Consider the following 72,089-nt stretch of genomic DNA (forward strand, 5'->3'; position numbering starts at 1 on the left):
ATTTGCGCCGGATCACCGGTTTGGCAGAATGGTAAATTCCCATTCATGTATGGCGCTATTACTGCTGAAAATCTGCAAAATCACAGCAGATTTGCCCCCAGCTTAGAGCTGTGGGTAAATCTGCCAAGCCCATGATTTGGCAGACCCTTAAATGTGGCAGTAATAGTGTTACCATCGCATTTAAGGGTTACCGCCAAACTTGTGATGAGGCAGTATGTATGGAAAAGAGCAGGTTATCCCGGTGTGACGGCACAAAATAATGCATGCGAAGGTTCACTGTTTAACAATTGCAGAGCATACAGGATTTATGGAAAATGTTTGAGGAGGAGGAGCAGCTCAAAAAGGAAAGTATAAATAGAAGAGACAATGAAGGGCATGTGAAGCCCACAGCACCTCCCCTCCTCAACCATGTCCTTCCGTACTCAACTGTGCCAGGATTATATGCACTGCAAGCTGCTGCAGGTTACAGTAATCCCAAAAATATGTCCCCAGAGGCAGAAGGAAATAACAAAGAAAAGGGAAAGGAAAGTGGCTTAAAGGGCACCTTAGCAGAGCAAGTAGAATACAATAAAATACATAGCTTAGAAGCACAGCTAAAAGAAGCTAAAGAAAACTTAAAAAGGGTGAAAAACATGAAGGGAGGGGATCAGGGAGAAACAGTTAAACCGGAAATGGGTAGGAGGACAGATAGTATTGAAATCAGACAGACTGGGAACTGACAATGATAACGTGAAGGCTTTGGTAAGAGGGGATGAGCAGGCAAGAAGGAGAAAAGAGTATAGGAGGGAGGTGAATGCTGTCATCAGTAGAAGGGTGACAGAAGACAGAGATGGAGAAAGGAGCATGAGAGGAGCTGCTGACAATGCCAGCAGAAACTTAATAGATGAGATTGAACGAGGAGTGTGTGTGAGTGGGGGAAGAATTACTAAGAAGTTAAAAGAGGGAGAAGGAGAGGACGAAGAGTGGGAAGATGAGGATGCAGAAGAAGAGGCAGTACAAGCCCCCCAAAGAGAGACACTTGGAAGAAAAGAGTATCCCTGTATAGACTTGTGGTATAATGAGCTAATACGGAAAGAGAGCCCATCGTGCCCGGGGCTCCTTCCAATAAATTCAGGAAGAAAAACACCATAAGCAAACAGATTAAGAAATTTGATAGGAGACCAAACAAGCCACGTGGCGATGACATCGAAAGGGACATGGGGCACGGCTGTGCATGTAGGCAAATCAAAGGGGATTCAGATAACATTGCTCCAAAAGGGGAGGGGGCTGGCACAGTGTGTGCTGTGGCCATAAACAGATAAAAACAAATTGATGGCTACTTTACCATCATTGACAGCAGAAGCAGGGAAGTGGATTCATGAGTTGGAGAAAAAGACGGCAGGAATGACGTTAGCGGTGGGGGATGTAAAGAGCTTACTTGCTTCGACATTAGGAGAACGTTCAGACTATGAGCCTCATTACGAGTTGGGCAGTAACGCCGGCGGTATTAGCGTTATTAGCTTTGCCGCCAACCCCCTCGTGCTATTTGCGCCGGATCACCGGTTTGGCAGAATGGTAAATTCCCATTCATGTATGGCGCTATTACTGCTGAAAATCTGCAAAATCACAGCAGATTTGCCCCCAGCTTAGAGCTGTGGGTAAATCTGCCAAGCCCATGATTTGGCAGACCCTTAAATGTGGCAGTAATAGTGTTACCATCGCATTTAAGGGTTACCGCCAAACTTGTGATGAAGCAGTTATCCCGGTGTGATGGCACAAAATAATGCATGCGAAGGTTCACTGTTTAACAATTGCAGAGCAGACGTTTGGAGGGCATTGATGGTACACTCGATAGAATGAGTGCAATTATGACACATAAAATGTGGACGCATGAGAATTTAGCAGCATATATACAAGAAATACAGTCAGTCAGTCAATAACTTTATTTCGGACTGGGGCCATAAAAGTACATTATCACGCATACAAATTAACAATAAAACAAATGAATGTACCTCCTTCCACATTCCAATTGAGCTAGTTAATTTTACCCTGCAACCCAACTCTTATCCCCGGGATATGATCCCAATTGGGTTCACTTCCAGTCCGATCGTGGAATCAAATTCATCGGTGGGTGTGGTTGCCCAACAGTCCTTTTCACCAGCAGCAACACATTGGCCCCGAAAGCACCTGACGTTGTAGGTTAGTTTCAAAGGGGTGATCAATAATGTGCTTTGGATGGTTTTCAATTACTATCTTGCTGTTTGATGCAGAGTGGCTTCTCGTATTGATGCCCAATATGACTTTGGCTACTCTCTGCTCCCTGAATTAAATCCGTAGTGAGTCAAAAGTACTTGCCCCCTGGTGGTGCACCATGGTACAGTTTAAGATATCCTCGCAGATTCCAGATAGACAACCGCATGTTGTACGGAATCAGTGGGTGCATTTATTTACGAGCACTTCCCTGGTTTCTAGTAGTTAGGGGCCACATTGGCACCCCCCACTAACCTTGCTGTTTCTCATGCCCTGCCAAAGTAGCGATCTGCGATCCCCGGGGAAGGCACCATAGGTAGTGGAGTTGGGTGTCACATAGTCAGGCTTTCTGGCTGACTTACCGACCAATAAATTAGAGCTTGGTGTGTAGGCTACCCACCCGCTAGAGGTTGGCACAAGTGGCAGTGCTGTACAATCCAATATACTCAGGATAGATGCAGGGGGGCCTGGGTGGTTTAAACAATGGGGCCTCTTGGCGAGTAGTGCACTTTTAACCCTAGTGCTCTGTCTGTGCAAGTGGGCCCCACCCCAGTCATAGTGATGCTAGTCATGGTTATGAGGGCATTGGGACCCCGTTTACCATCATGCTAGTTGGTGGCTCCCTCATGGTTCCCCCCTCCATGAACTTCCAGAAAGGCCAGAAATAATCTCTTTTTTTCGGCCACAATATTCTGAACAGACACAGCAAGTGCAGGGCACATTTCAATATACATAGCAACAACCATTTCCACAACAGACGCAACCTCAGACACAGTCGCAGATGCATCAAACACTGCAGCAACACGCACCATAGATGCATTAATTTCAACAACAACAGCAAGCGTTGAATCCATTACAAATGCAAACACAACAATCAGGACAGTGGTATGGGTATATATCGCCAAAAACTAATACATTTACGACAGGGCTTGTGGCAGTTGTGGGAGGGAACTCCTTCACAGGAACAGGGAAGAGCATTTATCCACAAAAGGACAACCCACAGAGAAACTTGATGTGTCCAGTGCTATCAGTAACTCCAGACCTGAAATAGGAACCCGGGTGGGGTGAAAATAGGAGATAAGATATTTTGCTTTTTGGTTGACACCGGGCTACAAGATCTTGTGTCAGGGAAGGAGGGTTTCTACTGTCACAAATAACAATGGATGCACAAGTGTTTTCTGGGGTTATGACAAAGGTTGCATTCACAGAAGAGCTACCTTTAATGGTGCGAGAAGATACAATGGCAGCATGGTTGTACTCTCGAAAGATACTGGTCAACATATTGGGAAGAGACCTGACGGCCAAATTAAACATGACAATTTCATTTATGAAGGAAGGAATAATATTTTCAACACCAGGCATGTATTATGCAAATGAAAGAATGTTCCTTCAAACATTTTATAGCTGGAAAGCATTAACTGGGATAGCCTTAAATTCAGAATGATCCCTTTATGATTTGCAAGTGTTGTTAGGATGGCTTCAACGAATATGAGAGAAGTTGCTATGATTACCTACAGAGTTTTTGTTCAAAGCCTCAGAGCCGAAGTACCCACAGACGTGGCAGAGGGAGAGATCACAACGATACATTAAGAAGCAGCAATAGTGTAAGAGGACAGCGTAGTGTTAAATGGGACAGACGATGAAGATGTTAGCTGGCACACAGCCATAACACTTGACTCAACATAGCGGTTCAGTGGCAAGACTGCTGACAAGCAATTTGAAGATGATGATACTGAGGATGATGTTTTTTTAAAATATCTATTCCATACCAGCTGCATACACAGTACAGAGAAATACATCAGATAATGTTGTTGGCTAAAAAGGTACCATCCTTTATGCAACAAGATTTGGCTAAAGTACGAAGTGTGCTATGAACTAGCGGTTAAGCAGGGTTGCTGAGAGGGATTGGAGCAGTATGAAGAAGGGAGCAATTTTATCCTGAGTTAAACAATATCCCTTTTCAAAAGAGGCATATGAAGGCATTTCTGAGCCAATTGCCACCTTGATGTGACAAGGTATCATTGTACCATCCGAATCCCCATGCAACACAGTGGTGTACCCAGTGAAAAAGGTAAAAGGATGGTCTTGGAGATTCATACAAGATGTACAACCCTTAAAAAATATTGTGGAGGTGGAGTTTAATGTTGTACCTAACCCAGCTACAATTTTGTGTAACATACCACTCACTGCCACCCATTTTACAGTAATTGATCTATAAAATGCTTTGTTTTCCACTCCATTTCATGAAGATTCTCAATATCTCACAGCGTTTACCTACCGTGTGATCCGACTCCAACACACAAGACTCCCACACTCGTACTGTGAGTCCCCCAGGGATTTCAACAGAGTGCTGCAGATGGACTTGGGAAATGTACAGACAGCCAGTACCATCATACAGTATGTCGATGACTTGTTGGTGTGTAGCTCCACACAGAAAGAGTGCAGTGCAGACTCAGTAATGCTATTAACAGTAATGACTGACAAAGGATACAAGCTGGACAAAGAAATATTGAAGTATTGTCAGGAAGAAGTATTATATTTGGCCCAGATGATATCAAAGGGAGGAAGAAAGGTGACACCAGACAGAGCAGAAGCAATTCCTATCCCAGGCTTGAAATAAGTAAAATCATTAGGTGTCTACCTAGATGCCAACCTTTCTATCAACACCCTATCCTCTTCCACTGCCTGTACCACAAAACATATCTCACTCAGCCGACAATCCCTCACTCCCCAGAACTGCCTCACCCTAGCACAAGCCCTCATCCTAGACTACTGTAACATATTGTTACTGGGCACCATGATGACTAATCTCGCCAAACTGCAACTACTTCAGAATAAAGCCCTAAGTGCGGCCTTTGGCTCAAAACGGAATGGTCACATCTCCGATATTGGAAAAGAAGCTCATCGTCTCCCTGTTAAAGTGAGAATCCTCTTTAAGGCCCTGACCACTGCCCATAAATGTATCTCCAATGATGCTCCCATCTATCTGAACAACAGTGTAACCCCAAAGGTCTCCACTCGTTTACTAAAATCATGCACCAGCATTGCCCTGAATGTTCTTCGTTATAAGAATAAAAGAGTGGGAGGCTCTAGCTTCACAGTAGCCACACCAATGCTTTGGAACTCACTACCAGATCACATTAGAAATGAGCAATTAATCCATCACTTGGAGGAAATGATCAAATACTGGCTCTTTGATAAATTTGACTAAGATCTTAATCAAGAACATCAATGCTAAGAATATACTGAAACTGAACATATGTATGTAACCAGAACACTAAGACCATCAATGTGTATTAATATGTTGAATCCAAATGTATATATTCAACCAGAAACCTAAGATTGCAACAAGCTAAATTCCTAAGTAACCAACACTGTGATACCCTTGAGTCTGGGCACTGAAGGACCTAAAGTAATTGCTGTAATTATTATTGCATATGGGTCTTTGACTATAGCAAATATTTTTTGGCCCTTTTGAGAAGGACTGAAGGAAGCACAGAAAGAGAAAAGCCCATAATGTGGACAGAGAAGATGATCAATGTGTTTGAGTCCCTGAAAGAAGCAATAGGTACAGCTCCCATGTTAGGGATACCAGATTACAAGAAGCTATTTTATTTATTCGCACATTAAAATGGGTATGTGATGATGGCTGTCCTCACATGAATAACTTCAATGGTGCAATGACATATTACAATGGGATCTTAGATCCAGTGATGAGAGGGCATTTACCATGTGAACAAGCATTGGCTGCAGCAGCCTTTGAAATCGAGAAATCATCTTCAATAGCGATGGGCTGGGTAGTAATAATGCATGTGGAGCACACCCTGTTTGCTGCCCTTAAAAAATCAAAGTCCACGGTCACTTCCCAGCGAGCATCTGGCTATGAGGTCATATTGTCCAACCCATCAATAAACATCGTTAGATGTAGCATGGTGAATCCTGTGAGAGTTATAGCTGAACAAGTAGGAGGGGAATTACTGTTCTACACATACAGACATACATGATGATGTGCCCCTAGTAAAAGTAACAAAGATAGAGGGGGTAGAGGTCGTCTTCTTTGATGGTTCAGTGACGATTGATCAGGGCACGGGATTGAGCCATTCCAGAGCAGCAGTGGCGAGGAGTAAGGTTGATGGTTTTGAGGTTGTGGCAAGCATCTGATTACAATGCACATTGTTCTGCTGAGGCAGCTGAGTTAGTAGCAATGATATTAGCATTCGAAGAGCACAAGGACCAGTTAGTGGCAATATATTCTGACTCTGCCTACGTGACGGCTAAAGTACATTCAGGACTGTCATGATGGAGAAGGCGGGACTTCCAGCACACACACGGCACACCAATACATCATATCCCATTATTAGGAAGATTGCTAGATGCATTGGAATATCCTACGGTGACTGCTGTGGTGAAGTACACAGCCCATACAAAGGCACAGACTTGGTTTCCCGCGGTAACGATGCAGCAGATGGAGAAGCAAAAGGGGCAGCATATTTTCCAAAGAGAGCAGAAATGACAATTGCCCCACACAAATATATGCTCATCATGAAAATAACAGAGAGCTGTAATGCATTCCCATTAACACAGTTACTAGAGGTACAGGGACATGCAACACAGGTGGAACAGGATCTTTGGGTTAAGAGGGGATGTTTGTTATCCCCAGTGACCTAGTGTGTTGACAGGGCAGCACAGAAAGACCTGTAATGCCACTTGAATTACTTACATTAGCGCTAGAACAGCTGCACTACGTGTCAGCAATATACCGCTGGGCATACTCTGAGAATGGTGAGAAGAGCAATACCCTGCTCTCAGGCCCATTTTGGCATTTGCACATCGACTATGTTGATATGCTCCAAAACTGTAATGGATACCAATACATGATTGTAGTGGTGTGTAACTTTTTATGCTGAAGAGAAGCAGGTCCATATACCATGCTGACAACAAATAAGCAACCAAATTCCTGGTAGGCAAGGTGTTTTCCTGATGGGGAGTGTGTGAAGTGCTGCATTTAGACAATGGACCACACTTTGTAAACAAGCTATTTTCTGAATTAAGATTCCTGCTCGGCATTAAGCATGAGGTTTGTACTGTTTACCATCTGCAGGCCAACAGCCGTGTGGAACGCCTCAATGACCTCTTAAAGGAACTTTTTGCAAAATTGACAGAGACCCTAAAGAAACATTGGTTGCATTGCCTTCCCCTGGCTCTTTTGCCTCATGCAATCAGCCAGGCATGGACCATCATCTTACACCCCATGAAATTGTGACAAGCAGAAGGATGCACATCCCCATTGCTCCTCCCATGCAGGCTCGGTTGGATGCAGAGAGCTCTGTTATAGTGTTAGGAGATAAAATGCATGATTATTGAACTGTTATGACTAACTGTCTGAAATGTATTTCTCGACAGATAAAAGTGCGGCAGGGATGCCAAGAAGCAAACAACGAGAATAGAGAGGGTCTAGTGGATGTGAACACTGTAAAATCCCCTTTGTCACTGTTCCCTAGAGACCTGATTTATGTTAGGAATTTGGTTCAAATGTGGCACAAGCCACAATTCAAGGGCTTGTTTACCATTCAGAATGCGACCCTCACAGCAGTAAAAGAGCATGGCAAAAAAGCTTTGGTACATATAAGTGATGTTATAAAATGTGTAGGCACGGTCCCCTGTCAGATGAAGAGAAGCCTGAAGCAGAAAAGGAAGATGTGACCTGACCACAGACAAGGGCAAAGGCAAGGACAAGAGCTGACCAGCAACGTAAAACGTGACATCATCCTCATTGAACTATATTGACTGAACTATGTATTTCTCCACAGCAAAGGCAAATGTGTCCTTATTATTTGCAACATTTGAAGAGAAGAAGATATTTAAAGAAGCCAGATTCATTTGCCATTATGATTGGTGCTTTATTCTTTTCCTTTGTGCTTTTATTTTGCCTATACCATTAAAGTGGGAGAATGGAACAAAAGGCCATCACCAATCCCCTCACGCCCCTGGCCTAGAGGATCGCAGCCCAGACACCCGCCACGAGAGGAGTTTGCTTATCTACCAGATGACCAAATACCCTGGTACAGGAACATACGGATGTGCCCACCAGCCTGCCCACCAGTCTGCCCTGCCCATGCCGACGCCTGCGGCATGGATGAACTCGACGAACCATTCAACAGTAAATGAACACATCGTTAGAGATGCCATGATGACCTAGCCAACGGTCAGCACACTCGTGCAAACATGCACACTGGACACTCCCACACCAATCCACACGAAGAACATATTCAGTGCTATGACGTAGGTGACGGGCACACCCACTGACGCGCATCTTTATTATTTTTCACATAGCTTTTTCAAAACGCAGAAACGCAAGACGCACAACAAACTCATCTAAAATGCTTGCTGACGCTTCTCCTACCCCATGCATTACAATGAGAAATATAACAAAGAGATGATACTGGGGATAAAGCAATATGATACCATAACCTAAAGCGCCGTACATCAAACATCCCCACCTATGCACCAGGCCCAAGTAGGCCGCAAGCAAGAGCCTCCATGAACATTGAACGAGTAAGAGTACAATTGCTGACCCTGCAGAATGAGCCCGGCGAGAACAGACAGTCAAGGGCACAATGTTGCAAACTCGCATGCCACAAGCCGAAGCCAAGGTCACACCTGCAAACTAAGCCAGACACACAGTGGAAAATGCAATATTAAATGTGCAGAATTCTGCCTTAACCACGGTCTCTCCTCACGTGACCAAGCCGAACCTGACAGGGTGCCAGGCCCAGGAGGAAGGAGGCACCTGGATCCCACGTTTTGAGACACAGGCAGGAACAAATAAGTGACTCAATGGACATCTGCGGCAGTGGGAGTAGTCTGCCCTCCAGCATATGAACAAATCCTCGCATTGTCGGCACATACCCATAGTTATACATTGTTGCAAATGACAGGTGCACTGCGAGCTGGGAACAGCGATGGTCCCAGACTGGGGGGCTCGCGAGTGGACCAATCAGAACATGGGGCACTTATCACTGACGCCCTTAACATTAGCCAATCCTCAGGGGTCTTCATGTAACAATTTTTATGTATCTAATTGAAGGGACAACCCAAGTATACCACCTGACTGACCCTCAACCACTAACAGCGTTCTCTATACGTATGCTATACTAACCCTACCACTCGGGGAACCAATCCAGAGTGGCGATAGGTTTTTTGCTAACTTTCCCAGGTGACGCGAGTAGCGCGTCATACTGAGGTAAAAAGGGCCTGCGAGCCCCACGAAGACACAGAAGGTGTCAGGACGGACGCGTACGATCCTTGACCCATCCCTGCCGTTTGTTTAATAAACAGCAGAACCACCTTGCTTCTTGCGTGTGCCTCATACTCATTTTTGGGATACGCGGGAGGAGTTGGGGCCTCCCTGCCCGGAGGTCCGCGGAAGGCCCAGCCGACCCCGGGAGAATTTCCCCCCCGACAAGTTGGAGGCACTGCTGAGATCTGTTTAAGATCTGCTTTTATTTTATTTTTCCGAGTGCTCCCGTTGCGAGGAGGCCTACAGGACCATTGCGGAACTGTGAGAAGACCGGACAGCGCAATCCGGATATTGGCCTTCGGGAGCCGGTTGAGAAGTATCCCGCCCGCGGTTGGCGAGTGTCCAGAGGTGGTCCAGACGAAGGGAGGTGGCGAGCCGCATGGAGGGGTGCACGCAGTCGAGCGGCCCCGCATCAAGAGAACTTGGTGAGTATGCCACGCCCAACAAGCAATGTGAAATTTTGAGGGAGGGGGGAGGAATGAAAATACGGGAGGCGGGAGGTGTTATACAGGTGCACGGCGAAGGTTTGATAAATCAGTATTAACGGTGAAGTGAATGGTAGCTGGACAAGTGCGAGAGCAGTCTGCTACGTTATGGAAGAGGAGGGGGCGGAGCACGAAAACATCACATGCGGGCGCTCGTAGAAACTGATTGGCCTAGGTCGCGACCACGTGTAGGGGTGTGTGTGTGTGCGGTTTGGTGATTATTGATCAATGAGTAGATGAGGATCCCTATTGATCGAGCACGAAACTCGATAGATAGATGACGTTTCCCTGTAGGCGGTAGCTAGCTGGTTGCCTAATACGGAAGATAATTGGCTGGTTAAGCCCTCCTGTCGGGGGGCGTATCACACGCGAGGCGACGCAGCGTGCGCAGTCCGATTATATTGTTGATTACCTTGTTCCACGCGTGACAAGAGGACAGCTGTGGGGTTAACGGTGGTGGATTGCAAGCATATTTTGGCCTTTAAAAAAAAAAAAAAAAAAAAAAAAAACATGAAAAGAACTTACCAATAGTTTTGGAAGAGATTGGTGACGTCACCAGTCGGGCTTTCATAGGATATCTCGAACGCGAGGAATTTTTCGGAGAGTGGTGGGGAAGAGAATAATGGTAAGGGAATGGAGACGGAGATAAACGGTAACAAGTAGATTTCACTAGGGGCAAGGTGAAAAGGGGGACGTGGCCGCGCACGGAGAACGCTGGCCACGACAAGTGAAGAAAGAGGAGGATAGGTAAAAGAAAGTGGGACGGCTGTACAAGAACGTCACACGGGGCACGCAGCCACAGGGGGCTATGTGCGCCTCGGCCGCAGGGGGCCGTAAAGGTGTTCGGTAAATGAAGAAAAGAAAGAAAAGAATATACAAATGCAAATGCTATATTTTACTATTTTGTTTCAGCGGACAATCGCAAGTCCCCAAAATTACGGGGCCAGGTAAAGAACTGAAATTGTATAGCGTAGACTATTAGCAAGATAACCACTACTATATAGAGGGAGAATAACAATTGAAGTGCTACTATGTCACACGGGACAGGATCGGGTGGGTGGGGAAACACCCTCACTACACCGCTGCAGCATATATGTAAAACACTGTCACCCCATAGGGAGATACTGATAAAATACAGCATAGAATGGACACAGGGGACGGACAACAAAATGACGACACCATAGCCGCCTAATGGCAGTTTCGATCCATATACCCAACATTCACTATTAACCCATCTGCATAACACATACAAGGGGAAGAAGTTGACACACCACGCGGAGGTGTTTAACTTATGGACGATGTTCCAAGGGTCCCGACCAGCACCAAACGGAATGTTCTCTATGGGGGAAACAACGGAAGCGGAGATTAAGGAGGAAGGAGAGAATGGGGAAAAAGAGAGTGCAGGCACACAGAACACGGGGAACGGACAAGAGGGAGGAGAAAAGAGTAACAACTCAAACGAAAATGAAATAAAAAAGGAACAGAGCGACGATATACCCCTAGCGAAGGTAGTGAAAACGGAGGGAGGGGGGTTGTATCCTTTAAGAGAACTAGGAGAAATAGCAAGAGAACAATTAAGGGCGGCTGAGGGGTACTCGAACCCGGCATACAGCCCGCCACCATATACAGCTACAGGTGGCCACACGGGAGAGGAGCGGACTAGTACGACGGGATCAGCTCATAGGAAGATGCCCACAGGGGAGGGGAGGACTGGAGAAGAGCAGATCGCAGAAATAGGACATGATGAGTGGGTAGCTGCACAAGTACTATTAAAATTACGAGGTTCATTAACAGGAGAAGAGAAGGAGGTAGTAAGGAAAATGGACGAGGATAATACCAGGAAGAGTGAAATGAAAGGGGAAGAGGAGAAAAGAAAGGAGGAAGAGCTGTTACGACAAAGGGAAGAGATTTTGGAGGAACGATTAGCAGAATTAAGGGATGAGCAGAATACACTGATCAAGAAGCTCGAGACAGAGGAAAGAGAGAGAGCACGGGAAAGGAAAGAAAGTAAGAATGAGTTGGACAAAATGTGGGAACGAACTGAGGAGCAAAGGAGAGAAGCCGAAAGGGTAAAAGCAGTAGCAGAAAGGGTATCCAGAGCAGCACTGCGTGACAGGAAAAGAGAGGAAGAAGAGAAAGAAACAGAAATGGCAATGTGGAAGAGGAGATTACTATCAGAATCGACAAGAAAATACGAAGAAGGGAGGATGATAGAGAGTATATTAGAACGGGAAAGAGCGAGGTGGGAACGGAAGAAAGAAGATGAAAGGATATTGGAAAAGATGAGTAGTGAAGTAATGGAGGAATTGAAAAAGAAAAGAGAGGAAATTGGTAGGGAAATAGAGGAGAAAAATGAAGGGGAAAGAGAAGATAGGAGAGGGGAGAGTGAAGTAAGGAGGCATGTACACAGAGACACAGAAGTAGCAACAACATCAGCACAAAGGGGAGCAATTGGTAAAAAAGAAACAGGAGGAACGGATCTAATAGACTTAAAAACAGTAACGATTAGGGGGAAAAAGACAGATTGGGGGTTGCCATTCCTGAATGACTTTTGTAGTGAGGAAGAAGAAGGAATGGAGAAGGAATGAAGAAATAGTGAAAGGGAAAGCCTAGATAAATTATACATCACCCGGACAAATAGAGACTCACCATGGGCCTGTAGGAGAAAGGAAGAACTGGAGGGAAGTGAGGGGGAAGAGCAAGGAATGGCGGGAAGGCAGACACGTGCAGCTACACCCTCATCTTCCCGTCCAACATGCTCCACCACCCCACACTCATTACGTGCAACATGCCCACCTAAACTCGCACCCTTCCCCCACGAACTGACGCCCTATGAAGCAGGCTTAGAGACCTCCCTGGACGCAGGCAGGGAGAACGAATACACACGCCCACATTAAATAAAGGAAATGATGAAAGAAGGGAAAGAGATGGAGGAGAAACAGTTACGAGCAGGGGAAATATGGACGCAATTGACGATGTAGAAGACACGGAAGTAGAGGAGGGGTGCGCGGACTCGATTTTGTGGAACCCAGGGGGTCAAACGGGACACAACTTAATGCCACTTCTGGAGAGGGGAGGGGTTAGACCACAATACGTCCCTTGGAAGCATGCAGACAAGGAAAATATAAAGTGCAGGCTCCCGTCATTAAGTGGAGGTGCGGGAAAATGGATATATGAAATGGAAAAACACACCGCAGGACAGAACCTGGCAGTGGGGGATGTAAAGGGCCTTCTAATATCAATATTGGGGGATGCAGCAGATGACATCTGGAAGAGAGCAGGCTTCCCCGGTGTCACAATAACAAACACATCACACGATGGGGCACCATTCGCAAACTGTAGACATGCATTATGGCAAGCGCTGAGGGTACAGTACCCAGGCACATCAGACATAGGAGCAATTACCTCACGCAAGATGCGTGAGAACGAAGATCCTGTTGATTATATCCAGGAAATTCAAGAGAAGTGGCGTATGGAAACTAGAGAATAATGCGACAAAACACCAGCAATATTCTATCATATACTAATACAAGGGCTCCCAGAAGCAGTTCAGAAACAACTGAAGAAGGTAGTGCGGATGGAAGCAAAAGCATGGCCAGAAATACAACTGACGATAGTACATCATTGTAGGACATGGCAAGAAAAAATGAAACAAAAGGAAGAGGATAGAAAATCGGAAGAGGCTAAATTGGTACAGAAAAAACTTACCAAATACACGATGGAAGGTGCACTAATAACTACACCTGCAACAATGACTCAAAACCCCACACAAGTAGTGGCTGCACAAGATCCCTCCCAAATACAACCATCACAGATTGTAGCACAACAGCTGCCACCGCCCCAACCATACACGACTAACATGGGAGGAGGATACTCAACGCCAGGAGCTGGATATTATAATTATAACAGGGGAAGGGGAGGAATAATGAGGGGGAGGGGGCACGGCTATAACACACAACAGCAAGGGGGAGGATTCAGAAATGTGTACCCCTCCGGGCAACCAGTATACCAGGACAATTCAGGGAGCTTTCCATGGCAGAACAGGGAACCGCCGGTATGTTGGATTTGTGGATTACTAGGGCACATGTCACGCACATGTAGAATGAGACCAGGCACACCATCATGGGGAGAACAGGGACAACAAGGGCCTACAAGAGAACAGCAGGACACCCAACAACAGCAGGCACTGCAACCGGGAAATGTGCAGCAACAACTAGTAACACAACAACAGCCACAGACATATTCACTACCACAACAACAGGTAGCGATAACACAACAACATCAAGTGCAGCAAGTACAGCAACCTGCCCAAATTCAAGACCATAAAATAACCTCTACCAATACACAACTACAGCAAACACAACTGGGAAGGGTGACGGTCCTGGGACACAACCCTTACACAGGAAGTGGTCAATCATAATACCCACAATAGGACAGCCCACAGACGGCCTTGGTGTGTCCCATCCTGTCGGTAACACCTAATAGTGCGGAGGAACCACGCATAGATGTAACGATAGGTGACAAAAAATTGTCATTCCTTGTTGACACCGGGGCGACCCGGTCTTGCATAAGGGAAGGTAAATTTAAGCTGTCAGGTGAAGCCATGAACACCCAAGGATTCTCTGGGGCTGGGGGGTTGGTTCCCTTTACTGATAACATTCCCTTATCAATAGGGGATTATGACATGTCCGTCCCGCTTTTATATTCTAGGGCCTCACCAGTAAACATACTGGGGAGAGACATAATGAGCAGGTTGAATATGACAATCTCCTTTACGGAGGACGGCATAATTTGCTCCACTCCAGGAATAAACATGCTCACTGCACGACAAATTATGCAAGCCTATTGTGGACAGACAGTGATTAGGGCTGAGCCAGTAGATGGCAAACTATTCCAGTACGGAACAGACATGGCATTTGCATGGATGCCAGGAATAGAAGGAAAGATCTGGAGGAGGCCAACAGCCTATTTGTTTAGACCAGAAACACCAGCCAATGAACCAGAAGGAAAGGTGATTTCAGTGAGCATGGAGAGCATTATAGCAACTGCTGATTATATCGCAGTACATGCCCAAGACAGAGAAGGAAAAGCATGGAGGGCAGTGATAGCCCTAGCAGAGGGATGCAGGCTCACCCAGGTGTCAGACGAGGAGCTCTTTTCAGAAGAAAAGGAAGAAGGTGAAATGGTATTTATGATGAGTGTAGACATATGGCTATGAGTAACATACAAACAAGTGGCACGGAAAATTGCAATGGCACTTGAAGTACCCACATCCACCCCAGTTCCCTTCTTTGAGGAGGATATGGCAAAAGTCCCAACATCATTATGGACTACTAGTCCCTATGACGTGGGGTGCATAAAGAGTATACGGGGAGTAAGAATAAAATTGAAAAAAGGTGCAATACTCCCTAGAGTGAAGCAATACCCACTATCAAAAGAGGCAGATGAGGGCATATACGAAACAATAACGGCCCTTATAAACAATGGCATATTGTTACCATCAGAATCACCATGTAACACAGCTGTATATCCAGTGCGCAAAGCTAAAGGAGGGTCTTGGCGTTTCATCCAGGACCTCAGGCCCTAAAACAAAATAGTGGAAGCAGAATACCCCATAGCAGCAAACCCGGCCACAATATTGTGTGGCATTCCAGCAGAGGCATCACGATTTACAGTGATTGACCTCAAAAATGCCTTTTTCTCAATACCCCTGCATCCAGACTCACAAGATCTAACAAGCTTCACGTACAGGAACACAAAATGGAAACACACCAGATTGCCACAAGGGTACTGCGAGTCACCCTCAATTTTCAACAGAGTAATACAGATGGACTTGGGAAACATTGAAGTGGAAAGCACAGTGTTGCAGTATGTTGACGATATAATAGTTTGCAGCACAAGCGAAAAACAATGCAGAGAGGACTCATTGAAGATGCTGACAATATTGGCTGAAAAGGGTTACAAGGTAGACAAAGAGAAGTTAATGTACTGTCAGGAACAGGTACTATACATTGGCCAGCTCATATCCCAATACGGAAGAAAGATGCACCACAAAGAGCACAGGCCATATCAAAAACGCCGTTGCCACAAACAGTGAGGGAACTGCAGCAGTTCCTGGGACTGTGCAACTACTGTAGAGCATGGATATTTGATTACAGCTTTTACATAGGACCCCTACTTGAGGCATTAAGAGAAGTCAACAAAGGGGAGAAAAAATTGGGGTGGACAATGGAAATGAAAGAGGCCTTTGATGAACTGAAAGATGCAATATCAACTGCTCCGGTACTGGCCACCCCAGATTATGAACGACAATTCTTCATATTTTCACATTGCGACTCAGCAGTAATGAAAGCAGTGCTGGCTCAAAAAACAAGCATGGGTTACAAACCATTAGCATTTTACAGTGGTCACTTGGATCCTGTAATGTTAGGACATTTCCCTTGCGAACAAGGTCTCGCCGCAGCTGCCTTCGCGGTAGAGAAAGCATCATCAATTACAATGGGGTGCCCAACCACACTATTTGTGGAACATGCACTATTTGCAATATGAAACAAGCCTAAGTCCACACTAACCACACAGAGGGTGTCAGGTTATGAGATCATCTTATCTAGACAAGAATTATCAATTGTTAGATGCAGTACAGTTAATCCTGCAAGGTTTATAGCGGAAGTGATTGAGGAAGGCGACTATGCACATGATTGTACGCAGACTACCGAAATGTACTCATGTAGTAGAAAAGTTGAAGAGGACGCGCTAAATGGAGGAGAGCTCTTGTTCATTGATGGGTCATCAACAATAGACCAAAGTGATGGGATAAGGAGAACTGGGGCAGCTGTGGTAAAAATGACAGAGGAATCAGTGTATGTGGTGGTGAAATGCGTACAATTACCACAACATTACTCTGCTCAAGCAGCAGAATTGGTTGCACTGATCTTGGCGTTGAAGGAAAGCTTTGACAAAAGAGTAACTATATATTCTGACAGTGCATATGTCACATCTACGGTGCACTCAGGATTGTCCAAATGGAGGAGAAGAGGGTTTAGGAGAGCTGACGGCACCCCAGTGCAACATGCTCTCTTATTAGCTGAATTAATTGAAGTAATAAATAACCCCCAAGAATTAGCTTTGGTCAAATGTACTGCACACACTAATGGAGAAGATCATATCTCACGAGGAAATGCAGCAGCAGACGCACATGCAAAGTATGCCGCATATTTTGGTGAGATATGGAACCCCCCAGAGTCAGAGAGAGGGAGAAGGAGGGGGATAGCTAAAGAGATGTTGATAAGAGAAGGGTACACCCATCTCCCAGCCACACAGATAATGGAGTTACAAGCGGCTGCACCAATGGCAGAAAAAGAAATATGGGTAAAAAGAGGATGTACAATGTCACCAACTGACACACTATGGCGCCAGGGTAACACTGGAAAGATGGTAATGCCATTGGCACTATTGAACACCGCCCTGAGCCAACTCCACCACCCAGCCCACACAGGCAAGGAAATTATTGCAGCACGAATTAGGGAAGATTGGTTCTGTCCCGAGTTAAATTCCCATGTGACAAATTTTATCAGCAATTGCAATTGTCTCACATGTCAACAGTTTACGGCCGGTCACACGCTGAAAGTGATAAAAGGTACTATACCCCGGCCAGAGGGACCTTTCCTGCACATCCATATTGACTATGTTGATATGATCAACGTATGTCAAGGAAATAGGTATATGATTGTAGTGGTATGCCCATTCTCCAGGTGGATTGAGGCAGGACCCTGCTGACACCCAGATGCATTTAGAGCAGCTAAATTTCTAGTGAGGGAGGTTTTCCCCAGGTGGGGAGGGTGTGAGGTACTGCGGTCGGATAACGGCCCGCATTTCGCTAATGAAATGTTCCAGCACATCACATCCTTACTGAACATCAAGCATAAATTTGCATGTGCATATCACCCGCAGGCCAACGGTATATGCGAACGCCTGAATGGCCTACTGAAGGAGGCGATTGCAAAGATACAGCAAACAACAAAGAAGAGTTGGTTGTATTGCCTTCCGCTAGCTCTATTTGAGCTGAGGAATAGACCAGGCTCCGACCACCACCTCACTCCTCATGAGGTGGTGACCGGACGACAAATGCGCCTTCCTCTAACGCCAACATCAAGGGCATTCACAGACTATGAAAACACTGCAACTGTTCTTGGTGATGAAATGTACCAATATGTATCTTCTTTGGTTACTAGTGTAGTGTTTGTGTCTCAACAGCTTGAGCGCACGCGGGGCGGGTCTAAGAGTTACCAACAAGAAGACGAGGACCAAGGACCGGAAAAGGAAAAACTGTGCAGAATTGCTAAAGGTGACCACGTGCTACTCCGCAATTTCAATAGAAAGTGGAACAGCCCACGCTTCACTGGTCCCCACCTTGTAGAGGAGGTATCTACGAGAGCAGTAAAGTTGCAGGACAAGCGTACTTGGAATCACCTACATGACGTAAAGATCTGCAAACTCCAGACCCGCCCTAGCGTCACCGATAGGGCCATTGGAAGAACAACGACAGCGTCACCCACGGAGGAAGAGACTTCTACCACAGCTGACGACCTAAGTGTCTCCATACCCTGCCACCCCCCAGATTCCCCAGAGACAACTACTGAAACTGGTAATTCCTATACCGCCCACCCCATGGTCACACGATCAAAGAGTAAAGAGACTTCCGCCAGCTGTGCCCAAACCCATCGACCCCCTACCCACTACAGTAACCACCCAATTGACGGACATTGTCTTGCACATATACACATGTAAACACTTGAATGTTCTCTTTTTCCTTTTTCGCACATGCAGGTACCGCGTATTATTGTATTGCTAAGAAAACAGATAACTAAAAAAGTTCATTGCCCAGGAGTAGATGCTACCCTCAGATGATAACTACCCTGAAGCCCTATCACACCAATTTGTCTATCACATAAAAAGGCCAAAGTACCTAAAAAGAAGGAGGGTACGTGTCTACTACACAGCATTTATCTTGGCCATAGAACAATCAATGCCCCATCTTCACCAACACTTGCCTGCCCTAAGAGACAGATCGCTTAGATTGGCGTGGGAACAGCCCTTCGCCTGGGCACTGAATGACTACTTGATAGGGAGAGCTTGAAAACAACAACTAACACTAATAACAAGCATATTGAGAATTTTCAGGCGGGCAACTGTAATGTTGCAAGAATAAGCTGCCGGACTGCAGCAAGGTAAGAGCAAAATGACGGTGAGACTAGCCTTTGTAATAAAGATGATAGGGATTTTGATGATCACTGGGTTTTTGGCTGCCTCTGTATGGCAGAAAAGTTATGCTATCAATATTTTGGCTGTACCCAAACCTAATATACCCCCACCCACGGCTGCAACAGGTGTCACGTCAGGTGGTACTAGCAAGATCCCACATAAGGGAAATAGAGTTAAACGCAGCACATACTCAGATAATAAAGGTATTGATAACTACATAACAGATTCAGTACACGTCTCGAACAACATGTGGTACCAACACATGACCCAAATAGGTAAGCAGACAACAGAAGACAGCTGCTACGTCTGCTCATTGATCCCATACGCCATGAGCGCTTCTCGAACATTCGTTGCCACGGAAATAGATGAAAAGACAGCACGATGTATAATATACTTGGCCCTATTCCAAACGAAAGGGAGATTTCAAGGGACGGTGGTGAACCTGGTGTGGAAAACGCGAGACACATATCCAGACGAAAACAACTTCCTCAAGACTTATTTGAGTTACCACAAGAGCAGTTTGCATGCTGAAGCATTCAGATACATGACAAGTGGCCCCGAAAAGGGAGAAACAAAGAAAGTAACACTACAATACCTACCATGTGACTGGTACGCCACTGAAGTTCCTGGTAAACAAGGATGTTGAGAAAGACCACTGGTAACAATAACCGGGAAGGTGTACATGGACAACAAATGGGACATAGGAGTGATTGGCAGCAACATGGTAACAAGAGAAAATATTACACAATAACAGATGTTGGACGATTTGGGTCAAGTACGTACCCATGCTGACGTGGATAGAGAAGGATGAAGACCCAATAAGCATACTGCCGCTGTCTGCACCTAAGATATGCTACCAACATAGAGGAGAAGTGGACGTGGGATACGACACCAACTGTGCAAGCGTGATGGAGTTACCTGAGGGGGGAGCAGGAACAGCAGTATTAATGGACCATTATTGGGCCTGCGGAAACAAGGCATACCACACACTGCCCCCTCTGTGGAACGGTATATGCACAATGGTACACGTTAATGTACCATCATTAGTGGTGCCCCAGAAACATGTGAACATGGCGAACTTCCCTAAAATGGATGAAGGAAACAAGAGGAAGAAGAGATCTGTAAAACCTCAGAAGGGGTCAGAGAACGAAAACAAAAACACCAACAATGTCCTGAATAGAAAGAAAAGACAAGGAGAACCTCTGACAGGAAATTACCTATGGGGAAGGTCGGAAACAGCACTCACTTCAATCCCACCAGAACACAGACTATTCAGCAGAGCAGCAATGTTCATCTCGTCAATAATACATCCGGGACTACAAGCTTACGCAAACGCAAAATGGCTCCAGATAACTCGATGGGAGCTAATGATGACAATTAATTCTAGAGTAAATGGATTCAACGCAATAAAAGAGGAACTGCGAGCAGTGAGGATGGTAGCACTACAGAACAGATATGTATTGGATCTCCTTACAGCAATGGAAGGAGGAGACTGCGCAAAGATAGGACAATCATGCTGCACATTCATTCCTGCTAACGATGCTGACAATGGTACACTGACAGAAGCAGTATCACAACTGGCCCAGATGCACTCCAAAATGATGAATGAAAGTAAAGGAGTGAAGAAGGATGACAGCTGGTTTTCAATGTTATGGTCATGGATGCCATCTTGGCTGTCGGATGGACTGAAGATTATAGTTGGATGCATAATACAGGCTGAAGCTGTACTGATCATAATAAGATTTTGGAAGGCCCGGAAGGCACGCACTACAGACGAAATGATCAAAATGGTTGGTATGCACCCCTTAATGCCGGCAGATGATGGCTAGCACACGGACACAATAATAAAAGAAAGAGAAAAACTGCGCAAACAGATCATCACCAACCACCTGGACCCACCATCTGTGAAGCTCGAAAACCCAAGAAACCCAAGGAGCTACATAGGGAAGTGGGTATACTGCACCCCTCAAGGAACCTGTCTATATATGTATTGGTCATTTGAAGACCATGTCAACTACTATGGACACTTGGGAGGAGTAACTAAAATATGCAGAGTGAGAGGAGATAAGGAAAAAGATATGTTTGTGGTCGACAAGTCGACCAGAGGGGGGACTGAAGTGGGAGAATGGAACAGAAGGCTCTCACCAATCCCCTCACGCCCATGGCCTAGAGGATCACGGCCCAGACACCCGCCACGAGAGGAGTTTGCTTATCTACCAGACGACCAAATACCCTGGTACAGGAACATACGGATGTGCCCACCAGCCTGCCCACCAGCCTGCCCTGCCCATACCGACGCCTGCGGCATGGATGAACTCGACTGAACCATTCAACAGTAAATGAACACATTGTTAGAGATGACATGACGACCTAGCCAACGGTCAGCACACCCGTGCAAACATGCACACTGGACACTCCCACACCAATCCACACGAAGAACATATTCAGTGCTATGACGTAGGTGACGGGCACACCCACTGACGCGCATCTTTTTTATTTTTCACATAGCTTTTTCAAAACGCAGAAATGCAAGACGCACAACGAACTCATCTAAAATGCTTGCTGACGCTTCTCCTACCCCATGCATTGCAATGAGAAATATAACAAAGACATGATACTGGGGATAAAGCAATATGATACCATAACCTAAAGCGCCGTACATCAAACATCCCCACCTATGCACCAGGCCCAAGTAGGCCGCAAGCAAGAGCCTCCATGAACATTGAACGAGCAAGAGTACAATTGCTGACCCTGCAGAATGAGCCCGGCGAGAACAGACAGTCAAGGGCACAATGTTGCAAACTCGCATGCCACAAGCCGAAGCCAAGGTCACACCTGCAAACTAAGCCAGACACACAGTGGAAAATGCAATATTAAATGTGCAGAATTCTGCCTTGACCACGGTCTCTCCTCACGTGACCAAGCCGAACCTGACAGGGTGCCAGGCCCAGGAGGAAGGAGGTGCCTGGATCCCACGTTTTGAGACACAGGCAGCAACAATTAAGCGACTCAATGGACATCTGCGGCAGTGGGAGTAGTCTGCCCTCCAGCATATGAACAAATCCTCGCATTGTCTGCACATACCCATAGTTATACATTGTTGCAAATGACAGGTGCACCGCGAGCTGGGAACAGCGATGGTCCCAGACTGGGGGGCTCGCGAGTGGACCAATCAGAACATGGGGCACTTATCACTGACGCCATTAACATTAGCCAATCCTCAGGGGTCTTCATGTAACAATTTTTATGTATCTAATTGAAGGGACAACCCAAGTATACCACCTGACTGACCCTCAACCACTAACAGCGTTCTCTATACGTATGCTATCCTAACCCTACCACTCGGGGAACCAATCCAGAGTGGCGATAGGTTTTTTGCTAACTTTCCCAGGTGACGCGAGTAGCGCGTTATACTGAGGTAAAAAGGGCCTGCAAGCCCCACGAAGACACAGAAGGTGTCAGGACGGACGCGTACGATCCTTGACCCATCCCTGCCGTTTGTTTAATAAACAGCAGAACCACCTTGCTTCTCACGTGTGCCTCATACTCATTTTTGGGATACGCGGGAGGAGTTGGGGCCTCCCTGCCCGGAGGTCCGCGGACGGCCCAGCCGACCCAGTGAGAATTTCCCCCCCGACACCATAACAATAAGATTTTTCAATAATAATACTACAAATACAACAGTTCATATCAACAAAGAAATAATGTGAATAAAAAGAGATGTCTGTAATGATGATAATCTCAGCAGTCAGTACTTTGGGGGTTACACTCAAAAGACTGGTAACCTTTGGTACTCCCACATGATCAAAGTGGAAGAGAGAAATCAGGTGAAAACATTTGTGTGCTCACTCTTTCCTTATGCTTTGAGCGTTTCCATATTGTTTGTGGCCAAGGAAATACCAGTATACAAGGTGTACTTCTAAACTCACATTGCATTATGTAAAACAAGGGGACAATTCTAGGGGAGATCAGCTACCATGAAATGGCAACAAAAGCACATTTCCTTTATGCAGATAATTATATGAAGGAGAAGACAATGGTAAATAAAGTTATGAAATTCACACTAACAGGGCCTCAAAGAGGAACAATGACAGTAACTGCTCATCTGTTATTGAGATGCACTAACAAACAAGGACAAGCCATACCGTTTTGTTGGGACAGACCACAGTTGCACATAGCAGGAAAGGTTTTTTACATTCCGAGGTTGGGTATAAGGGATAATGGGATGTAGAGCAGAGGCACTTATAGGATTTTCATAGCATCCTATAGAAAATGCTAATGAGAAGTGCCTAGAAGAATGGGTGCAAAGTGCCAAACTGTTAACATGTGTAGAGGATGAAGAGGGGCCAGTGCACATAACAAAGTTAGAAACCCCATTGCTGCTTTTCAGAAACAATGGCACAGTGAAGATGTAGGGTGCAAACGCATCATGGATTTGCCAGATATGAAAGTGGGCACAGTAGTGTTCATGGGCCACTAGCATGTATGCCACTCTGACCAAATTGGGCTGGCATTTGCTCACTTACAATATAACATGCTCAGGCACTGGTAGTACCTCAAAGTGACATGGTGCAAATATTAGACTACCCCATGGTAAAAAGTGATCAGAAAAAGAAAAGATCACAGGGCACAAAAAGAGATCATTACTTTTCAAAGGACTCTGTTGACACCATGGATGCTATCACATCCGAGCACAGGTTATTTTACAAGGCACAACTGTTCTTTTCATGACTCATTGCCCATGGCTTACAATCGCCAATGAATGCCACGTGCCTGCAGATAACGAGGTGGGAGCTACTGCAGGACATCAATGACACAGAAAAGAGGCACAATGCAATTAGAGAGGAGCTGAGAGGAATCAGATTGATGACTCTCCAAAACAGGCATGTACTCGACCTCCTCACTATTATGGAGGGAGGCGTGTGCACAAAAGTTGTCTCAAACTGCTGCACATTTACATCTGCACATGATGAGCAGAATGGGAGCTTAACGGAAGCAATATCTTCCCTGCAGGACATGCACACAAAAATAGTGCAGGAGACCAGTGAAGTATAAAATGAGGACTGGTTTAAAGCTCTGTTCTCGTGGGTGCCTACCAAGTTGTGTAATGCATTCAAAATATGACTAGCAGTTCTGGTATTGATACTAGCAGACATTTGCACCCTGCAATTAATATTATCACAGTGTAGGAAAACTGGGGAAAAAGCTGTGGAGCAGCACATGATGATGATGATATTGGGTAAAGATAACATGGTACATATCCACACCCAAAGAGATAAACCACATGAAATACACATAATTGAAGGAACAATAGGACCAGAGGCAGTTTGAGCCCCCAATGGACCTAAAAAACTATACTAAGCACTCTATCAATTGTGAAGATGATTGGGAGTATTGCTTTATGACATGTGGGCTAGAAGAGTACGTAGAGCAAGGAGGTAACCTGGGGTATAGGGGTTGTAAAATATGGATACCAAAAGATGGGTATGATAGGATAAAGCAAAATGAAGGTGTGGTCAATATTTTGACCAGCGGGGAAATGTAATAATGGAAATGAGGGTTGCACCAGGTATGGCCCCGCCCCCACCCATCCCTGAGTAGTGACAAATATACAAATTAAGAACTGCTCTATAAACAGTTAGTAAAACAATAAGAGCCATCTAGTTATCATTGAGTGTAGATTAGATTGAGTGACTTAAGTAGCACAACAGGTAGATTGCAGCTTGCTGTATGCACAGGCAGGAAATAATGAAATGGTGACAAACGTAGACATGAAGAACACTTGCACGTAGACCCGAAGAACACTTGCATGTCAACACTAAGAATACTTGTCCATAGATGCTAAGAACAATTAAACTTACACGTACATATGAAGAACACAAATATGTAAGACTCAAAGAAAACAACAAGGTGTCGAATTACCAGAAATTCTGCCAAAATTACACCAAACCTTGCTAGGCATTAATTCTGAAATACTGTAAAATGACTTAAATATCATAGTTCAGGCCTCACAATGCTCGGACAAGCCCCAGACACCAAGGTGAGTGTGCTGAGCAGAGTTTTGCTTAGCAAGCTGAAGCCACATCGGATAACGTTTCCCGTGGCATAAAGCATACAATTATTAAAGATAATTAGTTTCACTTGTTAGCAGTGAGAAACACATATATCCTTGTAGGCCAGGTGCAGGTAGCTAATCTGCCAAGCAACCCCATACCAAATGAATATACAGCACCCTAGTGGCTGCTGAAAGAAAGAGCACAAACACACATTAGAATAGCAGAAAATCCAATGAATAGATGAAATTCAGATCCCAACAGTGGTCCTCAACCATGTGATCCCCACAATGACCATTTATTCCTGAACCAATTAGATAGTGCACCTGCCACTCCCTTAGCACATGCAGACACAGAGATGATAACCAAGACCACATGCAAAGCTGGTCCATAAGACCTCAAGCCTGGGAACAGAGAAGAGTAACTTCTTTAAACCATATCATAGTGGTTCGACCATCTCTCCATGCCCATCATGTAACTTGGCACTGTGCAAGGTGTTTGAGGTCAGATGAGAAAATGTCTGAAAAATGAGATCATGTTCTTCCTATCAGCTATTGTAGTAGAATGCCAACCAATGGCAGACATATTATTTGTAGAGGGTTTACCCTAGGAGGGGTTATGTGTTGTAGAAGGACCAATTATGAAAAGGTCCTTTATAGATAAATATATATCCTATATTCTACCATCCAATCAAGTATGAGAATAGAAATTTGTTGTGATTGTATTAACAATGACATCAATTGTGATGATTTCCTGTATTTAAAATGGTATTCTATGTACCATTTTGAGATTGCCCACTTCCCAGTGGCCATCTGTTTTGGAATAAAGCTGGGTTTTCTTGTGTACTTGGAGTTACTTCGTTATTGAGCATTTTCTTCTTATTGGTATCTTTGGCCTATCATAACTAAGGTTGCAGAACCTTCCAGATTCAAGGACTCTGTCCCTCTCTAGTTCAAGGGATCACTGGATTAAGTATTCCTCAGGCTCATCTTTGGCCTTCCTGTTCTGATGTGCAGACATCAAGTACTGCTAAGAGTTTGTAGGAAGCCTTGATGGTGGTCTTCTTCTCCCTTTTATATTGGTGCTTTTCTCATTCTATTGCACTTTACCGGTATCCTCTGAGAACTTATTTGCCCCCCCCTAAATGTAAAACAGAACTCAGTACTAAGTTATAAAATGGTCTGTTGACATTTTAAATTCCCTATCCACTGATCCAAATGTATGGTGGGTCCTTATACACATTCCTTCTTCTCTCGTGTAGAATGATGTGGGACCATGTGATTACAGTGTTCTAAAAAGGTCCCCTCGTCATCTGCTATCCATTCCAATCTTCTTCCAGCAGTCCTCTTTGTCTTACTCTTAAGTCTTGGTCACAAGAGATCATTACGGATCTTGGTGGCGCAATGGCCTGCTTACTGACATAGTATCACATGTAGAAAATAAACACAAAGGCCCTCATTACAACTCAGGCGTTAAGGGTTAACGCCACCGTTAACCCTTAACGCCTGATTCCCACCTTAACGCCTGCTTTTTGCAGGCGTTAAGTTCCATGGTGCTAAGGCACCTTGGTGCTAATTACGGCACCGTAATTTACGGTGCCGTAATTAGCGCCTTCCCCACTCCCATTATGCCCTATGGGGCAAAAATGGGAATGGGGAAGGGAAAATGGGAAATGGGGATTTACCGCCCCACTCACCTTGTAATGGGGCGGTAAATCCGCCATCCACCATGGTGTAAACGTAGTTTACACCATGGTGGTAAAGTTGGTGCACTTAGCACCTCAGTTGTAATGAGGGCCAAAGACTCTCATGCATTCTCGTGAATATTGAGCTTGTCCGACTGATTTTGTTTTCAGTACACTTCTTTTTCCCAGATCTCAAGAATTCCATTCCACAGTATCCTATGTAGGCGTTTTCCACTGTAAAGAGACCATCTTCAAACCAAATATTTTAGGGGTTTCTTTCATCCTCCACATGTTCACTTTTTCTTTCTGAGTGTTCATCCAATCCATTTGTTTGGATTCTTTATGAGTAGGCATCCTTCCTCTGTGTATCTCCTACTCTTCACACCTTTCTGCTTTACTAAATACCCACATTGGAGAAAAGCAGTCCCTAATGACACTGGTTCTGGTGTATTAGGCATGACCAGGAAGGGTAGCTCCAAGTTAAAGTATCTTCCAGAAATACACACATTACATCCTCTCTTGCAGAGATATTATGATCTCCAAGTACTCATGTGAAATGAAATAATATGTGTTTCCTGATCTTACATGGGTCAACTAATATTGGGTGAACCACAGTGGTTTGGTACCTGAAGTCTACTATGGTTTTCCTTTTATAGCATATCGCTATAAGAGGAACCTTACTAATTGTTGAATCACAATTCAGATTACCCCTGCACTTGTTCTTCTATTATTAGGTTGCCTCAGATGAGGACGCATTGTTACTGTAAAAACAGAGATGTGTATAGTTTGTTTCTTCTGAATTGGTTACAATTATTGGTATGTGAAATGTGAACTTACATTCTTTTGGGTACTGTGCAACATGTTTTGCTATATGTCCCCATTTACTACACTTAAAGCAAACAATGAAGTAGGCAGTTCAAATACTTAAGAGCTATAGGTTCACCCAAACTCTTTGATAGCTACGGGTCTTCTGGTTGATGTGACAGACTCTGTAATTATATTCATCATCTGTCCTGATCTGACATTCTGAAAGGCTCTGGTAACAGGCCACAACCCGTTCTGGCTCACTCACTGGTAGGCTGAATAAGATATGGGAACTGCCTCCAGAAATTGTTCAAGGATAACCTTTTCAGTCCCTTTCTTGGTCGTAGCGTTGAATCTTGTATGGCGTCAAGATCACTTATAATGTAATTGTCAATGCATCTCCCCTGGTGATAATCTGAGAGCTCAACACTTCATTAGTTAGACCTCTTCATCAAACCCAAGTCTCTTGAAGATGGTTTTCTTTACATCCATATACAGGATATTTCCAATGGCTTGCAGCCTGGCAGGCCAACAACATTTCACCTACCAGTAAAAGAATGATATAGGGACCCTACATTTATTCCGGACAAATACTCTTTCTACTGACTCTTTCAAAATTGTTAAAAAAACAATTTCAGGACTTTGCTGGGTGAAGAATACTTCAGAAATGAGGTGTGTGATGGACCAGTGCATAAGCTGTAAAATCCCAAAGGCGTAATACTGCCCCCTAATGTTTCTTTTGCTACCAGTTGTTTAGTGACTTGAACCTGTAATATCTGCTGCATATACTGTTCATAATTATGATGATGCTTAACATACAATTCCATGACCTGTTTAGAATGATTTCTATTGACCATTAGAGTGATGTTACATGATTGTCTGTCTTTTCTTTTCCGAAAAATGACATAGTAGGTTGCTATTTATATTGAAATCTCTGTGGAGATACTACTGGCACTATATGTAACGAGGGCATGGACCTTCACTGTGGTTACTCTGGTTATTTTGTTTTTACCATATATTCCAGAGTAGGCGAGGTCACAAACTGCCAGCAACTCTTTTGTATCACCACATCTGGTGGGTCCCCAAAATGCTAAAGAACTGTAGCACTGAAACCTCTACTTTATTGGGCAAAAATGTGGACAACTAGTGAATTGGTGAACTACAAGGGGGCTTTAATGGATCTGATGAGCTACCAGGGAGCCAATAAATGACTGCAACATAGTGGCTTGCTCATATCAGATCATTATTATTTGTCCTAAAATTACAAATCTTCTGGAATAATCCAAGTAGGATGCATGCAAATGTCCAACCTGTAATAAAGGATGCTTTCTATGAGTGGTCCCACACTGAGAGGATTAATACATTCCTCCCTCTGAGATATGGTTGGACATATCTAACATTAAAAACTGATTTCCAAACTGAAAGTTATCCAGCCTACGTCAAATTATCATATACATGCTCATTATGAAAAAAATGTGGCTAACAATACTTCCACTGGCCCCATTCATGAATCAATGGAATAATACAGGGTCAGTACGTTGTCCATTTTGCAACAATGGTATATAAACCCTCCAACACTTCCTGTTTCTTTGCCCTGAGTACTTACGGATACCCAGATTTATGAGAAATTGTTTAATGAATCATGGGGTCAGAAGCTTGTTGCTGCTGAAGGTTTGTGCAAAAACCCCCTTCATTTTGATGTGGTATATGCTGTTTCAGACTATATTGTCAAGGCATGGAATAAAAAAAAATACTAAAGTTAGAGAGAACATTCACAACCATTAATGTTTGATTATGCACCCAACACTTTATAACAAAACAGAAATGATGTCGATAACGGGCCACACAAAGCCTTCTTAAAATTGATGGTTCTTTTATTCAGACAGTTTTAATTATGGAACTTTATAGGGATTTCAATTTTATTGAAAATGTGTGTTGTATAATGTATTAAGTCTTGCACTGTTGTATCTATTCATGTGTTCCTGCTTTTATGGTGTAGCACCAAAATAAAGTAGATATTGATACTAAAGAAGCAGAATAACTTCAATATCGGTTTTGTTCAGATGGCCACTCTCAAAGACGATCTTAAAAGGGTCTGAAAAGCTTTCATAGAAATCATAGTCAAAGTCAGAGATCTTCTAATGGAGTTGTTTCTTATTGTCCTTGTTCCTTCACAAGGAACATTGGTTCCAGAATGGTTCTCTACTATCCTCCTTACACTTTTGTACTAGGCAGTTAACCTTTCCTTTTTGCACCATCTGGTTTATGTTTTCTTACACCTTAGTTACCAATACAAGGGTTCTGGGTTGCTCTAACTTTAATTGCTTTTGCAATCATGAACACTTTCTAGTCTTGACAAATGTCCCTATTGTGAAAGACTTGATTCAGGTGCCTCAGGCTTCCACCGGTATTTCATTTTCTACAGATAACTATTGCATCACATATCTCCCAAATTAGATTACTTTGGTTGTTATTTTCCATCAATCTCTGTTTCTTATCACCTATGCGTTTGCATGTGGCCTCAGCCTCTGCGTATCTCTGGGTTAAATGTTCAGTATCTTTTGGTTCATGGTTTCATCAGTTCTTAGGTTGGATGTTTCCAGACTGCTGTGTTTCAAGGATTCCTTGCTTCACAGTTCTATGGTTCACACATATGTCAGCTTTTAGCTCCTAGAGTTCTCTAATCATCTGCAATTCAGATGTTTCTTACACTCAAGGGTTCACCACTTTGCAGGTTCATTTTTTTCACACTTCTTAGGCTCAGGGATTGATTAGTTTTGAGGTTTTCACACTCTTGAGGTTCATTATTTAACTCCTGCTCTGATTCAGGTTCCTAGAACCTTTGGGGTACTGGCTCCAAACCCTTCTCAGATTACTGTTCTCAGTACGTCTCACGTCAAAGTCTCAGCACCTTTCTGGTTCAAGGATTCAGCAGCAGCCGGGTTCAAGGTCTTAGTAACTCCCAGGCTCAAGATGTCATCCCCACTTACACTTAAAGTTTAGAACCTCTCTTGCTCAAGGCCTCATCCCCTCTCACATTTTAGCCTCACTACCTTTCAGGTGGAAGCTTGCAGTGCCTCTAATGTTCAGGGTCTGCTCCTCTACCAGGATGAAGGGGGTCAACCCCTCTCTGCTTAAAGGGCTCAAAGGAGTGAGCATCCCAAAGGTTCCACTCTGGGTCGCCTGCCCTGCTGTATGAATGTTGACTACTTCTGAGGGCTTGGAGCCATAATTTATAGTGGTTTGATCCCCCTTTTTGACCGTCCGCAATTATTATATGTGGTGAATCCCTCTCAAGTGCGATTTTACTGCTGGCATTTTATTAGTATCCTCAAAATACTTCTATTCCTCACGCAATGTAATTCAGATCACAATATAAAAGTATACAATTATCTGTCACTCTTTTTAATTTGCTATGAGCACTGACGCAGGGCTATATTAGATCCTTGTAACCTCTTCTGCTTTCCTCGTATAGGAGGTCACAGGAAGCTCATAGCTCTGGCACTCCAAAGAGCACTTATGGGCAACCTCTGTCAACTCAACTCTACTGCCATTGTTCCTTCTCTTACTAGTAATTCTTGCTCACTGTGATATAGCTGCAGTCATCAGCAGCCGTCTGTCCTATCTGTGAGGAATGGAAACGCCTGCAGAAAATGAATGCACTGTGGCAGGAGGGAGAAACAGTACTGAACACATTCATAAATGATGTTCAACACTTTTTATTAACAACAGTGCCAGGATGGATCCTAAAGCTGCTACCAGTACCACACTATAAATAATAAGGGTACCTTGGTAAAGGTACATAGATGTGATAGATAACTAAAGGTGTTGTCAGGATCCAACTGGGAGTACACATCTTCCAAAAGATCCCTAACTTAATATAATGTCTGAAGCATATACCACCCAGTACATGTGTTGATTCATACTGAAGAGTTTCAGTGTTATCCGCATACTTCTTGGCTTCACAATCTTAAGGTTATTGCACCCATCTCTCTTCTTAGCTTCACCTACCAGCTGAGACATCTCTACTCTGGCTCAGATATCCCCCCCCCTCGAGCCATGGTCATCCTGCTGGGCTTATGATAATACCTTTCCGTTTTATCTCCCCCCTGGATCTGCAATATAGCCCTCATCATGCCCTCTGTTCCCTCCTTCTCTAGCACTTGCCTCCACCAGTGTCTGAGATATAGCCATCAGCAAGCTTTCATCTTTCATTCCTACTCTTGATCCGGTATCTGCTAGTGTCTGGGATATAGCCCTCAGCAACCTTTCACCTTCATCTCCTGCTAGTGATCTGGACTACTCCAAGGTACAATCTTCAGCAATCATTAAGGTCCTTGCATTTCTCTTCACCTGGTCTCAGTAGCAGAATTAAAATGTTCTCTCCTGCGCTCTGTAATGTTTTGATCAAATTAAAAGCCCATCGGCAACTAATTAGCAAGTTCTACAATCTTCATTGGACAAAAAAATCTAAAATATTATATAGGAATTTTATGTTTGATTACTTATATTACATGTATTCCAATACGTATTATCTTTCTGGTTATTCACCAGACTCACTCACAGAATGTTTCTATAATTATTTAAAATCAATTAGAAACAGAAATAATGTTATTTTAGCCTTTTTGTTCGCTTTTCTCTCTGTAAGGTATATCCCATATGCTCCTTTCCCCTGCTCTCTACCATCTGGCCAGCAGCCCAGTATATGCTCAATACTGCGACACACTGAGCTTTATATTGTCCCTTTGATTAAGGTAAATGCTCAAACATTCTTGTGATATATTATCCTTTTTCTCTGAGTGTGATAGGTTCTTCCCCCTTTCTGAGACAGGCTTTTCCTCGGTTTCTACAAGGTTCCCTTGGTGAGTCTAAATGTTACCCTCTAAATATGAACCACTATCTATTTTTCTCAAGTATGATATTTATTACAAACACAATTATTTGGGTTACAAATTATTTTTAAAACATTGGGCTTCATTACAAGGTTGCCCGAACAGCAAGCTCCGAGTTGTGCTTGCGGGTGCCTTTCATTCCGCCAGTTCTGCCCTGGCGGAATAAAAGGCACCCGCGAGCACAGCAAACCTGTAGCACCGGCAGCGTTATGAAACGTGCCGGTGCTACAGGCACCCCCAATCCCATTGAGCACAATGGGGCTCAAATGGGAATGGGGATCTACCGGCTCTGGCACCCGCAAATGGGCAATTACTGGGTCTGGCGGGGCTGGAATACCCCGGTAATTCCCCATTCACAGGTGCCAGACTTTCTTGCGGGTTTGGAGGTAGCCTTGCTGGTTTTACCGGCAAGGCTGCCTCCAACCTTGTAATGAGGCCCACTGTCGCTATTTAGCACAAATGTGCATACAACTGTTTTCTAAAAAAGAATCATTCAGGGGCTTAATTATGAGTTTGGTGGTATTCTGCCAAAATACTGCCAAATTCAATTATGGTTACTGGAACTTGGACCTGTGGAATTACCAAGGGATTACAATGGGTGGTAATTTCCCATTTGTTGGTGTCCATAGGAGTCATTTGTGATTTTTGGCAGATTTACCGCCAGCAGAATTGCTGTGACAAATCTGCCAATTTTGGAGGTAAATTCAAGGATCTACCTTCAGCACCAAGCTAAAGGTGAATCAGCCACTTTTCCTCTGAAAATCGGTGGATTTGCAATGCAGTAGTTCCAGTGGTGCTAAATCCGCCAAAATGTATATTTTTTTGGTGTAGGAAAAGTGGCAGTAATGGAATTACTACCACTTTTTCCCACACCACCATACTTGTAATGAGGCATTAGGAGACACATTATGAGTTAGGCATTAGTTTGGTGGTAAATCCACTGAACTACCGCCAAACATAATTACTGCCAGATTATAAGTGGTGGTAGATGGTGTAATTCCCAATTTTATGGAGTCCATAGGACTCCATCTGGATCTTGGTGGAATTACCACTGGCGGTAATACTGATGGTGGTAATTTCACCAATTATGCAGATTTTTGGTTGGTAAGGCAGCTGATTTTTCTACAGGATTTTGCTGCAGGAAAACCATCCATCTCATCGTCAATCCTGTATTAGGGTGGTGCCGTAATGCAGTGGTAATGGAATTAACCCCACGTTGCCTCCATTTTTTAATGACCACATAAGTCTTTTACTGCTTGTCAGAAGAACACAACCTACCAACCCATGTTATGTACCAATAGGCACGTTGTACGGACACAATTTTCAAAAACTGAATCTCGTATTTATATTTTCATCTATCCTTTGTTCAATGCTGAATGGTAAGGGTAGTTATCTTTTTTTTCTTGTTTAAGTACTTATTCTCTCCAAACTTGTACAAGTACTTGCCAATTAATGCTAATATTATGAGCTGACAAGCCTTGTTGTTCAAGCAAGGTTACAGAAGATGATTCATCACGAATCAAAAGTGTGATATTTTTCATTTTTAAATAACATATGCCAATAATTAAACAAACTGCAAGTTTAGAGACATGTTGCCAGGTTGTGTTCAGCTTCTATATGTTTCCTGGTTCTTTTCTGGAAAGTATTATCCTGAACATGAGACATAAGAGACATTGGGCCTCATTCCGAGTACGGCGCTAACCAATGGCGCTATTAACGCCTTGGTTGACGCCGTACCCGGACCGGCAGCGCATTGGTGGATGCCGGAATTACCGTCCCATTCCAAGGTTGGCGGGGCGGTAATTCCCCATTCACCAAGGCTCTTCCCCATTCCCAAATGAGCCCCCATAGGGCTCAATGGGAATGGGGAAGATGCAAATAACGGTGACCGTTCATTACGGTCACCGTTATTGGCTTAGAGGCCCCTTTGCGCCCTCGACTTTAACACCTGCTCAAAGCAGGCGTTAAGGGCGAGGGCGCAAAGGGAACTCGGAGTATGGCGGTAAGGGATTACCGCCACCGGTCTCGTTACCGGTGGCCGCTATCCCTTAGCGCCATACTCGGAATGAGGTCCATTGAAAAAAGATAATATGTGATACAGATTAATAGTTTTTGTAATAATATCATACTTGTATAATAGTTATAGTGGTTCTAGTATCTTATATTGAGTGCACATCCAGGGATATTTAGTCATCACATTGCAGAAATTACAGTGCTGTACGCAGTAGCCTCAAGGTGGGGGTTGTTACTACTTTAATTGCTTGATTTGTCATGCTGGATAATTAATACACATTTTCCCCTCATACCAAAAAATATGAAAAAGTGCTACAGTTCCACACTTAAAAGTATAACCTTCGTGCCCACTTCAATGTCCAATTACCATTAAACTTGACATGGGATGAGATAGTTCTCTTTAAAATTTGGGACGATTCAGAATTTGCATCAAGTGCCATATGTTATGTTATGGTGATTTATACCGTGCACCGCTACCACCCAGGTGCAGTCTCCAAGCACTTGCGTGTCTCCGCAAGAAAAGAGGGCGGATGTCTTTGTGAGAATAGGACGATATGATAGTTTCAGAACGAGGAGAAACCGGTATCTGTGTGCGTTGTCTTGCATGTGGGTTGGTTGAGCAACCCGGCTTGTTGTACCCGTAAGGGTATGACTCAGTGCCTCGGTTGTCTATTGGTGTTTATGTTGGGTGTGCGAGTCGCGTGTGGTTACGGTGGTTGTATAATCGTGTGCACTGGTTTCTTGTATCTGTATGGGGTGATCCAGTGTCGTGGTTGTTGGTTAAATGTCTGAGTTAGTTGTGTTGGTGTGCGATTGTGTGTGGTGAAGCTGGGTTTTGTATGGATTGTGTCCACCAGAATGTTCTGTCAGGTGAGGTCCAGTGTCTCTGACGTTAGCTGAGTGTGAAAGTTAATTAATGCTTGGTGTGTGTATGTGTAGTTGGGGTAGCCCATAGTCATGTATAGTGGTTGTGGATTGTGTTGAAGGAGCAGGAATGGGGTGGATTGATCAGTACATTGGTTAATCTCAACAGTACTTACAAAATAAGTCCTCCGCTTTTATTTAGTTGCCGCTCAGTGATACCCTCCAACACTCTCTGCTGTGGTCCACTGGCTGTTCCCGCCACCTCTACTAGCTCAGGGCTATCTTCCCCCACTGGTTCCTTTGAGTGCAATGGATTGGTTCCACCCAATAGGTCTCTATTTACTCAGCAAGGATTTTCCAGTGTAATTGGGCTTTGGCTTGTAAGGTTAGCAGCTAAAATGAAGCATGGCTAGTTTTCACAAACCTTCAGGAGGTGATGCGTGAATGAACTATCCTAACCATTTGGAGTGATACATGGTTAGTCTACATGCTTCAATGTAATGTGTTTCATGGTCGGTCTTTACAGAACGTCTAGATGTTGTACATGATGGGTCTTTCACTGATCTGTCTAATGTGAATCAAGCCTACTCGTCACCGATCTCTCTTGCTGGGGTGCATGGCTGGGGGTGGACGGCGGTGTTTGGTCCTCATTGATTTCTCTGCTGTTGTCCCTTACCTGTGTTATTGTCCCTTTGTTAAATATAATTTATGGTGCTCATAGAATCGTAACCCTTAACCAGCAGAACATGTCTTCCATGACACAGCACTGAGGTAATGCATGCTCTACTTACCAACTCTACCATGGCAGCCGGAGGGAAGTGCAATCTGGATGTCTGTTTTTACAAGTGCCTTCTCCATAGCGGGAATTACATAGTCGGAAGCACTGTTCAGGTTGTGTTGGTAAATGAGTGCTCTAGAAATCACTGCTAACATAAAATCTGTTGTCTTGATGGAGGACACTCCATCCAAGCCCTACTTCACCTGCCCACAGTGTTTGACATCATGGATGATCAAGGTCTGTTGGAGAAGTTATCCAAGATTACCCAAACCAACCTGGGCACTATTGGTTAGTACAATCATTTGGCACATGAAGAGTCCCAAAAGGAAATATTGCTCTTGTATTGGCCTAGGAAATTCAACTAGACTTTAAAGGGTCCACTTTGTTATAAGGTCGTGTAAATCTCTACATGGCTCCACTTCTGTAGTGACTACAGAGGTATCCTATCCACTTTTATTTCTGAATGAACGCAAATGTATAACTGCTAGTATCCTGCATTGAAAATTAATTTGAGCATTTGACCTTGAGTCTACACAACACCTAAAGGCAGTCTATATTAGATGTAGTATGAACATTTGAAGGTTTTGGTAAATGCTGTACATTTAAACATTCAACAAAATTGTGTTTGATTGAGATGCAGTAGGTCTAAGTGGCCCAATTTGCACTTTGACTCACCCATTTTTTAATATCCAAATTTGGGGGGATTCAGGGTACACCTTCAGATTTCAGAATGTGTTAAGCCCAAACACAATACCCCCCACAGATCAGTATGTAATTTCATATTAAAATGTCCTATAAAGGTGGCCAGGCCCCTGCTAGGTAGGAAGAGGTCTTTTTATACCAATGTTTTCCTCTCCTGACGAATGCAACCAAAGTATGGCGTGATAGGGGAAGGGCAAGCCATCATAGGACAGTGCATTGTTTTTATTTTACATTTTTAAACTCTGATCAGGGGACAAGGAACTGCTGTGCTGTGTTCTGATGCTTGTGTTCAACCCATATTAGATTGGATAGGGAACACACTAAAGTAACCTCCAGTAAAAACCCAGGGGGCACATCTATATTGGCACAAGAAGGTTCTCAAAGGAAATGGTTAAAAGACAAAATCACATATTGTTACAATCATAACAGCTTACCTTATTAGGATCACAATTATCAGCACAAAAAAGAAATTAAAAAATAGAGTTTAGTATGCACATATAAAGATGATTTACATATTTGTCAAGAACACATTTACTTTACCCTTCACAGTGCAAATTGTGTTAAATCACAATTATATAATGAACAGAGACCCAAAGAACAATTAAATTATAATAAAAGGAAATCATAGACATCACAAAATATTACTAACTCTGTCAAAACAAAAAAACAAACATACATTCCTAGGAAACTACCCAGAAATATTTGATATACATATGTTATTAAACAAAGTGGCACTGTATCACTTCTGTATTTTTTATAATACATTATTTCTTATGGCAATAAATATAGTGAGATCTGAATGACAGTGAGTTACCAGTTTCAGCAACAGAATATCTTGTCATTTCACATCAGCTACCCTTCTGCAGTGCAGTAACAATTTTCCCAACCCAGTCTTTTTACCCAAATATCTGAACACAACTCTGCACTGTGGATCTCATTTCATGTTTACTACTGTAAAGGGGAAACAGTTAAGCGCAATTGTGCATGTCATTTATCCTACCCTAAATGCACAATTTCATGAAGCACATTCTCATTATCAATTATATGAATTTCTATGAAAACTTAAAAAGTTGCTATAGAGTGGAATTTGTCCACTCAACTCACAGTAAATCTCAAAAGAAACACAGCATATCATGCGTCTGTTGAATGAACTGACAGAAGCTATGTTTAACAGGTTGTACCTCCTATTTATATCCTTTAAGAGTCAGACTAAACTCATTAAACTCAAGCAACCAAAGGTTTACCTAAACAGGGAGACAATTAAAGAAACGAGATATCAGTCCATTGCTAAGTATATCAAACAGCTCTATTTTCTGGGTAAAGAAAACCTTTGTGTAGTTTGAACACTATTAATTATGTAGCCTCACTTATTTCGAATCTCATAAACTGAGGTCCTCACAGAACTGTTCTATTATTTAGTTCACAGGAATATGTTTTATTGTTTCCATAGGATACATTTACCTCCCTTTACATTGCTTGATATAGGGACAAGTATAATCGGCCCCCTCTATCTATCAAAGTTTACAACAGCAACATATATCTCCTCATAGAGATCGGCATGCAGGTCTTTCTTAACTTCATGGTAGAGTCTTGCGATTCATGTAGGACAGAGACCACATGCTGTCACACATACACTATGGTTGCATACTGTGTGTGGGGGTGTTTGAATATGGAGGGTGTCATACTGTCTACTCCCTAAATTTCCTTGTACAAGCATACCATGTGACTTTGTCACTTCAAGCTATCCACTAGACTACTAACTTTTACAGAGGGGTATACAACTCTGAATGGTTCTGGTGGCAATCCAGAGTGGGTGTGTGTATTGTCTTGTGTTAGAAGTATATCACAGTGAGGATATACTGAGTAGTTTAAAAGTAGGATTATTCTAGATGTATTCTATAGCTCATCAATGCTATAAAAGTGGACCCTACACCCAGGGTTAACTCAACTGTTTCAAAATCTCCTCCTGGTACATCAATTAGGCTAATTCAATATTGATGATATAGCTATTTTATATTAATTTCTCCAAGAATTCAAATTAAGACACACCGCCCATTCAGTATTTTCATTCAAGCCCCAGTGATTTGTATCCAATGTTAGGATAGAGTCTTGTTCCATTTTCTTCTAGAGAATCCCTATATCAGATCTGCTGTCATCCTCATTAGTCACTATTGACTGTGACCATTTCAAGCCATTAATGAATGTTCTTTTTCAATGTAGTGTGGTATTAGGGGCAGTGGAATTCTTACAAGATAATGGATGTTAAGGGTAAGAGGGACTGAACAAAAACAAGTGTGTTTACCTATTTCCCTCACAGACACTGAGATACATGGGACAGTGTGAAATTCAAATCTATAGATACACAGAAGGTGCCCTGATGAAGGCTAGGTGAGGTAAAATGACAAGATATTCTGTTATCAACCTGGTCATTAGTTGTCATTCAGATTTGACTACATTTAGTGACATGAGAAATAGTTGGTGATAAATCATACACCTATGAAATAGTGCTACTATTTAAACAAAAAACATTTATATTACATACTTATGTGTAGTTTCTCAGGATCATTTATTTGTTTTTTGCTTTATTATTTTAATAACATTTTGGCGAGTTTGTTATGTTTTTTGTATTATGATGTAATTGTTGTTTGGGTCTTTTTCTTTTTATTATATGTAATTGTTATGATTTAAAACCATTTGCATTTTGGCGGAATACATTAAATGTGTTTTGACAAATATGTAAACTATCTTTATGTAGACATATAAAATTCTATTTTCTTAATTGTTATGTGTTCTGTTTGTGAGCTTAATGGGGTAAGCTCTTATGATGGCAATGATATATGATTAGTTGTTTTATATTTTTCCATTGGGAAGATTTTTTTCAAACCTGGCACTCATGGTTGGTCTGCCGAGCAGCTAAGCAATGCTTTTCACAGACCTAATGCCTTGTTTTCACCATCCTCCAACCCTTTTCAGTAGTGGTCTTTGCTCTTTTCACCTAGGACTTGTGGCTTGTCTGCTGCTCGGACAAAGTCATATTACCTGGCCCTTCGCTCTGCAAGACCATGTGGTCTTCTGATTACTGTTTTTCCTACCCATATCAGCCTCGATCTCCGCTTTATTCTCACACCACTTGCTGTTAGCCTTCGTAGTTGATGAGGTCACGTGAACTGGTTCTGCCTCTTTGTCAAGCAGCCACCCAACACCCAACCCTTTATGCTTCTCTCCCTCTTGTGTTTCCTCCTGCTTCAAAACTCTCCTCAAATTTAGCCCCCTCTGTGGTAATTGCCTGGGCATCCTCGGGTAAGGGCAGCCAAGGAAAAGAGTGAATGCTGTTTTGTTCTGTCAGAGCTTGAAAAGTACTACCACACATAAACTCTATGTAACAGTGACAAGAGACCTATGCGTTCACCTCCTCCCACATCCTTAATATACTCCACCACCTAGTTGCAGCATGCAACACATTGTCCACATGGCAAATACCTCTTATGACTTTCCTGTCATCTACAAGACATCCGCTCAATATGAAAAACAGAGACTTTTCCGAAAAGTGTGCATTCAGAATGCAATTGTCACCACACAAATAAATTGCTGCACAATACATCCAAATGCGTATGTTCAATATTCAGTGTGTATTTATATTCTAACTTATTCTGGGGACATCCCCGAAACTGCTTGACGATGAACGTGAGTAGGGAATCCAAGATTGCGGAACAGCCCTGCAGCTCATTCAATCCACAATCAAATAAATATGAACTTAACACAGAAATCAAGCCAGGCGCAGTGGCCCATTCATTATTCTGTACAGATGCAAATGCCAAAACCTGATGTCCATCAAAGGCAGGGTGCCACACTATATAGAAATGCAGGTTCAAACCACAGTAGGGTGGGTATTTCATAGGCATTTGAAGCAAGTTGATTGGTTTGAAAGGAGAGAGTTTGGGGAGGACAAGGAGAGAAAAGAGGTGGCTCAAGAGGACAGCTGAGAAGGGTAATCAGAGTCTGTTGGTTAACGAGAGGAAGGTGGGGATTGGGTAAGAACACAAAGAGGTGGTGAGAAGTTACCAAGAGGAGGTTGGTATAGCATATCAGGAGAAGGTTGTTGCAGAGTATCAGGGACGTTTGCAAGTCAATAAGAGGATTTTGGTTTAGAAGATCAGTAAGAGTTTGGAAGCCATATCTTGACCAGGATATCAGGAGGAGGTGGGAGTGAGGAATCGGGAAGAAGTGAATGAGGCCAGCCAGATGATAGCTAGCAAGAGCAAGAAGGAAGAAGATGTCACCCTTAGCTCAAGGCAAGAGGTACTCTTGAGAACCTAGTCTAAACCCATGGTGGAGGAAGAGTTGAACATGTAGTGTGGTGTTGCTGAAAAACATCACTGTAAGAGAGGTTGTGGAGAGAGAAGAAATCAGGACCCTAAAAGAGATAGGTGATAAGTAGGCCCACTAACCTCATTTGTTGAAAATGGGGAAGGCAAATCAAGATTGCTCTGTCAATGAGAAGATCCAATTGTAGCCACTGCTCAAGGCCATTACACATCAGTTTATGCAGGAACTACAAGGGAAACTGGTGGTGGTGGTATGCCACCATCAACAGGAAACAAGCAAGAGCCAATGATGGGAACGTACCAGAGAGACTGTGAGTGTTGGGGTCTTACCCCTGGACCTGAGTACTTTAAAGGCGGCACTTAAACCGTTGGAACTTTTGAGAAGATACTGTCCTGACAGTATATGTTTTAGCTTGACCCAGGAGAGGAGCTCTGTGTGCGAAATTAAAAACCGTTTTGAGCCAGTATTGTGTTTGGCCACTTTTTAGACCCCTCTCAGCTAGACCCAAATCTGAAGATCTCTCTTGATTGTAATGTGTTATAATGTGTGCAAAGTATAAAATGTCCTAACATTTTAAATATAGGACATTGAGATGGTTTTGTCCTTGTCTTTGCAATGTAGATCGTGTTTAAAGCATCCACGCAGTAGGACCTTTTCTAGCATTGTGACTCCAGTGTAAATGAAGCCACAGACTAAAATAAGCAATGATCTTCCTAAAAGTAGGGAGATCATGGATCCGTGTGATTAGACTTCTTTAGTTACATGACATTCCAGTTTAGGGTTCCCCTCACAACCTAAATACACACCTCGAATTTTCCCTTGACTCATACAGTTGTACTGGCTTATTATTCCCTTGATTGAAGTTATATTCACATTATTTAATTTCCAATCACTCCAGTTCAAAAAGCAGAAAACATCTTATTGCCCACATCTTAAAACTGACAAGACTGGGGCTCTTCTTTTCGGTTTATACCAAAATACCACAAACAACACTCACTCAACAGAAAATGACTTTGGAAGTTCTCTATTATTCCAAGTGAACTTTCAACCTGAATTGAACCAACAATGTTACCAAAATGACAGTACACAAAGCCTTACCCAGATGTACTGGAGGTCAGAATTGTTTGAGTTGATCTCCTGGCACCATGTTCACCTTAAACAAGGACAAAAATGAACGTTGCCTATAGAGACCTCAACCAAATATTGAAACACTGAATTAACCATCCAGAGCGCAGTGGCTCCTTCTCACACAACAACATCCTCCTCTTTTAACTTGGTCACATTCTTACCCCTCTTCACCGTACACTATTCAAACAATCAACCTCCACATATGACAGAAAGTTGCTTACTTTCAGACAACACTAAAGGAGCAACACCACCACTGATCTCTCTATCCCTATGAAACTGCCCGCACCAGTGGCCAACAAAGTCCCCATGTCACTAATCAATCTTCGGCTCCCCTTCTGGATGAAACACACACCAACGTCCATTTTCCAGGGCACTAACCAAGAATAATAACACTGGGACTCTGGTCTGTGAGCATCAACACTACAGGATTGTCTCTTGCCTTTCTCTTTATCCTATTAACACCCCACTTGCCTTTATCCTTGAAGCGCAATGCACAGCAAGGCCACCAAAATGCCACGGTGTGCTATAAAAAATCACTTTAGATTACATTACACAAGAATATGAAACCTATGTGAGTGTAAATAGCTTATGAACAAAAGGAAATGTGAGCTCAATTTTCCTGAAATCTTCAAGTTTGCTCTCACGCACTAGTCCACTGCCTGTGCACTTTAAAACGGGCTCAGACTGGTTGCTTGGCTTCCCTCCGAGTCTCGCTGGGTATCAAGCTCCTCCATGATCAGTAGCCCCTGCACTGTCTCTGGGCCTACCGTGCATTAAGGACTGTAACCTCTACAGTCCCATCCCTCCTTGCACTACCCAGAGCTGCGCTGCCCTGTTTGCACTTCCCCCTTCCCTCTACCTGACAATTCCCCCTCTCCCTTCCCACTGCAGTTTACTTTGTTGCACTTGCACAATCTGAAAGACGCAATGCCTCGTAGGATCGATTATCTTGTCCTCCCTCTGTCTTCCCTCCCTTGTCGCGCCTAGAAACACTTGTGTACAGATGCATTATAAATGACATATCATATCAAATTAGTGTGGTTAGAGCTTTCTGGGCTGGTTCTGCAGGTGTCCACTTACTAAATAGAGCATGTGTACTAAAGGAGTACTATCACTATGACTATTTGTCTAATGGTGTACTATCACCATTAGACAAATCAGCTCATCAGTGGATGGACACACAGGCTCTCTAACGGTCAAACTTGCTCTATCTCCCAACGACACCATCCCCATACACGTCATCTACCACCACTCTGGACCACTAATAGATTTCCAAGCTAATCTCCTCCACCAAGTCAGGGAGAATCTAAAAAATAACACCAAATCAATCCTCCTAGGCGACTTTAACCTAGGTCTTAAAGACCCTAAGAATAAACAGAGCAAATCCCTTGATAAAGCACTCCTCGACATGGGCTTCATCCAAAGAGTTACTGACCCTACCCATGTCAAAGGGCGTACACTTGACTGGATTGCTGACCACAACTGTGCCGTGGATATTAGCTCCAACACCCCCTGCCCTTGGACCGCCTACCACCTCGTACCCTTCCACATCCCCACGGAAATCAAGCCCACACCTACCAAACCAATACCCCCAGCTATGGCTAGATCCTCCAGGCTCCTCACTAAGGAAAGGCTAATCCCTCTCCTCAAGGCATCCCCAGCACTAAAACCCCCATTTACCACAGACCCCATAGCATTGGCAGACATGTACAACATGACCATCAAAACAGCCCTGGGCACCATTGCATGGCTTACGATGAAAAAACCAAAACATAAGAAACACTCTAACTCAAGGTTTACACAAGAGCTACTAGACCTAAGAGCCAAGAAGCGATTGGCCCTCACGACCTGGAAATCCCACCCATCTCCCACCTCTCTAGAGGCATACAAAATTCTCGCCTCACAGTACAAAAAAGAAATCACCACAGCCAAATCCTCATCCTACAACTCCCGAATAGCCAATGCTAAATCGGAGTCAAAGGAACTGTTTGCTATCTATAAAGAACTGGCATCCCTGCCAACAAACACCCAAGAAACAGTGAAAGATGAAGCATGGTACAATAACATACAAAATGCTATGATAAATAAAATAAACACTGTCCAAGGAAAAAAAAAAGCCCACCTCAATGCCCTGCCTAAAATCAACATACACTGTGCCTCAAACGGTCACCTTGACTATTCTCATTCTGAGATGTTACTGAAACGGAAGTCATAGCACTCATGAAAGGAATCAAACCCTCTTCCTGTAAAAGGGGACACCTGCCCTCCGGCACTCATTAAAGACTGCACAGAACCTCTAGCCCCATTCCTCATAGCATTTATCAATGCCTCGCTAGCCTCAGGTGTTGTTCCCTCCTCCCTCAAAGAATCTTGGGTTCGCCCACTTCTGAAAAAACAATCTCTTGATCCAGACCAGCCCAACAACTATAGACCTCGAACCACCATCCCCTTGCTTCTAAAGATATTAGATAAAGCAGCTTACCAACAAATTCAACACTATCTGGAATACAACAATATTCTGGGCAAGAAGCAATCACATTTCCAGCCACACCACAGGACTGAGACCACTCTACTAGACCTAAAGATGAAGTTACATCAAACCATGGATGAAGGGAAGCCAGCACTGCTCCTATTCCTAAACCTCTCAGCTGCTTTTGATCTTGTGGACCACAAGATTCTCTGCAAACATCTTAAAGACGCAGCACCATTTTCGCAACAAGCCACCTCCTGGATCACCTCCTTCCTGGAAGGAAGACTCATGAGAGTTTTCTCAGACCAGGACAGTGCGACTCCCACCACCATCCACTGCAGAGTCCCCCAGGGATCCTGCACTTCACCCACCCTCTACATCATCTTCACCCTCCCTCTCTTCAACGACATTGATGATCCCGACATAGCATACACTAACTATGCCGATGATACTCAGGTCCTTCTCCCACTCACTGGTTCTTAAGAACAAGATGCAGACACACTCAACAAGATCTACTCTATCATCCAGGCCTGGATGGCAGCAACTGGTCTATGTCTTAATGGAGACAAGATTGAGATACTACTGGTAGGTCCCAAACCAGTCCTCAGTAAACTGGATAGCAAATACGTGTCTTTCAACATTGACAATACGACCATCACCACTGCAAGAGCTGCCAAAACCTTAGGGGTGTACCAGGACTCCACACTCTCTATGTCACGCCAAGTGAACGCAATTCCCTCATCTGCAGCACTAACCACCAAGATCATTAATGCTCTCAAACCTTACCTCTCTCCTAAAAACTGCCTAGCCATTGCAAGGGCCACAGTGGGCGCTAAACTAGACTACTGCAAAGTCCTATTCCTAGGCACATCCTCCAAAAACATGAACAAACTACAAACCACCCAAAACAATGCACTAAGTGCAGCCCCCAGCATTCCCACAAGAGAGCACATCTCCCAGGCTTGACGAGACGCACACTGGCTCCAAGTGAAAGAGCACATTGTCTTCAAATCTCTCTCCATCACACACACACATGCTTATCTTAATGGCCACATCATACCTATCAGAAGCTATTCACAGAGCCACCTCAAACAGCCCAAGACGGACCCAACACTGCAACCAGCTCATGGTCCCAACGTATAAAAGACTCAAAGCAGGAGGCTCCAAGAACTGGAATCCGTTACCACCAGCCCTCAGGAAAGAGCCCTCCATCGCTCTATTCCGCAAAAGCACTCAAAACACAACTCTTCCATTAACTCACCACCCACCTCAGGGGGGTGGCATACTTTACCGCTACTACTGTATCAATCCACTGTATGCCTCATTGTACCCCGACCTGCATCTGTTTACTAGCCTAAACAGGTAGGTTGTATCATCACTATGTAAACTGGTTGACTGTTTCACTGTATGTTTGTTCAAGCTAAGTATCCTGTAACAGCGCCACAATGCCTCTGGGCCTCTGGCGCTCTATAAATCCAAATAAATAAATAAATAAAAAACACTATTGATGTACTTTTAGAATTGATACCCAAGTACAGCAATGCCATATTTGGCAGCGATAAAGACCACCACGCTTCTCCAGTTCCCGTGTTTTCTTGCTGTTGAGCAGTTAGGGATGGTAGCTAGTTGCTCCTGGTTTGGATCCTATGAACAGTAGCTGCACCGTCGTATGCCACACACTTCCGCACGCTGTGACAGCGCAGTATCACTGTGGTTCATATCCTCTGCAACGATGGGCAAGTAAAGGGAGAACGGTGCAGTTGGGAAGTGCAATTGTTGCATTTGGCAAGTGTCTGGCGTTGAATCAGTGGGCAGCTTTAATGTCTTATTGACAAAAGAAATGGTGTGCATTCGATATGGGCTGGCCAATGAATTGGCCTTTTGTAGACACTGCTATCACTAGCGGGAGAAGGGGCATCGAAAGCATTTAATACTATTCTGCCCTACTCTGATGCCTTGCACTTTTTCAAACTTTGTAAATAATCTGGTGCACGTGGATTCAGAGAACCTATGTTTGACTGTGTTGGGTGGCAGATCTGTCGCCCTGACACTTGCTGTGATGATATTCCTCAAGGGCCAAGGACCTATGTAAATAACAGGGTCGCATTTTTTGTTTACCGTAAGTATCTGCACTGTGCGGTATGTGAGGATATTTTCTCTATTTGTAAATGTTTGTTTTGTGTTGTCTGTGAGGACATTTTTTTTCTTCTTTTGTTTTTTCATTTCTATTGGGGGGACATTGTACTGTTCCTTTTTACCCTTTTTTTGCATGAAACGTGTTTTAACGTGGTGAATTGTAAAGGTTTGTTTTAATCAATAAACAATATTTTTTTTAAAAAAAGAATAAGTGGGGTGGCAAAGGTTTCCAGTGATAAAGATCCTGGGAAATGGCTACCATGGGGCGACCTTTCCAAAAAATAAACCCTCATTAAAATCAAACACTTGCCCCAAATATACTACGACTGGAATTTATAATATAAAATTATACCCCACCTAGAATATTTGGGGAACATATTTTAGGGGTCATGATAAAAAGTCACCCACCTGGCGACATTATCACATGGAGACCGCAGCAAGTGTGCTGGTGTGGGGGTGCTTGATGGACACATCTACTCGATGCTCAGCCCTGCCATTCCCCTTGCTTGCCAATAGAGGGTTACAGTGAGCGCTTGCTAATGCTGTTAATCCAGGTAGTTGGAAAATAGTCGAGCAATGGAGCATGAGGTCCCAATGTCCTCAGGTCCATGAAGACTAGCAGGGCAATCTTACTTTACTCATGATGCATGTACACTACACGCTCTCCAGCTGCCACGAAGAATTAACAATTTGACTCATGCTATGCCCCCTATTCTGGCATTTACACTCTGCAGTCCATAACATGTGACGTAGGCCCAGTGCTTTAAGTGGGGTAAGAAATTGAGGGGGGCCCTCATTTAGGGGCGTGGCTTGCACGATGGGCATGGTCTAAGACTTGATCGGCATGGCCTAAAGAAGAACATATAAAAATAGTCTGGCCTACATAACTAAGTGCATATATAACAGTCTGCTTGGTACAAACTAAATAGATAAATCACCATGTGCACCCGACACACAATGCATAAGTAAATGAACTGGGTCGTGTGTGCAGGTGAGGCCTTATGACCCAAGAACTGTTCCCGCTCAGCGCACTACCAGGTTTATTTATGCATTGTTTGCCGGATATATTTCAAACACCTCCAAAAATTCTTTGAAGTGGTTGTTCAGGTAGCCCAGCAAGAGCAACCGCGTAGAACCTTGGAAGTGGGCCTCACTTACTGTATCAAAGGGCCACAGTGGAGGTAAACTGGAGCCGGAGGCCATGGCGGTGGCAGCATGGGCTTGATGACTGAGGATGGCTATGCTGTGTAGCACAACTCTCAATGTGTTGCTAGAAATCCCCTTGCCTGGGTGTTGCTTTGTGTCATGAATGCTGTGCGCATCGGAAGACCAATGAACAGGTGGCACTTTCTACAGGCCGTAGAGGAAAAGTGTGGGACCAAACACTTCAGCCTATCAAAATACTAACAAGGTTTCAGGGACAATCAAGATTCAAGGAAAACCAAAAAGAAACCGGCATGTAGTTGTTGAGTGCCTGTGCAATGAGTCTGCCTATGCGTGTATGAGCTCAGACTGCTGTCAGGTCATTTTACATTATTTCAAGAAGTGTCTTACGATGAGCGTTTTGTCAGTTAACTCTTCTCCAGGCTCCCTGTCATTCCTTTCTTCTCGCCTTTTCTTTTTTCCTTGCTCTCGTTGCTTCACTCCTCTGCTCCATTCTCATGTCTTTCCTTTCCTCTCTTTTCAATCCCTCGCCCCTCTTCACCAGTCTCACCTATTTATTTCTTCTTCTTCCATCTCCCCTCCTACTCTTCCATTCCTTCACCCCTCTTCAGCATTCTCACCATTGTCTTCCCTCCCCTTCCATATCTCCTGATCCTTTTCTCATTCTTACCCCTGTCTTTCCTTTCCTCTCCTCTTTTCAATCGTTCGCCCCTCTTCACCAGTCTCACCCCTATATTTCCTCTTCTTCCATCTCTCCTTTCCACCTTCTATTCCCCTTCTTTATTCGCACCCATCTTTTATTTCCTCTCCTCCTCTGCTCTCATTCCTTCACTGCCTTTTTCCATTCTAACCTTCGACTTTCCTCTCCTCCTTTTCTCTCACCTAATTTCTCTCATTCATTCTTCTGTAATATCATCGTTTTGTGTCACTTTCTTGTGTTTCTTTCTTCCTTTTCATTCTCTTTTCATAGTTTTCTCGCCAATGTATGCACCCCTTGACTCTGTTATGTCCCTATCTTTCCTCCCCTTATTTTATTTTTCACGTAACCTTTTCTCGATTCCATTTGAATATTTCACCACTTTTATTTCGGACTCTCTTGTCCTCTCCTACTTTTCCCTTCAGTCTCACTTGTTACTTTACTTCTTTTCCCGCTGCCCCTCACCTTACTTCATCCCCTTGTTCCTTTCTCTGTTCTCGCACCTTTGGTTCCACTCCTTGAACAGACCTGGTTTATTTATTTATTTATTCATTGTTTGTCGGATACACGTATCCAACAAGTAATGCATAAATAAATAAATTAACGATCTTGTGCGCAGAGCGGGAACAGACCACTACCCTGTTTGTTTATTTACTTATTTATTTATCTATTTATTTATTTATTTATGCATTGTTTGTCGGATGCACACATCCGAACAACAATAAATAAATAAATAAAACAGGTCTATTCAATTGTGGGCTCGGTTCTCGAATCTGCAGCGCACAGCCCCCAGGTTCGCCAAGGGTCAAAGACGCCTTGGTGACCTGGGGAGCGGGTGTGGGCATGATTCTGACCACAGGCAACAAAGGAACTGTAACTGCGTCTTCTGACCCCTCGTCAGGTGTCAGGAGAGGAAGTTACAATTTGGAGACGCTGCAGTGTGTTCCCTGCAGGCAGCTGTGACTGACAGAAGTGTCAGCCAGCCACAGGATCGCTTTTTGCGCGACCGTGTGGCTGGCTGGCACTTCTGCCAGTCACAGCTGCCTGGCTCAATCGTGCTCATCTCCCGTCGCAGCTGCGGCCGTGCATGGCATGGTGGGACCGGGAGCCCCAGCAGGGACCCGGCTCAGCCTCACTTTTGGAAGACTGCTGGGGCCCTGGCCCACTTAAAACTCTGCGTAGGCCCCATCCCCAAATGATTTACACCATTTGCATGTGTGCGGTTTTTCAGAAGTGAAGATGTCAGGACAATGCGCTTGCACAGACACATTTAGTGAATTTTGGGGCAGGCTGCTGGACTCTGTCAGACTAACCCTGCATTACCATCCTGATTTTTAAAGAGGTACCCTTTAAAGTGATCTTGACCTTGCAGCTGCCTCTCCTCTTCGCAAACAGGACATGCAGGGGGTCTTAGTATAGCATTGTCCAGAGGTGGCAACTTATGAATTGACCAGCGGTGCCAGTGCCCGGATTTCAAGACAGTGGCATTGAAAGGGTACTAACATTGTTAGAGGTTGGTTTCTCTGGGGGTGCCCGGCTCCGAAGCAATCGCGTGCTTTGCTCCCCTGGCCTTGACTGCATTGCTGCGTGCTTGATTGCATGTTCTCATCTATCTTCTATGCTAGCACTTCCGCCCTAAGGCCCATGGCTGTCAACGTGCACCCAGCACCCACGCAGGTGGAAGGCGGTACTCCACCCACAGCAAGGTTCACTGCATAAGTGAGAGCCGAGAGCACGCGGGAGGCTTAGATATACCAGGCAGGCTGGGAGTCACTTGCACTGGCATCCCGCCCCTCCTCCACACCCAATCCCCCTTTGGCAATCTGGTGATTGGCCTCTACTGGAAGGGCTGGGTGCAGAACGCGGGCACATGCATTCTGGGTGAATCGAGCCATTATTCCGCTGGGCTGCCCTTCTGGTGCCTAAACGCACTGACATACAACTAAATGTGTATAAAGTGGCACCGGGTGGCGCGGGATGGCAGCCCCTTCTCGACTCTATACAGCACTAAGCTATAGAATCGCGGGGAGAGAAACAAACCTTTGACACTGACATCCCCGAAGGCCTCATGTGGGATGCAGAGAGAACAATGGAAACGCCTCACCCCTGCCAAGAAAAACTCGGTGCAGCTCAAGTTCATGTCCATCGCCAAGAAGGGGGGGGGGGCGATGAGTCACTGCGCTACTGCCCACCCGTCCATCTGACCTCGGCTGCAATTACAATTCCACATGTGAACAAAAGCACCACATAACGGGGGAAACCCAACCCGACTATTCCACTGGCATCCCCAAGAAATAAAGCTGCACGTTTCGACTATATTTTAGAGGAGATCAAGCCCCAATGTGATGTGTATAGGTTTTTAGTTTGGCTCGTAGAATGACACTTCAGTGCCACCTCTATGGGTCAAGACTAATGCCATCGAGTGGGGGAAAGAGGAGAAAGGCGTGTGCGGATGAAATGCACCCACGCCTTTGGTTTGCCGTACTCCCTAGCGGAGTTAGGGCCTGAGCCTCCCATAACCGCGGTGCTCTCTTCTTGTGAGCACACGACTTGTTTTGAATGCTTTTTATTGGTCGTTTCTGCTGTCACTCTTTCACGGAAAACCCCCAGTTGCAGCTGACACTGTGAATGCCTGAGAGCAGAAAAGCGCAATAATAAATGACTACGGGGGCTTTACCTCCCTTATAGGACTCTTCAAGTAATTTTAGAAGTTTTAAAAATAAATGTGTATGAGCACTTCTACAGTTATTTTGGGGCGAGCACCTACGCAGAGGGGGTGAGAGGTGGTTGGTAGGAAATGCCCTGCAGCCCTGGAGGCTTTAATTAATTTTTTTAAAGCAGCTAGTCCTGGCAGATATTGTAAAAACACTGTTTGGAAGGACTGAAACCAAAGAAAAGGATTGTTTTAAATCTGTAAAACGGTCAAATAAATTGTATCATTTGTTTGTCTTTTCGGTTTTCTTTTTGTAAAGGCTCATTGAGCTAAAACAAATAAACCAAAAAAAAGAAAAAAAGAACTGAAACCAAATGATTTGAGCACTGCAGTGACCTTCCATCATTTCCAGGAGTGCTAATAAACATGCATATTATATTTTGCCCAGGCCCCTGTTAATAATGTGCCCGCCATTACCCTGCACACAAGCAGAATTGAAAGTAACTGTCTTTCGGACCATGTAAATCATTTTTGGCTTCATCCATTGATGGTTCAGTAATCCCCAAGGGCTCCATTCTCAGGACACCACTACCTCGAATGTATTGTTTATTTATTTATTTATTTATTTATCCGAATGTATAAAGCACACACACGGCCCTAAGGTATCAAGGTGCTGTTACAGTACATTGGTGTTTACACTGACGCTCTTGGCCAGGGTTGACTACCGCCCCCCCCCCCCTCTTCCTCACACCATCACTCAACACCAACAATGGTTGTAAGACTTTTGAAAGAAGAGCCATCAAAACAAACCCCAAGACCCTCGTTGTTGGCACCGAGTTCTGCACAAACTCTGGAAATACAGTCGGAGGCGTTCTGTTTTTTTCTCACTAACCTCAATAATGCTCCTCTAATGCCATGCAGCCTTTCATGACCACCACCACCATGAAAGTGGCACCAAAAATAACCTCCTCGCTTTACTATCACAGCATAAGAAAGACCACCATCAATATATGACAGGACTTCACGATGCATGTACATGCCAGGCAACTATTCCTTCCCATGTTTGTAAAAAAAATCCCACAAGATCCAGGAATCCAAATACATTACCCCCTTGGCACCCATCTGACTCCGAGCCCCACCCCGCACCTGGCCCCTCACTAACTCTGAGATTGCGACCATGTTCAACTTGAGTCCCCCAACATTAGTAGGGCCACTAAACAGCACCATCATTGACACTTACCCAGCAAGTTAACTGATCTTCACTGAAGATATCTACCTGCAGGTTGATGCTATCACCCACAAGCTTAACCAGTTGATTGGCAGCTCCACCCATAATACATGCCAACATTGGACATCAGTACCACCTTTACTCTGGACGTTATCTTATCTAAAGTCATCATATCCCAAAAATGGGGTCTGACCCATACCTAGCCAGAGGCAAACTCATCCATCCAAAGATCCAGCCTGACCATATCCAAACAAATCATATCTGACCCCTGTCTCATCATGGGCAAACTCACACTTCCCAAGATCCAGCCCACTAAATCCACCAAGAAAAATAACCCACCCAATGCATCGACCTTCAGGCCCCTTAGCAAAATCCTCAACCTAGATTTGAGTTATGCTCAAACCCCGCACCCAATCAACCTGGATCACTGGCTACACCATGAAAACAGACAATGCGTTTACAGCGTAACACTCCCGACAACCAGGGTGAGAAAGACCACCCAAAAGCCTCTAGGAAATGGTTTAAGAATGATCCTGCAGACCTGAAGGTCCAGGGACGAAAACCGGAAACAGCATGTTGGAATTCCAAGGAGGAAAAATATAAAACAGCTTTTGAAATGCACTTCTCAGGCTAACAAAAAAAAAAGAACCACTACCCAAAGAGAATGATAACTTTAGAACTTTCTTTCGGCAAAGCCATCAATTCAGCAACCAAACAGAAACACTACATCAGTTCATTATTATTAAAAGAAAAAGGCAGAATAAAGTAATACATATGGCTACAGGTGTTTAAAAGCGTGTCAGATTCAGTGCAACCTCGATTTAAAACTTCTAGTAGCCTCACACGTGTATATCACATTTTTACTTTCTGGTTTTAACACAGTTCCTGGGTTCTGGTCTATATACTTCATAAATTGGGGTGTCGAAGTTGGGATTTGTTATATAGTTTTCTACTGTCAATTTATATATAGCAAGTTGCTGAAACTGAAAAGATGTAACTATACGTGTGTTTTCTTGTGATAACATAAATTACAATAAAGACATTTGAAAATACATATATATTTATTTCATAAGTGAGTGCCAGGTATGCTCAAGGAAATTCAATACTGCAAATGTGTCACTCTCGTCTGATGTTGTTTCAACCAGACACACTGCATTTCTGACGTTCCTGACGTTCCTTACATTATAGGTAGATAGAAAGAGGTCTCAAAAACTGTTTTCTAGAGCCACTATACAGAGGGCAGATGCAAATAAAGTGATCAACTTTTTACTCCCATTGTTTGCAGTATGTACAGTTGCCGGATGCCACTTCCTTTGTTGGGGAGAACTCCCAGGTACAAACTCCCAGGTATGGCAGAGGGATACTGGAAGTTCGCAGACACGGAGGGCCCAACACCCTCCCCCAGGATACACATAGGACTCAGTCAATGGCAAGTTCAAACTGCTATTTATTACAAACTAAACAGGGATCAGCACAGGAACAGAGAATAAATATTCATGCACATCTCGCTCTTCCTCGGCTCGTAGGCCAGTTTTACCCTCAAATGGCATCAGCACTTCGTCACAACTTAGGCCCTTCTCCAGAAAACCTATCGTGCCAGATGATTGGGTACTGAGCATTCTATAACCTATACAAGACACTATAGGCCTCATTACGAGCATGGAGGTAATGAAAATAGAAAGGCGGAATGGTATTACCGGCATCGTTAATAGGTCCGGGCCATTACCACCCGGCAACCCGCCAATGCCGCCACTGCCCGTACCGTGCTCCTTCATACCGGCATGCGCGCGTACATGCGGCCCTTCGCGGCAGAAATACCGGGATGCCGGTAATAGGAGGACATCACAAGTTACACGGGCATGCACTTACCGGTATCCTGAAGCCAGTAATTAGGGCCTGCACGACGGCGGCAATACAGGCATCGCGGACCACCCGTAAATAGCAACCTGCAGTGTAGGCAACTGCCACAGGTGCACACAATGACCACAGGTGGAGTCAATGGAGCCTGTCCCAGTACAAAATGAGTACACCCACACACCACACCCCTTCCCACACCAAAATGATACCACTAGCTGTTACAATCATGGGGCTGGAGGACATGCCTGTACTGCTACAACTACAGCAACAACAGCAACAACAACTACCGCTACAACAACAGGCAGCACAGAGGAGATGCAGGAGGAGAAGGAGGGTGAGAAGGAGGGTGAGACAGGGCCAGCAATTACCACCAGTGCAGCTAGTGATACCTCATAGGCAGTCACCAATCCCTTGCATCAGACCCAGTCCATTCAATCTAACCCAAGAGCAGATCCACACCGTGTACCGGATGGACCGGGACACCATCACCACCATAGTGGACATGATACACAACGACATCGTCAACCTCATAGAAATACGCACTGCCATCCCCCTGCTACTAAAGGTGGTGTCTGTGCTCCACTTCCTGGCCACAGGCACCTACCAGCACACAGTGGGCCAGCTGCATGGCATATCACAACCAATCTTTTCGCGCATGCGGACCCAAGTGCTGGATGCCCTCCTGCTAGCACCCACATATCCCTACCACGGACTGCCCAGGAGCTTGCCGACACTAAAGTAGGCTTCCATGCACTGGCAGGCATGCCCAATTGCGTCGGTGCCCTCGACTGCACCCATGTAGAATTGGTTGCCCCTCATGCAACAGAGGCGTGTATCGCAATCGCAAGCAATACCACTCCATCAATGTGCAGATGGTATGTGACTCCAAAAAGATCATCACGCATTGTTGCGCCCGATATCCCGGATCTACACATGATGCCATGGTGCTGCGTAACGCTACGCTACCGTGCCACATGGAGCGACATGCTGGACGATGTACCTGGCTGCTTGGTGAGTTGCCTGACTGGCCCATGGCAGTGCATTGGGGTTGTGAGGTGGGGGATGCATACTCCACCTGGGCGGGAATGGGGGGTGTGTGCATACTCCACCTGGGTGGGAATAGGGGGGTGCATACTCCACCTGGGTGGGAATGGGCGGTGAGTGGACAATGCACTCAGAGCTAAACACTTCTGACCTGAACCTCCAAACTCGAACATGACACATCAATTCCACACATTAGATGAATGCCATACATCAATGACAACATGCAAGATGCACAAGCAGGCCACTATGGGTATGTCAAGCGATGCATGACTAAACATGACCACAACTATGCCAATGTTGCTAGTGTGATTAGGCACAGAGTAGCATACACTGCAATTATGGGAGCCAAGACATCGTTCCACATCAACAGTCCATCCATATCAGCATGCAAGTGCACACCCTGCATCATCTGAACAATGCAATCCACTCTAGCAGACCATATTGCAGTAAACAATGCATCCAATCAATCTGTGTGCATACGTACAGGGACATGTGCATGTCAACACCAAATAAATGCGGCTATGGCCGTGAATCTTAAACGTGGCAGCTCAGAATGACTCACACACACCTCTTTGTGCTCCCATGCAGGTGATGGAGGCTATCCCTTGAAGCCGTGGCTACTTACCCCTTTGCGGAACCCGCGTAACAGGCATGAAGAGGAGTACAATTGGGTTCATACCCGTACCCATGTCGTGATTGAGCAGACCTTTGGCCTGTTGAAGGCGCGATTCCGCTGCCTAAGCAGGTCTGGTGGAGCACTCTTTTATGGGCCTCAGAAGGTGGCAAAGATCACCATGGCCTGTGTCATGCTGCACAACATGTGCATCTGGAGAAATGTACCACTGCCACCTGACATTGACATGCATGCACCGGGAGAGGATGATGAGGATGATGATGGAGGAGAAGCAGCACCCCTGCCAGTACGTGATGCACAAGATGGCCGTGCTGTACGCCGATCACTGATTGACAAATACTTCTGAACCACAGGGACGTTGATGGATAGTTGTGAGTGCTACACTGAGCACTGAGTCCATGTAGAAATGCACAGAGGGTATGTGGGGAGTTGGGCACTGTGCACTTTCATGAATAAAATGAACACATATGAAATGAACAATGTCCAGGCATCAAATGATTTTGCACACAACGGGTGTATTAATGAAAACTACAGAAAAGTGCATCCTCCCTCCACCGCTCACATGTCCTCCTCCCTCCTCCCTCCACCCCCAAACACACAAACACCCCATACCCCAATGAACTCCCCATTCCCCCAATGAACACCCCATACCACCAATGAACACCCCATACCCCCAATGAACTCCCACATACTCCCAATGAACACCCCATACCCCCAATGAACACCCCATACCCCCAATGAACTACCCATACCCCCCAATGAACACCCCATAACTACCAATGAACACCCCCTTAATCCCCTATACACCACCAACACCACCTCCCCCACCCCCATTGTCATCCCACACTATTTGCGGGCTTTCTTTGTGTCCGGGGGCAGCATTTCGGTCTGCCTCGCACTCCGCCTTGTCATACGCACAGGGCTGGAGGGTGCAGAGGATGCAGGTGTGGAGGATGGGGTGAATGCAGTTTGAATTGGCAAGGCCGGCGCAGGTTGCTGGTGCTGCATTTGTTGCAGGATGCTGGTCAGGACCTGCGTGACGGCCCGCAAACTGTCACGGATCATGACCGCACAGGCATTGATGGCGGCAGTGTTCCCTGCAATGGCCTGACCGATCTCTCGCTGTGTCTCCTCTCTGTCAGCCACATATTGGCGCACAAGGTCAATCATGGAGTCCTGCCTTGCCGCCACCCTTGACAGCCGGGCCTCCAAGTCAGTGGGAGCAGCCGAAGTTGAGGGTGCTGCGGCTGGGCGTGCCATTGCAGGGCCGGCCTCGGGGGTGGTACTGTAGTCGGGACTGTGCAGTGCAGGATCCAGAATGTGGCTGGAGAGTGTGGCCTGAGTGTCGGGTTGAGGGGTGGACGGGGGCTAGGGGTGTGTGGACATTCCACATGGATTGTTCCACCTTGGTCCACGTACTCCTCTGCTCCTAGATCAATGTCACTGAGTGGGGCTGTGGCTACTGCCTCACCCACTGAGCTTGTGGCAGCGGACTGGGTGCCATCAGCCCCCCCCTTCGGCTGTTGTTGGCATCTCTGTGGTAGCAGTCACATCCACTGCTGTGGTGTCCTCATGTGCCTGCATGCCTGTGCACTTGCCCTGGATTGGCTGTGGGCAGCAGTGCTGCCCCGCAGGTTGATTGGCCAGTGGCTGGCGGTCGGCCCTGGACGTGGAAGGCCTTGTGGATGGGTCCTGACTCCCACCTTCTCCATCAGTGCCTGTGTGGGAGGAAGAGGTGCAGGGCATAAGTGATGCTGTTACATGCAAGAAGCATGAGATGGTGCTGTACAGTATTTCATTTCTCATGCATTGCAATCTTATAGGTTTATCACACAGGATAGTTTCAAGGGAGGGCATATTGTCATTAGCCGTGGCATCTCCATTTGGCACTGATACGTATCAGGTGGTATGCCATTGTATTGGGCTTAGTGTGATGTGTTACATGCAAATGGTCCCTGTGTGTTGGGTGTCTGTTGGTAATGGGATTGGCACACAGCATGCATTTCAGTGTGGCAGGATTTGGGCCTCCATCTGGACATGGATCTGTAAATGTGTGTACGATGTGCCATGCATTGCCTTGCCTCAGCTCACGTTCACATCACTTGTGCTAAGTCATGGTTTGGCCTACTGGGGTTTGCAGGGTCACTCACCTCCTTCTCCAGATGTCGCGGCACCCGTCTCCATTTCCCCGAAGCCCTCTATTGACTCCACCTTGATGGTTGTGCTACAAGTTTCCTCCCAGCGCATGAGTTTAACTGTTGAGTGCGCACCCCCGCCTGTGGCCATGGCCTCCCTCCGATTGGTGGCCAGGATCTTCTGGACCCTGAGACGGAGGTCATCCCATCTTATTTTGCAGTCTTTGACTGTCTGGGGGGTGGTGCCTACCGCAGACACCTTGCGTGCTACCCCCGCCCAAATTTCCTTCTTCCTCAACTGCACCTCCTTTTTGAGGTTGTTCGTAAATACCTCATTGGCATGGGCAGCAAGGGTATCTGCCAACATATTCAATTCCTCATCTGAGAAGCGCTTCTTGCGCAGGCAGGGGGTTGTTTTTCGGATTGCCTTGGACATGTTGTACACAATGGCCCTGGTCTATCCTCTGCAGCAGTGGTGGTTTGGGAGGATTGCAATGGATTGTGTTTTTAAAGATGGCTGCTGGTGCATTTCCCGTTCCGACGCAATGACGTTACTTCCGGGTCTGGTATTACGAGCCCGGTATTAGCATGTTGTTATTACTGGGTCATTATTAAGGGGTTGCTCCTTGGTGGAGGCTGTATCGGCAGGTCCCGTGATGGCGCTATCGGGGGTTGTAGGCCCATTAGCGGCATGGCGGTATGGCCATTACTGGCATGGGGGTTCGCGCGTGCTCGCGCACTTGTAATCAGCCACTATTAGTGGCATCAAAGGAGCACTGACCTACTACTTCCTCCATGCCAGTAATGACCCCGTTGTTTGCGGGATTCTCATAATGAGGCCCTATAGATGTTATTTTACTGGCACTCGCATGTCAGGTGGCTAGCCTGTTCCATCTCCAATTCACTAACTATAACATTTTTGCAGTGTTGTGGGCTTACCATTGGTTATTGCCCGTCGCTACCCACCCCATGGGTACTAAACTGTGATTGGCTAGAGCTGACATCCCGACGCCTGGGACCCGAAACGGTTCTCAGCTCACTGTGTACCTTTTCAAGGTGATGAGAACGAATATGTGTCTGTATTGTGACTTGTGTGCACCACCTTTGCCATATGAGAATGCTCTCCTGTCCAGCACAACACTTGTTGCATACTGTTGCATACTTGTTGCAGTCTGTGTGTAGTTGCCTGGGACCGGCTCTCCTTTCCCAAAGCTGATTACTCTCCATTGTCTGCTTTGGCCGTGTCAGGATTTGAGCTCTGCAGCTCTGGATTATGAGGATTTATTCATATTTTCTGCAGCTGGTCCCTTGTTGTCTGTGTGTTGGACTGTCATCCTTATCTCTTGGCCTTGGCTGCGGGTCCTGTCTCACACATCTTGCTCTCTGTCCAGCCTGAATCAGCTCAACTCGTCTCTTGCTCTGAGGCCTGAGGCCTGCTGTAATTTTCCTAAACCTTATAATGCGGCTTCTACAGTGTTCATGCTATACTACATTTTCCATAGGTTGGTGACAATTGGCTCTGTCAGGTCCCATAGGTGATCCTGAAGTTCCATAGGGCTATTCGCGTTTAAGCATCTGCAAGCTTTGCTCAGGATATATTGTGCCGTGCGGTTTCTGCGTTGCTGAATTTGGCTAATGGCAAAAATAATAAAAGCAACAACAGTATGTATATGTATCTGTCCCCTAACTATAGAACTGTACGCTTGTGTTCTTCATGTATTTGAGTGTGTTTGTGTCCCGAAGTGCAGATGGCACGTGTGCTTCATGTCTAACGCTGCAATGTCGTGGTGTCTCTAACGACGTCAGTAACATGGCTTCCTGGTACTTTAGTCCAAACTGTCGATATAGGTGTCTCTGACCATGGCCTATGGCTCTTCATCCACACATGGATAGATCTGTACCGCTCCTGGTCTGTATGGCTGGCTGAGGGGATACCTCTTAACGTACTTATCAATCATTGGCCTGTTAGGAATTTGTCAGAAATAGAATGGATGATTGCAGTGTTTCCTGGCCTTTTGTCTTGTCATGAATTTAGTGTGGGGGGGGTGGAGGCGGTGGTGGCAGGATCCCAACTCCCTCTTCACCTTCCATCATGCTTTAAAGTTCAGTAACAGTAAAATTCCTATTCTTAATTTAACCAATACAGATTTTACAGTTTTAGAACAAAGTGTATCTATATATCCCTCAAAACCAATCTTAGATTTCCCTTTCAAGATAGTGTCACTCATTTTTATCTGCATTGGATTTCCAGATGTCTTCTATAGACCATTGTTTAAATACTCTCCTCAGCTCAGTTCAGGTTTGTTTTGATACACAAGCTCATCTTGGTTGCCCCAGAGCAATGGTATATTCAGTGTCCTGGACATTTCTTTAACATAAGAGAATCTCTGAAGGTTCATTAACTCTGGTTGGTTTAAGACATCCTGCAGCCCCCCTTTATATTTATATTTCCAGGCAGTAAAGAAGGGACTTTAGTTTCAGGCATTTAATCAATGAAATACCAACCCAATTCTAATTTCACTGGTGTTTTTGGAACACTATTTGGCAGGCTCAGGAGTCATTTCAAAATTCAATGTTCTTCTTTCGCATATGCGCTAGGGTGTACCGCACAGTTCTGCTCCAACTGTAACTGCTGAGATGGCCTGCATCTTGTAGACCTCCATTGCATGGGAAATAGTCCAACCACCTTAGTGGTTGGAAACATTTGTGAGTGACATACCAGTCCTGGCCAATGTAGTTATGCATTTTTCAATTTGGTTCTGCCAATTTAGTGTATTATTCATTTGCCTTCCTAGATAGTTCTAGGACACGCACTCTTCTAACACTGCCTGGCCTATGGAGAATCTATATTGACAACACTTGCCATTTTTTGGACCAATGATCATGATTTTGGTTTTAGAGATATTGATCTTTTTCCTTGCATGCACTGCCACAGGCATTTCATAGGGACTGATGTCCCTTAGGGATCTTTGATCTTAAGGCTCATTGTCGGCAAAGAAGAGGACCCCCACTTCTTTTTTCCTAATATCGGGGCATGAGCTTCCATGCCATTCTGGAGTACAGCAAGGTCATTAATGAATAACAATAACAGCAGAGGGACCGTCACAGACCCATGCCTGACACCTCTAGCATTATAAAGTTGTTTGGTACAGGCTCTGTCACATCCTTATCCAACCACGCCAAAATTGTCAGAATATATTTGACAATTACCTGAATGAACTCGTAGGGACATTCAGATCAGCCAATACTGCCCAAAGTTGGCGTCTGGGGACGGAGTCAAAGGTGTTCTGCAAACCTATGTAAGCAGCGGTAAGGTGAACTCTCCTCAGAGTAACATATTTCAATATCACCATTAACAGTCTAAAGGTCTGGTCTATTGTTGAATTAGATTTCCCAAATCCAGCCTTTGCTGGGGATAGGGCGTTGTGTTCCTCACACCACTCCTTAAGCCTGGATGTTATTATTCTGGCATAGAGATTCCAGAAGAAGTCCAGGAGCGATAAGAGTTGAAAATGTGCTGGTTCACTGCAATCACCCTTTTCATAAATTGGAATCATATTTGCTCCCTGCTAGCTTTGTGGAACTACTTGAGTTACAATCAAGTAATTGAATAACTTTGACAAAATTGGAATCCATATTCTTGGCTCATTCCTAGAAGGGTCTGTGGCTAAATGGGCAGGGCCAGTGGCTTTATTGGATATCTGATAACTTAGCGCAAACTGAACTTCATTTATATATAATACTATGCTTTCAGATAGGTTGTGTCATGCAACACTGGCTAGCTGATTACACCCCAATGACAATGCCCCTTGAACTTAATCTCCCTGTTTTTCTTCTGTATTGTATCTCTCTGTTCATTTGAGTACAGAGTACTAAAGAGTGTAAAAAAGTGTGATTCTGTATCTGGCGTATCCAGTGTAGTTGGTTGTACCCTTAAGGAAACTACCCTCCAAAATTCCCTCTGATTATTAAATTGTGTCACCATTTTTAACATTTCCCATCTTTTTTTATAATAAATACGTCTTTCTTTCTAATCATGAAGTTTTTATACTCCTTTACCTTTTTTGAGCTACATTCCTAGGATTTCTCCCAATAGAGCTCTTCAGTGCTGTCAGTAAATCGGTTTTAGATGATCTACTCTCCTTGTCAAACCACCTGCGGTTTGGAAAGTGATTAATTTTATGTATGCTACAGGTCCGCATGACAAAGCGCCTAGCAATATTGGCCAATTCATCATAAAATGCCACTGGATTACTCAAACAGTCAGCTTCCACGTAATGTGGAATAACTTCCAATAGGATAACAGAGTTCCATGATTCACGGGCCTCCAAGATATAATCAATATATGTTTTTGCTGTATCAATCCTATAGGTAGGATGTGCTGGGCAATCGTCCTGTGCTCATCCATTGCATGCCTTGAGGCGATAGGAATCAATAATACTAGTTGTCTAATTATAATTTATTTAAATTTTGTATTATAACGCGCCTAATGCCATTCCTGATTTCAGTTTCAAAGTGTGGATCTGGGATTCAAACCTATATTTCTCTGCGTGGTCTTGCTTCCAAGACCAGCGCGTTGCCCCTGTGCTATCCTTCCTTCACCATATGGGTAATAGCGCAATGGGGAGTTAGATTGAAACTCCAGGATTCTCCAAATCTCATTTTCTGTTGCCTGGTCAGGAGAATACACCATATTCGGTTCTTGGCAATTTAAATCACCTACCACTTTTACATGATCATGTTTTGCAAGATCTCTGTCCCCCATTACAATTTCCACACTAGAGTCAAACATTTCTACAGCTTACAATTTTGGTCTGATGTAGACATTTAAAAAGTGCAAGGCCTTAGTGCCTTTAGATTTGATAGTAATGCCTAACATGTCAGCATATGTTAACTTCATCTGTTTGCAATTGGCATCAAGGCTATGATGGACCCATATTAACAACCTTCCCTTTGGGCAACCCCAGGATCCTTGGGTGGCTGCTTGAAAGAAGGTTTGTTAGCCCAGTTGATGGACTGTTACTACTATCTGTGTCTCTTCTGGACATATAATATGGGCATTAGAAATAAACCCATGCTAATCTAAATCTTCGTCCTTGCTCCCCAAGCCCTAGACATTCCAGGAAAGGATTAGAAATGGGTTTATCATTAGTGACACAGATGAAATATAATTTCCCTCTTCCTCCTTTTTTCTTTTTAAAGTTGCACAAAAGGAATAATATTAGAAGCAAGAAACATGTGCTCACAAGTGTTTGAGATTGTAAAGTAACTCTGCACTGTCTGTTAAGAGACCACTGAAAAGCCCTCCTCCCCCCAGTTGTCCCAGCAGCTTCACAGGACATTGCATCCTTCTTCACAAACAAAATCTGAACCAAAATTGCTGCTGACCAGCAGAACGAGACCATGGGCCTTATTCCAAGCCTGACGGTCCAGAAATAAGGGTGCTGGTGGCAATGTGCCGGCGCGCTTTCTGGACCGCCAGACTACGAGAATACCTGCAGGCATGGTTTTCACGTAAGCACTGGCACCGATAGCAATGGTGCCATACTTCCGTGTCCCCCTTTCCGTGGAGTCCTATCAGACTCCACGGGAATGGGGACTTACACTTTCCACCGTCTGACATCCCGTCCCGACACCACCTGGAATATCCTGGTGGCAGCGGGATATCAGGGGGTGGAACAGTGTACAAGGTTGGCGGCAACCTGCCGGTAGCACCTGCGGGTTACCGCCGACCTTGTAATGAGGCCACATATCCTTCCCATTTCCCAGGGCTACTACAATCTCCAATGCCTTCTCACCAATATCACGAATAACTTCCACAATGAAGGCCTCATCCCTTTCGTCATAACCCTGTTCAGCATCTTTCATAAAGTAATCACTGGAATAACTGGCAGCCCTCTTTCGCTAACCTCTACAAGGCATGGTTAAGCATGGGAGAGGTATCAGTGATGCTTAAAACAGCCCATCTCAAGATACCAAGCACTGGCTACAAAAAGAAGTCTCAAAAACTGTTTTCTAGTGCCACTATACAGAGGGCAGATGCAATTAAAGTGATCAACTTTGTCCTCCCATAGTTTGCAGTATTTACAGTTGCCGGAAGCCACTTCCTTTGTTGGGGAGAACTCCCGGGTACAAACTCCCAGGTATGCCAGAGGGATACTGGAAGTTTGCAGACTCAGAGGGCCCAACACCCTCCCCCAGGATACACAGAGGACTCAGTCAATGGCAAGTTCAAACTGCGGTTTATTACAAACGAAACCAACAGTGATCAGCACAGGAACAGAGAACAAATATTAATGCACTTCTCGCTCTTCCTCGGCTCCCAGGCTGGTTTTAACCTCAAATGGCAAACAACTATATAAAATAACTGGCGATGCAACAACATAGAACCATTGTGAATGCTTTTCTTTCTTTGCATGTTTCTGAGGTAAGTCTCCTGTAGTGATGTGAATGAAGGAAACATAGACAATGCTCCTACAAGGTTATCAAAGCCCTTTTTGAAAATGGATTCCTTCAAAAAGACACTTTACTTACCATCTTCAAACCCCTTCCAAAAAAGAATATCATGTTGAAGAGCACTGAATTCCAATGTGTAGCCTTTTTTATAAGTGCTCCGCGTAGTTAGCAAAACTGGCCCTGAAGAACAATCAGAGAAACTTTAATTTGCAGTGAATGCTACAATGTTGTCAAAGGGGGATACCAGGATAAGTACTTTCTTGGCCAGATAGTAAAGTCTCAAATTAGCCCGAACACCACATCCCTTCCCTGATTCCCACCTCTCCTGTAAATGCCACAATCACTGAAGCTGTGCATCATGTAACCACACTCCCTCCAAGAGACCTCATGCCTCAAGTCGCGTGCAGATTTCTGTTATAATGAGCAACATATTTATCGAGAAGTACCAGAATGATGAAGTGGAAAGGACTAACTCAGTAGGATGATTGATTAAATGGGTAGTGATGAGGAACCCTTAATCACACATAATCATGAATGCTAAAATGAAGGAGACCCTGAAAAATCAACAGCCTGTATGAACATTAATCACATTATACACTTCATTTTACTACCTTTGATGAAACATGATTATTTTTTAAACAGTTGATACTGATACAAACTCATGTAACACTTTGTGCGGTTAGTATGCATTTGTACAATACATTTCATATCAAAATCTTCATCTATTTAAAAATCATTGGAAGGGAACTCCCTGCTATCACATATCCTTCTTCTAAATTCACAGAAAAAGGAGAACACATTGTCCCAGCATAATTCAGTAAACAAGTCTTGTTAAGCAAGTTGGTTGTACATAGCAGTAGAATGGAGATATATAAATGTGTCTCTACTTATAACAGCCAAATTATCCCACTGATACAACCAGAAAAGGTGGCATGAGTAGGGAGCTCAGCCATCACTGAGCCCCCGAACCCTGCCACTTTTACATTATATTGCATTATTATAACCTGAATCTGCCATTGTGGAACCTGCTTCGCTCTATGGTTTTGTTACTCTGTTGACTCCTAGCATTGTTTAAATCTTGCTGCACTCAGAAGTCTTGCTACGTGAACCATTATACTATAGCTACTGTCGGTGTGCAGTTAAAATGTCGAATCAATAATTTCGAATGCATTATTTTTGAAAAAAATAATGTCGAAAGAAATGTTGAATATTTATTTTTTTATTTTATATGTTTTTTGGGGTTTGGCTAGTAAAAAAGGGTTATTAAAAAAAACAGTGGGTTAGGGGGGAACCCCCCCATTAAAACATTTTTAAAAAAAATTAATTCGACCTTTTATTTTTCGACATTATTGATTCAAAATTAATGCTTTCGAAATTATTGAATTCGAAAATATCACTATAAACCGCCACTGTCAAATCTAGGTTAACTCTCAGAGAACAGCCACTGTTGAATCTAGGAGAACCTTTAGAGTATGGCCACTGCTGAATCTAGGAGAGGTTTCAGACTATTGCCACTGTTGAATCTAGGCGACGTTTCAGAGTATACCCACTGTTGAACACATGTGTAACAATTACAATATAACCACAGTTGAATTTAGAAGAACTGTCAGAGTATAGCCACTGACAAATCTAATAGAAGTTGCAGAGTATAGCCACTGCTGAATACATGTGGCATCTGCAATATAACCACTGTTGAATCTAGAATAACTGTCACAGTACAACCACTGTTGAATCTAGAAGAACTGTCACAGTACAACCACTGTTGAATCTAGAAGAACTGTCATAGCATAGCCACTGTTCAATCTAGCAGACATTTCAGAGTATAGCCACTATTCAATACATGTGACAACCACAACAAAACTACTGTTGAACATAGACGAGCTGTCAGAGTAGAGCCACTGTTGAATCTAGGAGAAATTACAGAGTATAGTGAGAAACCAAAGTATGTCTTACCCGCTAGTCCTCAGGGACTTGTCATCCAGGTGGCCAGGACATGGCCATCACTTTTGGATCCAGTTCCTGGAGGAGGACCAATGTGGGAGTATCAATTGGGTGAAGGGTCTTTGGGGAATGGGGGTGAGATAGCCAATGTTGAGACACAGTATTCCCCCCTCATTTTTTCATCTTCCCCATCCTATTTTTTAGGATTTACCGAAGTCCCAACTCCCCCCTTTTTACACAAACACTGGGCCGAGGAAGAGGGTGACTGAGAGTAACCAGACAAACTCTCTCACATCCTACTGGACATGTCCTGTTAATCGGATGGGGCAAAGTCAGGTTCTTTACCCTAAGTATATACACATGATACCAGTTAGCTCTCCTCACACAAATAAAAGGCAACACCTAAAGACACACGCTGAGCCAGGCGGGACATGAGAACGAGCATAACTTCAGGGACAAAGGCCCACCTACTGGAGCAGAGCGATGGACCAAGGGACAAGAACAGTGGGCTCAAATCCCCAAGGCTTCCCTACTGTAGGTTGTTGCCTCTGACAGACTACGAAAGACATGTGGAGGAGGCCAGATCCCATAAGTGAAGATTGCATTGTGTTTCAAGGACACCAGCAACCCTACTGAGTGAATGGCAGAGTTGGGGAGGTGAGGCCAAGCCTGTGGTACTAACTTTGACGTGAGAATTGAAAAACCACAAACAACAAAGAAGTGCACACAGCCGGTGAGTTGCCAAGCGACCTGAGAGACAGGTGTGTGTTAAAGTGAATGAACTAGCAATATCATATCACAAGTGAAGGCTGCATGCATGTGGTTGAGACGTGAAGAAAGGAAGACCTATGAATGAACTGTAAAGTAAAATGCAGCTGCGAAATCAGCGATACAAAAGTAACATAGTGGTCCGGTGAAAAAGAGTAATCCATTTGAATGTCTCTTTGAAAGGTACATTATTTGAATCTAAAGGGCGAATAAACGGCAAGAGTGAAAGTAAAATAGTTAACATTGATTTGAAGTGGTCCATCGGTGGTCTGTAAAAAAACCACTCACATTCAAAAGACTTTGACATCCGAAAGGGGTCGGAGCCCGATTGAGGGAGACCCAAAGTATACTAAGCTTGGGGAAGGGAGACCCTCTTTCCAACGTTGTGTTGAACTTTATTGTGAGAGGTCTGAGCCCAGCAGAGGGGGACCTACGAGAACTGTGTGTTGAAAGGTCTGAACCTGGGAGAGGGGGACCTATGAGAACTGTGTGGTGAAAGGTCTGAGTTCGGCAGAGGGGGACCTATGTGAAGGTTTAGGTTGAAACATACATTTTGAAGTCGGAGAAACACACTTTAACGTGGGAGGCCATGTGAGTCCCAATCCACAGTTTTGAACTGTGTACTGTGTTGAAAGCTGAGCCAGAGTGTGTTATCCTGCCTACAAGGACTGCAGGGTGAAATATAGCCCCTGAATGCTAGAACTCAAGAAACCAGAGTAATTTGTATATGCCCACTGATGTATAAGGCCAGCACAGAAATGGTGATGTCGGACATGAGGCCTATTGAACCACAAACAGGCCTAAAAGTAAAAAAAAGGAAAGAAAGTGGGCCTGAATCAAAAGTGTGAAGATATGCGCAATGCATTTCAGCAAGGAAAAGAAAGACATGTGACCGACAATGCCATTTCACTCAATCCATGGATTTCTGCACTTTTACTTAAAGAGACAGCCATGTGTACGTTATCTTCAATGCAATACCAGATTGTGCTCCAGTCATCTAAAGTGAAATGGAGCTCATTGCAATTTACAAGCCATAAAGAATTTCCTTTTAATTTCTCCTCATCCAAATGACAGTTTGCAGAGAGAAGTGCTTGCTGGACTTGCAAAGTTTGAACATGGTTTTCTTATGTAACTGCCCTATACTTATGGGCAATCCAGAAGTGATACTCATGTATTTTGAAACCGTGAGATTAAAATATTACATATGGATGAGGCCCCGGTCCCTTATAAAATGTAATCTAAAATGCATTTATGTGTGAGTTTAAAAGCCATTTGCTTGCAGGGTACATGAGCCAGTCATTTTGTAACCTCCAAAACCTTTCCTCTGCTGCCCTGAAGATATAGGCCTGGGTGTCAACCATCAATCGGGGCCATTACTGATAAGGCCATGCCTGTTCTTGCAGCAGAAGTGACCTTGAGGTCACAATTCCCAAAACAGGTCCATTAGAGTTGCTATCAGGGCCTCACAGGTCTTGAAGAGGGATAGACAAACATAAACATGAGCCAGGCTATGGCTGTCACATGCTTAAGGGAAAATGAAACTGAAAGTGAATAAAGAAAAAACTGCAGTTTGCGTCAATGGAAATGGCAATGGAAAAATACATATTATTTCATAAAAGGAGCAGCGTAGATGCCACAACAGTCATTCCAGACTTTTATTAAAGGTGACAGTGCCCCCCTTTGAACCATGCTAACATTTTTGTGCGATAAACATAACTAAAGTTTATTAAAGAAAATTTGATTTGGGCCTTGTCTTGATTCCGCAAGATTTGAAAGTTGGTGTGAGGCTGAAGGAAATAATTAACATGAAAATTATGAAGTGGCATATTTTTCGCTGATACGGCTCCTGAGTAAATGAAGAAAAAACGTTTCTCTGCATTGGAAGGGTGCACCGACCTCAGACTAGCCTCATTTGATTTGCCTTAAAATGTAGTTTTTAAAAATAAATTCATACATGTAAAGATTTGAAAATGTAGGGTACTTGCCATGTTGATAGATTTTTTTAGTTTTAAACATGCCAAGCCCTCTGTCAAATTGGGATGATGAAGCTTTCTTCTCCCACAGCTATCTTGACTTACTCCCCCATCTCCTTGTCCAATTAGCACACAGGTGGGAGGTGGGTAGAGAAAATCAACCAATCCTTTTTGCATGAATCATGACAAAATTTTTATGTCATTTGCCCTATTAGCAAACCAATTTGCATTAGAACTGGGCTTTTTGTCACATATTCCGGGAGGCAACCTGCTGCTGAACTCTTGTGAGAAACATGCCAGCAGAGAGGCCCTAATCTTGCATTGGAGACAGGAACCAGGTGACATAGAAGCTAACTGGGACCCCTTTGAGGATTTAGAGGAGACTCTCCTTGACTGATACCATTGCTGTCCCCTTGGTGCCCTGCTGTTCCCTGATGCCCATTCCATGGCCTCTCCTGTAAGTAAAACTATCCCCAAAGCCATAGATTGTGTAGGCCCTTCATTTTTCAAGTATTGTTTTAGTTATTTCCCTACAGCAAAATATCCTGTTTGTCTGTGTAGATCCTTAGCAGATTTAATTAAAGTAAATCAATTAATTCCCTTATTGAATCCCAGGATGTGTTTGTTGGCATTCAAAATCAACAAGCTGTTCCCGGTGTGTTGTGAGCCGGTATAGACATAAAGATCTGCCAAAGGAATTAACCCCAAAACTGTTTCCAAGTGAGTGGTCAGGCTGTAAAAAGTAATTCCCCATTGATCCCCTTCATTTTAAATCAAAAGTGTGAAGCCTGGTAGTGCCTTTGCATGTGCAGGGTGCAAAACGAAATTGCCCCTTTGTTCCCATTGTGCTCTGACCAAAACCACAAAGCCCTGCCTGTTCTTTTTAGGTGTGGCAAAACGAAATTCCCATTGCTTTTCTGTCCATTATATTGCATCTGTGGTTACAAGTAGAAAAAGAAAAAACGATTTTGCCTCTTATATCCCCTTTTTCCAAAGAGTGCATTTTATTAAAATCCCAAAACTGATTTTACAATTGTGTTCCCAATTCAGAAGGGTCAGGTCTGATTGATGTTTCGAGGGTGGCGGTTGCTGGGAGAAAAGTATCATAACGAAATCAGCAATCACTTTGTGTCTTGAATTGTATTTTTTCTGTATTGGTGGGTGATTTAAAAATAAATAATTGTGACTGCATATCTCAGTGTTATCTCTGTGTTGGTGCCTTAACGGAAGTCATTTTTGTTCTTGTGTTGCCACAGCACTGGCGGTTTATGTTAGTCTGCTTGTCAAATTTGGTTTAAATAAATGAATAAATCTATATTCTTAATACACACCGGCCTGGTTCATAGTCCATTGTGACAATGGGTATTTGTCGGGGTTGGGTGCGAGACGGGCTGGAGGCTTTACCAAACTGAACCTTAACAAGACTAATAGTGCGTTATTGTGCGCCAGATTCATTTAGGTCAAATGAACTCCTAACGTTGAGTGTGACCGCGTAATAAACTGTGACAGGATCGCCTTACCCCGTGAAGCCTAACGTGGGAAGGAGGGCGGGTTCAACCACATTATCATTTGAACCCTGTTTTTTTCTTTTGCATACATTTCTCCTTTTTACACTTTTGTACAAGTGATGGGGCAGGTATTAGGTTTTGTTAGCATAGGCCATTTTGATTAGATGGACTTCACTAGGACTGTTTTGCTTATCGGTTGATGGTCGAGACTACTCCCATCTTAGTTATAGGGTAAAAAAGGAGTTTCTCCAACCCCAACATTTTCAATAAAGGTTTTACAAATTGTATCCATTGTGTCGGTGTCAATACTGATACAATGCCTTCCCTACATTAGCCACTGCTGAATCTGGGAGAACTTTTGGAGTATAGCCTCTGTTGAATCCAGGAGATGTTTCAGAGTATAGCCACTGTTGAACACATGTGACATCCACATCATAACCACTGTTAAATGTAGAAGAACTGTGAGTATAATCACTGTTGACTCTAGAACAACTCTCAAAGAATAGCCACTGTTGAATCGAGAAAACGAAGAAAGGTTTCAGAGCACAGCCACAGTTGAATACATAATCTAGGAGACCTTTTGGAGTACAGCCTCTGTTGAATGAAGGAGAAGTTTCAGAGTATATTCACTGTTGAATACATGTGACATCTATATTAGACTCCAGTCACATTAGTAACCAAGGACACATCGTTAGGTGATTGAGTGCGCCACTGCATGCAAGCTTGATGTGGTACGCTGGGAACATGGAGTGGAGACGAAGGCTGCTGTATACTAAAGTCACTGTTTACATGATTGCGATGCTGCATGCGAGCGAGACGTGGCATGTCAGGAACACAGGGTGAAGACGAACGCCGCGTTCTGCGAATATATAACACTGTTCACCTTCCGACTACGGGAATAGTATG

The sequence above is a fragment of the Ambystoma mexicanum genome, chromosome 3p, assembly GCF_040938575.1.
Source record: "Ambystoma mexicanum isolate Mex_15411 chromosome 3p, UKY_AmexF1_1, whole genome shotgun sequence".
Classification (NCBI taxonomy): Eukaryota; Metazoa; Chordata; class Amphibia; order Caudata; family Ambystomatidae; genus Ambystoma; species Ambystoma mexicanum.